This window comes from Melopsittacus undulatus, chromosome Z (assembly GCF_012275295.1).
Source record: "Melopsittacus undulatus isolate bMelUnd1 chromosome Z, bMelUnd1.mat.Z, whole genome shotgun sequence".
Taxonomy (NCBI): domain Eukaryota; kingdom Metazoa; phylum Chordata; class Aves; order Psittaciformes; family Psittaculidae; genus Melopsittacus; species Melopsittacus undulatus.
In genome coordinates this window covers 82,543,580-82,607,928 of record NC_047557.1, presented here as the reverse complement: position 1 = coordinate 82,607,928, position 64,349 = coordinate 82,543,580, and the positions used below count along the sequence as shown (strand labels likewise).

At 49.2% G+C, this 64,349-nt stretch overlaps 2 protein-coding genes across 5 annotated transcripts; both read left to right on the top strand.

Annotated features, from left to right (window-relative positions):
- Nucleotides 1–19,961: 19,961 nt before the first annotated feature.
- GINS3 (GINS complex subunit 3) lies at nt 19,962–25,718 on the top strand. Its single transcript, XM_005152273.3, has 3 exons — nt 19,962–20,177; nt 20,787–21,020; nt 23,553–25,718. The coding sequence occupies exons 1-3, from the start codon at nt 20,004–20,006 to the stop codon at nt 23,781–23,783; spliced, it is 639 nt and encodes a 212-aa protein (XP_005152330.1). The 5' UTR covers nt 19,962–20,003; the 3' UTR covers nt 23,784–25,718.
- Nucleotides 25,719–43,446: 17,728 nt separating this feature from the next.
- NDRG4 (NDRG family member 4) lies at nt 43,447–61,992 on the top strand. 4 transcript variants are annotated; one of them, XM_031051851.2, is made up of 17 exons: nt 43,447–43,557; nt 46,663–46,754; nt 47,788–47,832; nt 53,952–54,057; nt 55,400–55,520; nt 55,767–55,829; nt 56,021–56,081; nt 56,344–56,430; nt 56,567–56,623; nt 57,091–57,194; nt 57,637–57,693; nt 57,789–57,840; nt 58,436–58,483; nt 58,708–58,743; nt 58,827–58,878; nt 59,451–59,489; nt 60,117–61,992. In XM_031051851.2, the coding sequence occupies exons 1-17, from the start codon at nt 43,521–43,523 to the stop codon at nt 60,269–60,271; spliced, it is 1,212 nt and encodes a 403-aa protein (XP_030907711.2). In that variant the 5' UTR covers nt 43,447–43,520; the 3' UTR covers nt 60,272–61,992. The 4 variants fall into 4 exon arrangements, with proteins under 4 accessions (XP_030907711.2, XP_005152332.2, XP_005152334.2 ...); XM_005152275.3 differs by lacking the exon at nt 59,451–59,489; XM_005152277.4 differs by lacking the exons at nt 43,447–43,557; nt 46,663–46,754; nt 47,788–47,832 and adding an exon at nt 51,809–51,922.
- Nucleotides 61,993–64,349: the final 2,357 nt, after the last annotated feature.

Sequence of the window (64,349 nt, the reverse complement as noted above, 5' to 3'; positions counted from 1 at the left end):
ATGAGTCATGGTCAGAGTATCATAGATGCTGCCGTTCCTGCCCTCTTCACTTAAAGGGCTTGGTATTTACACTGCTGCCTTCTCAACACTGCCCAAGCAGTAAGTAACATGCCAGCAAACCTGACTTGTGCACCTACTGTCGGGCACTGCATGACCATGTCTCTCTCCTAGAGGTTTTTGGACTAAACAACATCACTCTTTACCTTTCTAGATCTGCATGTGATGATGGACAGCTTCCCAGAGGCACTGACAGAAAAAAAGACATATTCTGATATTTATAGATGTCAATAAGATCTAGTTTCCAGCTGAAATAGTAAGCAGTGGTTTGGAATCTTCCTACTTCCTAGGCAGATGTTCACGGCTTGGGCTTCCTGGACCTTCCCAAGATTTTAGGGAGAAGGGCTGGTGTTGTATGACATATTCCCTGATGGGAAATACTAACTCCCAGGCTCAGTTTCTTGCAGCAGAATTCCCATCATTGATCCCTTATTAGGGAAGGACCAAGATTTAGATTACAGGGGCTCCAGTGATATTTCTGAAGAGCTTATTCCTCACACTACAAACCACATGCTTACAAAAGCCTTGATATTCTTAAATTAACAAAGTTATTTAATTTCTGTCAACACCCTACTGTTCCTTTGAGACTATGCTGAAATATAAAGCTTGCTCATTAATCACTTCAAATGTCAAGGTTTAATTACAATGCCTCCAAGTGAAATTTCAAGCCAGCCAAACTTTCAGAGCCACAGAAGAGACAGACAGGCATACCCATAGCAACTTAATACTTAAAAAATTATTATTATGAAGATGATTAATGTTACTCATTTCCCAGTGGCATTATTTCATCTTTCAGATACAGAGCATGTTAACTGGACTGTGCAGAAGCCAGTGTTGTACCTGCTGAGCCATCTGTGGGCTGGTGTATTCCACCCAAACCACAACTGCAAGAGTCAATCTGTGTTTCTGCAAGCAGAGGAGGAGGAAAGACAGACATCGTTATATAGCTCCAAAGAAAACACACATCCATCCTGCTGGATGGACATGCTTCCCTGTGGGTGAGGTACAGGTACATTAAAAATCAAATTGCCTGTGGGATAGTAATCACAGCACAGCTGAAAGCCAGAAATGAGGGCAACACTTGCTGTTTGTTGGAAACCACAGCAAGTGGAATGTCAGGCTTACTACTGCAATATCCCATATTTTTTGCCTGATTTAGAGTTTAGAGACCATGACCTCAAACACAATATGAGTGTTGATGTGGTAAATCATCTAACTTAAACCTGATAAATAATTCTTGGCCTTTCTACAGCCACTAAGGTGTATCGTTAGTTATTGAAGTGTGACTCAAGTCCTGGGGGCAGAGCAAAAGTCCCTAAACCCAGTAAAATGAGAAGCTGGGGGTGTTATGGGGAATAGCTGCCAGCTATAGGTACTTCCCAGGAGGACAAAAGTAAGCATCTCTCTGCAGCCTCCACCCCAACCTGTAATGCACATTCAGTGCCACTGCTGCAGAGCTGGAGGTTTCAGTCTGACATTGATGGCACCTAGTCCCCATTTCCCTTTGAAATCTGTGGAAGTGTGAGAGGACCAGAATGGCTGGTCAGTCAGGGTGACAGATATCTGCTAGATGAGAGTAACAAGCACATGTTGCCTTGTCATTGACTTCACCAGAACACAGAAGTTTCATCTTCCTCACAACACTTTCAGTGGTGAAAGAGGATGAAGCATCCAAAGAAAGCATCTCCTGATTATACGCTGATGACTGTAATCTTGCTGTTCTCTTAGATGTTGTGTCTGTGTCACAAACTTACATTTAGTTTATACTGTTTAAATAACTGGTAGTTAGGAATCAGAAGCCAGTGGCATGTTTTTGTCTTGCATTATTTACTGGCTTCCTTAAAAGCCCCAACTCTGGAGCCAGGTTTCAGTAGAGGATAAAAGAAATATTAGTACTTACTGCAAACTTAAAAATCGCTAAGAACTAGGTATCAGAAGAATATTAAAAAAAAATAAATCTAAGATCTGCTGAAAAAAAATCTAAGACTTCCTAGTCAGCTTCATGACTTCTAGGGCCCAATTCATTATTTTCTAAAATACATTGTTGTCAAAGCTGCAATTTAGCTCATAAAAAATGTTTGCTGTTCTATGACAGTAATGCATCCTCGGGTTAACAGACTCCTATCACCTTCTGTGTCTCAGTTGTTTTAAAGATTAGTGACTGGCAGCCAGGTGTAAAGCAGTCTGTTCACGAGCATCCTTGGAGAGCAGACAATGAACATTTGAGTCCTTGGGGCTGAGAGGATACAGAGCAAGGACACAGAGATCCTCACTGCACCTGTAAAAATGAGAGAACAACAATGACAATAGTAATGAGCAACAAAACATGGAGAAGAGGAGGCTCCATAAGAACTTAGAGCAGCTTCCAGTGCCTAAAGGGGCTACAAGAAAGCTGGAGAGGGGCTTTGGACAAGGGCCTGAAGGGACAGGACAATGGGGAATGGCTTTAACTTGACAGAGGGGAGACTGAGATGAGATCTTAGGAAGGAGTTCTTCCCTGTGAGGGTGCTGAGGCCCTGGCACAGGTTGCCCAGAGAAGCTGTGGCTGCCCCATCCCTGGCAGTGTTCAAGGCCAGGCTGGATGGGGCTTGGAGCAACCTGGTCTAGTGGAAGGTGTCCCTGCCCGTGGCAGAAGATGGAACTGGATGAGCTTTGAGTTCACTTCCAACACAAACCAGTCTGGGATTCTAGACACAACCTAAAATGTGGGATGTAGCTTCCCACTGACCCTTGCTGCCTTGTTTTACCCCATCCTGCATTTTCCGCATGCCACTGCCACCACCATTGGGATCTGACCCACACCCTGCCCTCACCTATGACCTGCTGCATGTGCAGTTGGGTTTTATTTTTCACATAAAGCAATACTGCAATATCAACATTAACAAGTTCAAATGTGTTTTACTAATTTTTAATAATGTTTGAACACAATGGGCTGTGTTCTTGACTAACATGGCACTTCTTGAGGGATCAAAATTTATTTTATAAATATAATGTCTTCTATAAATATCTATCTATCTATCTATCTATCTATCTGGTTAAACTCCAGCCCTTCAATATGTTTCAGATCCTGCTTCCCTTTTAGGTCCAATACATGTTCCTGTTCTCTCTGGAAACCACGTTATAACTTCTGTGACATCAGAATTTAACATTCAAATGTATTTTTTTTCAGTAGAATAATAGTGATATATATGGTAAATACATAAAAATGTGTAAATACATAATATATACATATATACATATGCCTATATAGAAATATATATACATATGTCTATATATACATGTGCAAATGGTATCAACATGTATTAATGGGGTTTTACTGGCTAAAGTATGAAGGTATAATGAATTCATCTATATCTAAAGAAGATCCAACCATTCATTTGATAAATAAACCTTTAAAGATCACACAGACAACAAGGGTAACGAAAACAGATTTTGGAGGAAGTGTTGTCCCACGTTTTTAAAACTATCAGAAGTGGTATTCCCCCCAACATGAAAGCTTCTGAATGACCTCAGCTCTAGTTGAGGAAGCAACAGTTGGACATACACTCATTTAGCTGCTGACTCCTTGTCATCTGTTAGTGGTACCAAGATATCTGGCTTTTCTTAGCCAATTGCACTGCAAAAGGAGCTCCCATTATAGGAAATCCAGGAAAGGGTAAACTGTAACTTCATTTAGAGTCTTGTGGCAACTTTTCTCACAGATATGCCTCCTTGTATGGGGATGTTAATGGAAACAGGAAACAAGAGGCTAAAATAGTATTAGATGCAGCAGTACACACTCAGCTAAAATAGGTAAGGAGTTGATACTTTTGGATCATGTCCAGATCTTACTTGCATAAATCGAGCGTCTGTTTCTGAGGTAACAGTATTGAAAGCAAAATTTTATGCTTACTCTTAATGTGAACAATGTATATTAGTTGCAGTCATTTATCCCACAATAGGTATGAAGCCACTTTCACCTTGTCAGTGATGTTTACTGCCTTCTCCCCAACCATGTAAATGACAACCCTCAATGTGAGATACACAAGGTGTATGACTTTGTTTTCTGAAAGCCTCTGGAAAGACGTGAAAGACACTAGTCAGGTAAAAGTGCCAGACTCCAAACTGCAGCAATTCTGGAGTGAGAGTATCACTTAAAAATAAATGAGTCAGATTAAATGATCTGCCATTTACAGGAGAAGCAGGTAAGAAATAATATTTCCCTTTTGGTTCAGTTCCACTCCTTCTGCATTGCTTGAATATAATCTGGTATAAATATGCCCTTTCCAGATAAATGGTTGATTTACCTTGGCTTGATTTAAAGTATCCATTTGCAGGCCAAGCACAATAAGAATCTTTTAAATATGACATTAGTATGAAAGATGACAAACAAAAATGGTTCAGATATAAATACATTCATGGACCAATAGAGGGCGAGGTCGTACGAGTAGATTACAAAACTGTATGGGTCTGTGGTGTGTAATGAGATAAATTTGGGATTAAGAACATGAGAAACGAAGAGCCCTTAAGGGAACGGGGCTAACTATGATAGCTTTGGTCTCCGCCACTTTTTCCAGTCATGAAGGAAAGGGGATGTTCTGAGGTGATGGCAAATGTGTATGCAGTTTTTCATTTCAAGTAGAAAAGCTCTCAGTGAGTGAACTGGATAATGGCAAAGACATCTACCCAGGCTCTCTAGTATATAAATGCTAGTGCACAAATCACAGCATTAACTCCAGGAAGTGTTATCAATGCAAACCTTGCTCACATTAAAAGTGGTAACACTTCAATTATCATTAACTATACTAGTAATACTCTCCTAGAACGAACACTGTTACACAAGACTAAAGATACTACTTGTATACTAGTAGTGGTGACAAAAGCAGAGGAACACAAGAAACAGTATAAACCCCATTTTATAAATGGAACAGGAACAGAAAAAGCAAACTGAGGCATTAAGCCTTTAAACTTAGGCTTCCAGGGAATTCACAGTCATTCCCCTGACACATCTCTGCATCTGACAGGATTTGCCCAGGCAATATTTTGAATCCTCTATAGAGAAACTGCACATGCTCAGATAATGACCTGGGCATGTACAGAAGACACCTTCTGTCTGCAGTCATGCAGCCATGTAAGCGTGGCAATGAATCATGGAATAATTTGGAGGTCACTGGCCTCAGTATCATACCCAAAGCAGGCAAACTTCAAAGTTAGAGCCAGTCCGAGGCAAAAGGTGATACTGGCTTGAGCTCAGTGCTGTGTAATGCAGGATTAACAGGAACTGAGGCATGTCTGGCAGGCTTTGGGCATGGCTGGGGCTGACAGGTAGCTGTCTGCACCTCAGTGTTGGTATGCCTTCAATCTCCTACGAATACTCTGAAAGGGTTTGCAGTTTTCTGCTCCTAGGCTAAACAGGGAAAGAACTTGGGATTGGGAAAGAGAAAAAGTAACAACCAAAACCAAACATCTTTTTAACACAAGGCATATGTTACCCCTCTGAGAAAGTGGTAAATATGGACCTGTTGGAGAAGGTGCAGAGGAGGGCCACAAAAATGATCAGAAGGCTGGACCAGCTCTGCTCTGGAGAGAGGTTGAGAGAGCTGGGCTTGTTCAGCCTGGAGAACAGAAGGCTCCAGGAAGACCTTATTGCAGCCTTTCAGTTCTTAAAAGGGGCCAGTAAGAAAGATGGGGAGAGACTTTTTAGCAGAGCCTGTTGTGACAGAACAAGGGGTGATGGTTTTAAACTAAAAGAGGGAGATTCAGGGTGGACGTGAGGAAGAAATTCTTCACACTGAGGTGGTAAAACACTGGCCCAGGTTGCCCGGAGAGGTGGTGGATGCACCATTCCTGGAGACATTTGAGGCCAGGCTGGGTGTGGTTCTGGGCTACCTGATCTAGTTGAAGGTGTCCCTGCGCATTGAAAGGGGTTGGACTAGATGAGCTTAGAAAGTCCCTTTCAACCCAAACTGTTCCTAGATTTCTTGATTCCGTGTTCTAAGGCACTAGAGGCCAATGCCATGACCAGCTACCAGTTTGGAAAATGACTTTAGCAGTTACTGTTAGATCTTATGGTATCTTGGCACAAATGAAAAAAGTGAAAGATGTAATTAAAAGGTTAAATGTCATGAAACTGTAAGGAAGCAAAGAAGGAGAGATACTGAAGAATTGCCATGACCAGAAGAATGATAAGCACCATCTAGTTTTTCAGCAGAAAGATGGGAGCAGGAAAATCCTTCAGACAAGGGGAAAACACCACCAAAATCAAACTGTGACACTGAGAAGGGTGCTGCCCTTTGCAGGGCTGGGCAGGATTCTCCACTGAATGCCTCATGCAGGGTAAAGGAAGAAACTGAGGCATTGCTAAAGAAAGAGCTAGGTAAACTGCAGACAGAACACATCTGCCATACCGTCACTGTAGAACTAATAGTCCAATAAAGGAACAAATGGTAAAAGCCACTCCTCACAGCCCTCAGAAAGAAGGGCATTCCTTATCTTTCCTATCACAATCTATTCTGGACCATGCTGAAGCATTATGTTCAGGAAAGGAAAACAACTTAATGCCAGCATGCAATGTCAAGATGCACTTCGCACTGTTAAAGTAAACATAAACTTGGGTGGATACTGTAAGACAAACACTGATGTCAGACAAGGTCCTCTCACTTCTTCTGCTTGATGCCATCACTGGCTCAGAATACCCATCAATGGATGAAGCAGCATGCAGCTCAACCTTCATGCAATGAAAGATCTGGGTTTTGTTGGAATTATGATTCACTGTACATGCCCAGCTTGAAAGGCAGGCAGCAGCAAAGGAAACCAGATGAAACCCAGTTGTGAAAACATGTGTATAATGAGAAACTCAGCTCCTTTGAATGCCATCTGCATATGCACACAAATGCAAATAATTCTCACATCTTGAAAGTGGTGTACAAAGTAGCAGGGCAAAAATATACAAGCCAAAGGTGGCAGCTGCTTCCCCAAGATTAACAAGACTTGTACATTGAAGGTCTACAGCCCTCCAAGGCAAACCCTTAGTGCCAGTCATCCTCACATCTGGGTGTAAAAGCTGGGAGCTTTTATCTTAAGAGTAAGGACAAACGTGTCAGGGTCTATCCAGCCACCTATAAATGAGTCCTCCCAGCGAATAGTGTTTTACATTGCAGTGGGGATAGCAGGTGATGGAGGCTTATCCAGGGAAGCTACCACATAAGTCGGTGTTTGGCAGCCCCACATGCAGTCTGAATACTGTCCCATATGCCCTCAGCACTAGGCATGATAAAATGATCCATTCTGTGGCTCATTACGGTACTTGCAGAGGTGATTAGGAGAATAAAGTGGTGAAATCAGCCATTAATTTCCTATGCTGTTAGATGCTGAGAACTGCATCCCAGCAGTTGTTCTATGTGACAACTAAATCCCTGGATTTTAACATTAAACAAAAAAACAAAGCCTGTTGAAATAGCACCAGCATTAGACGAAAGAGAAATATCTCCAAAGAACACCAGAAGAGACTTCAAATGCCTTAATCGATTCCCTCACACTAAAGTCACCATGTCCTGATATATCATTATATAGTACATCCACTCCTTCACTCCATCTGTTTTGTGTTTAGATATCACAAAGACCACAGTGTCTTCAAGTGTAATAACTTACACCGAATTTGCTTATGCTGCAGCTACTCCTAGAAGGTCTGGGAGGCTGGCACGCATCCCAGCACATTACTCCCCTAACACAAGATGTCAACATCTCACTGCAAGGACTCTTCTCACTGTCAGTGTTTCAGAGCATTCATCATGTACAGTGCCTGCACTGACAATGGCCAGTGGATCTGGGATGAGCTGCTAGACCAAGGAGCTTAATTCAATGTAAGGATATCGCTGTGCCTGCAGTGTGAATTTCTTGGGAAATTCAGGTATAGCGAAGTGTGGGGGCTCCCAGACTTGCAGTACAAGTCTGGGAGGAAAGAAAGGAAATACCACATAATTTTCTTATGTAAAGTCTAGTGAAAAGTCAATCTGCTCTGGCATTCAGAGCTAAGCTTGTTCTGTGGACTTCTGGGTGCTGTATCAATGCATACCTTGACAAAGTTGTAGCTGGGAAATAGATGGGGGTCATTGTGTTGTCGAAATCCACATAGATGAGCCAATCTTAAGCAGAGACTTGGGCTTTATGAAAACCATCCCCAGCCCTGAGGCATGTCCATCCTCTTGTGATTGCACATAACCATGACCAGCAGCAAATTCCTAACAGAAGTTAACCCTGCATAAAAATAAAAGCAAAGACTTTAAGCTTCCCTTCAAAACTATTAATGTGGTAGTAAACAGAATGAAATGCAGATGATGCCAAGTGTAGAACCAAAACATTGACTGGGTGACACTGAATGACATGGGTAGAGAAAATAGTATCTATACTGTATTGACATAGGGTGATTGCTAGCTTGTTGAAATTAGTGAGAATGTTCTTGATATTAAAGGGTGGAGCAGTGAAGAATCTGTTCCCTGTTTTTGCATCTTCTAGGTGCCACTCATCAAATTCATAATCTTCATCCAAGGACAAAGCTGAAAGAGCCTCATAAGCCCAAATTGCACTGCATGGCAGATAAACTCACTGTGTCTGTAAACTGGACTGCCTTCCTGCTGCCTTGTCATGTTTAGTACAAAACCTTTTGCAATATGTGAAGGTATAGCACCCCAAAGTCTCCTACTAGAAAGCTGATAGGGTGCTTGTTCAGTGGAATATTGCAGACACACAGCTCAAATCTCATAAACGAGAGAACCCATCAAAAAGAGTTTCTTAGGTAAATACATCCTATTAGCAGGATCTTACCACTGTGCTGGTAGATCACAGAGCAGTCTCACACAGCTCTGCAATGTGCAGGCACTATTACTAGTCCTCTGAAAACCAGACTGGCTGGATTGAGACATGCATCACACATAAAAATGATGATCAAGAGTTTGGGTCTTTTTAACAAACAGATAGAGTTAATGTTAGACTTAGTGTTAGGTTTAGGAACATCAAGTAATACCCTGACTTTCAGAACATGAAAAACTCCACAGCACCCAAGGAGTCCAAGTGAAGGGATTTTTTAAAGTTACAAATAAATTTTATCAGCCACCGAAAAAATAGCTCTCAAATGATCTCAAAATTAAATTATTCTATGATTCTGTTATTTTTAAAAGGGATGATATAAGAATGTGTTTGAACACATTTCCAGGAGCTTCATGTGCCCTGAACTACTCACTATCCCAAACACTGCTGATATTATAAAGATCCTTTCCATTTGAAATGTTTTTTCTATGCCTCTATTGCCTAGTGAAAGACACAGACACACAAGACAGACCAGACAGGAGGAAACAGCAGCACTTCTTGTACCCGAAGTCCTGTCAAACATACAACATCAAGCTTGACAGCGACTTATGGCAATCTTAGGTCACTTTTAAAACAGTAATTTCCAACAAGGGTTTGACTTTGAAGGAATAATGTCACATCTAAGTAATTTTGAAAGCAATAGTTGTTCCTCTGATGGATGCAGAATCTACCCACTTGCAAGACTATCTCAGCAACTTGATGGAGGGTTTGTTCTAGAATACTACCCTACTGACAGGGAAGAGGTAACTGCTGTAGTAGAACAAGTAGCCAGTTACCTTTTACTTTCAGGTTCACTGCATACATGATCTGCTCTGATTGTCCTCTTACATTCTTCTGGAGCAATGGCTGGAATCTTCTGCTGCAAGCAAAAAGCCTAAAAGGGAACATGATCAGGTGAATCAAAGGCCACAAACAGCATTCCCTAACCAAGAATGGCTGATCCTGCACCAGTCAACTTCTCATAAAGTCAAGGTGATAGTATCAGCATGAATATTTTATCCCCTTCTGCTTTTGCTTTGATCCTGGGCAGTCTTCACCAAATTGGGTCAGGGATCCTTTCCCACTGTCTTCTGGGATTCAATGGGCCCTTCCAGTACCCCAGACTGCACACACAGGGTCTCTGTGCTTAACCCCCCGGGAACTGGGACATGCTGCTGTCCCCTGCTGTAAAGCAGGACACAGATTCCTAATTATGTTTCATTGTGTTTTGGTGTTTGACTATGAGCCACTCCTCAGCATCACTGTCTCTTGTATCTGAGATTTTATCTGTGAGTTAGGCACTTGGGTACTTTTTTGGATTCTGGCATAAATGACTTCTTCAGGGTCACATGCAGACAATACGGGAAACCTGGATCCAACATTGTCATTCTAGAGCTAATTTAAAAGGAGATCCTGTCATGAAAACTCCACTTTGCAATTACATGCCTACCATACTGGTAGGGTAACCAGAAAGCAGGATTTTCTTGCAAGATCATGTACTACACTGAAAAATAATCACATGTTCTAAGAAGAGAGGTAAAAAAGCAAAATAAAAAGGCAATGTTTTTACACTGAATTAGTTACCCAGCTTGAAACATTACATGTAGTGCATACACTGCACCTAACATTTACTTACATGATCCTATGTCTGTCCTCCATGGAAGCTTTGCTTCTCTCAGTCCACAAAGAAGAGATGCAGAGGAAACTACTCTGACTTACCAGATTGGATGAGTCCTACCAGTTCTAAGTCCAGAGCACAGAATGAATCAAAGTGCCTTTTTCAAGCTCTGCCAGAAACAATGGTGGGAGCAAACAATGCTCAGGAAAAAATTGAGCCTGAACATTGAGGAGGAATATTATTAAGTTAAGAAGAAAGCAAACAGAAAGGTTGGAGGAGAGAGGGGAAGGAATGTATGCATTAACGTGCCCCATCACTGTAGGGTTTGTCCATTTGTAGGCATTTGGACCGGAGTCCTCCTCCCATCAGAGTCAATTGTAAACCCTCTCTTTGATGCACTAAGGCAGGGTCTGGCCCTGCATAGCAATTTACGCCTTCAAATGTGCAAGTAATTAGTCCTTCCAGTCTTGGTGAGCAAGAGATGTCTACATGGCCCAAAGACTCTTTACTGACACAGAAACTGAAAAAGCGAGAAGTAATGTTCTCAAAGTCACAAAGTACATCCTTGGCAGAATTGGGAAAGATTCAGAGAACCATAGGGTGCAGAAATGCCAGTTCTGTGCTCAGGTCACATGTAAAAAGATCATAATTTTCAGTGTCTGCCGCCAGTCAAACTGACAGAGGAGCTATGGACTCACTTTGTGTCCTGGCAGTTCCTCTGATAGATTTGGTGCTCCCCTTCCTATGCCATAGATCCACATGATAGTAGGAAAGCAGTTTCAGGGTAATGATGACATACACAAGGGGTCAGCAGCCTTCCAACTAAGAGTAAGGTGGGAAAAAAACATTAAAATGAAGCAGGACCTAACACATCAAGTTACTACAGCTTCCTAAATGCAGACAATATAAGAAATTCCTCTGTTTGCTAATCAGATAGCAGATACCTCTGTATATACAGCCTGATAGATATATCTAAAATAGCCATCTACTAATTATTCTCTTGTTTAAAATGAGATGCAATGAGGCACAACTATGCTTCCTGTGCTTGTATGATTGTATTTTATTTTTATACATACCTGGAACTAAACTCAGGTTGCATGTCAACAAAGGCATAGTGTCTGCCATGGTGGGTCATCCTAGAACTGAAAGGATGGGGGCAGTCAACCTCATCCCAGTCTGAGTTTGTTCAGCAGTGAGATACAGGGACCTTAATGTGATACACACTCTGCACTGGAAATGGCAACTGGGACGTATTGTCAGCTAGCACATCAGTAACACCACCGACAAGTGATCATTTGGCAACAAACGAGCATATAGAAGAGCATGGCAGATGAGTTGTCATCTGTCACTGGATTTAGAATAGGAAGTAACTGTGGTAGGGTCTGTTTGTATTTTTTACTAGCAGCCAGTAGAGAAAGTTAAAACCATAGAACACAGCAGAAAGAAACCCCTTCACTCTAATACATTTCTCTCTTCCCAGTTATCAACTTTGCAATTTAAATTGTGCCATTAAACCTTTCTTGCACACAGAAAGCCCTATACAACAGCCCATATAGCTGGGACATTCAGAAAATTATTTAATTCACTATTATCTATTATTCCACTTGACTGAATGCCAGTCATGTCAATCTCATCCTTCCGTTGGGTGGGCACACAGACACAAAGATACTTCAAGATCATAGAATCCCAGACTGGTTTAGGCTGGAAGGGACCTTAAAGCTCATCCAGTTCCAACCCCCTGTCATGGGCAGGGACACCTTTCACTAGAACAGGTTGCTCCAAGACCCATCCAACCTGGCCTTGAACACTGCCAGGGATGGGACAACCACAGCTTCTCTGGGCAACCTGTGCCAGGGCCTCAGCACCCACACAGGGAAGAACTTCTGCTTAAGACTGCATCTCAGTCTCCCCTCTGTCAGGTTAAAGCCATGATTGATTTTTAAACCTACAGAATCATTATTAATTATACTTTAGTATAATAGCCTAAGCTTACAGTTTTAACATGCATTTGAAAACTGGCAGGTCCCCAAGTCATGCCCACTCTGTAATCCTGCTACATAAGGACCAGCCTTTTCCGTGATAATCAGCTGGTTCCCCTTACTGGTGCCCAAATCCATTGTTTTAAAGGCCAGATATCACTACCATGGAAATGGCTGTGCCTGCTGAATTGTTATGTTGCAGGATACCCCTGGGTGATGGAACGAGGCTTTCAGAGTATTCACACACACACTTATTAAGGAAAGTAATACAAAAAAAGAATACCACATTCACTTATGAGTATGGCTCTTTAGAGGTTCTAGGAAGACAGCTATGATCATAAATTTAGGCATAAACTAGTGAGCAGTTCATGGTACAATTAAAATTCAAGATAAATGGATTAATAATCCCCTGCCCAAGGATCTAAGTAAGAAGCTGCATTCAATCAAAGGCTTCTGTTGACATTACACATTACTAAAGGGGAATCAGAATTTTATATCTGCTTAGTATGCAAACTCATTACCATGTTCCCTGATGGAAGCTACACACATATACAAGTGGCAGAAATTATTACACTTTATACAGAAAGACAGAATGCCTTCAAGAACTGGTGCCTTGTGCTCTGCATGCTGCATAAGACTGTCTCACAAGCCACACCAGAGTAATTTTGCAAGACTGCCCCATATACTTTCAAATGCTTTGTAATTTCGAGTTAAAGATCTCTGACAGTGACAATCACACAAATTCTAGGACATGTGGCCACTGTATTGCTGGTCTGATGGTAAATCAGGTAATAATTCTAGCCTAAAGCTAATCTCTCACCTGGAGTTACAGTCTGGACTCTACAGATCACCAAGCAGAGAATATGACACTAAAAGCAAGTTAAGAGGCTGCACCACCAAGCCTATGCTTTCAGCACCATGAACCTACAAAAGACACAAATGGTAGGTTATTAGATTACACATCTTAGCCTTATGAGTAATATGCTCATTAGTTTAGAATTTAGTGAAATTTATTCGATTTAAGTGAAACTGAGAGCTCACAGAAGGGCTAGATAGAGACCAAAGTCAGGCATGCAAGGAACTTCTGCCATGCATTTCCACTAAAGGATGGAGGTTGAGCTTCCACTACATCACTCGGTCCCAGGCTCTAAATCAAAGCCTTTTCATTGCACTAATTCCTGTGGCAGTTTTCAGTTGAAGATGCTATTGAAACTGAGGCCACAAAACCCTTCCTATTGGGGAATAAATCTAAATTTAGACTCTTATCTTCAAATGAACGTATGAAGCTAATCTACCTCACTGCATTACTAATGTTCTTTACAAATATATCATGTCTTGAAGGCATTTTGTTTCTCTAAGTGTCTATTTGGCAAAGAGTTGGATTCCATGATAGTTTAAATGCAGTATTTTTAAGGTGTTATTCCTAATCAGCTCTGCAGAAACATCTGTTTTGGTGTGTGCAATCAGAGAGAACTGTGACGAAGGCATTACCTCCTCAACTAATTATGTGGAAGGAAACTGAATGCAAGGGAAAATGAAAAGTAGAGAAAGATTCTGGAATTAAAATGTAAGCTCATGCAGGGCAACAAAATGAGGAATATTTATTAGGAGCAGGAGCTGAGTGTCTGTTCTCTAGTGCTTGTGGTGGGTTGACTTCAACCAGCAGCCAAACACCCATCCAGCCTCTTGCTCATTCCTCTCTTCTGAAGAATAGGGACAAAATAGAAAGAAGGTAAAAAGACTCATGGCTCAAGTTTAACAGGGAAAGGAAAAGCAAAAAGAGAAATTAATTCACTACTTCCCATTGGCAGGCAGATGTCCAGTCACTGCCTGAGAAGTAGGGTCTCAGCACTCGTAACCATTGCTTGCGAAGACAACTAATCTTCCACTTCTTTCCCTGACCTTTTTATTGCTGAGCACAACATCATATGGTATCAAACACCTCTTTGGTCAGTTGCTCCAGTCATGTCCCTTCCCTGCCTCTTGCTCACCCCCTGCCTACTCCCTGGAGGAGGGAGCAGAATGACCTTTGCCACTATGCAAGCACTATTCAGCAACAGCCAAAACACTGGTGCACTGCCAGCACTGGTTTAGCCACAAATGCGAAACAGAGCATCATACAAGCTGCTATGAGGAAACTTAACTCAGCCAGACCCATACAGTGCTCTGTAATAAAATAATTCTTAAAGTTTAAAGCCAAAGTATGCTTGAATGCCAAGGATGTTATAAACAACATGCTGCCATTTTAAGCAATTGCATGAGACCTCTATCTTCATGGTTTGACCTCACTTCATACTTCACATCATTCAGATCTGCTAAACTATCTCTGTGTTTCTACTCTTTGTGGAAAATGGGAACCAAACTTCTGTGTGCACCAGGAAGTCCCCAGGCACAACCCAACCCACCAGCTGTTCTGACACTGGCCCAACTGTCTTTGCTGGGACACACCAGCATGTCTCACCTGGTTGAGATTTTAATTTCCTTCCCTTGGTTCTATGTACCACTAATTTTTGTACCATGTGAACACAGGTCATCCATACAGGAAACCTATAAGCTATAGCCACAGGAGCTGTGAAGTCCATCTTTGGTACCTCATGTCCCATTGATAATTACCTCCTAACAGAGTCGGGAATCTAAGAACTGTTGCAGACTAAGCCTTGGTCTATGGAATGAGGTCATTAGGATCCACACACGCCATCATGTTTCACCTGAAGTAAAAATGACAGTCATTCAGTCTGATGTCTCTACCAGAAACCACGGAAGTGCAGGCATTTAGAAACTGTTCTCAGTCTGGAGAAGAGAAGGCTGTGTGGAGACCTCAGAGCAGCCTTCCAGTACCTGAAGGGTGTTTTCAAGGATGCCAGAGAAGCACTCTCCTCTAGGGACTGTAGCAATAGGACAAGGGGAAATGGCTTTAACCTGACAGAGATTGAGATGAGCTATCAGGAAGAAGCTCTTTCCTGTGAGGGTGCTGAGGCCCTGGCACAGGTTGCCCAGAGAAGCTGTGGCTGCCCCATCCCCAGCAGTGTTCAAGGCCAGGCTGGAAGGGGCTTGGAGCAACCTGGTCTGGTGGAAGGTGTCCCTGCCTGTGGCAGTGGGTTGGAACTGGGTGAGCTTTAAGGCCCCTTTCAATGCAAACCATCCTGGAATTCTATAAAATTAAGCACAGAGAAACAACTCTGTACTGCATACAAACCTCAGAAAGACACAAGGGGAGGCTAAAATGTACATGACACATTACTTAATGCACTTTGAGGCTCCAGGACAGACACCATTAGTCAAAAGAGAAGAAAATCAAAGCATTTGCATTGAAGCACTAATCAAAGAAGACTTCAATCTCTTTAAAGACTGATAATTGTAATATTGAAAGATGCTATCAACAAAAAAATCATTGGTAAGCTCATATAACTGCATTTCTTGTGGCAGCTTTACATTTATGGCATAGATATATTTGATCCTGAAATTCTGTGAGAAGGAGACAGAATTTTGAACTCCATAGTTTGAAAATAAGGTCTAAAAACTTCATTCATCTCCATGAGATTACTCTAGGTTTGCCAAACCTTCCCCACTGAATGTGCTTTTCTGTTATTTAGTAGCTCTGCTGGTACATACGGTATTATAAGAAAACAGGGAAAACCTAGAAGAGGTTAAAATTCTGTCCAAAATCCATACCTGGGTTTGTGCGATAAAGCCTCCCACTGAGTCCAAGACACGAAGTCCAGAGAAAATGCATTTGCTTTTAAAATATCTCATGGAGTTTTGTCACTTTTTCATCTAACATTCCTGGATAGACAGCTGACAACACCTGCACATTGCTGACTTCCTGGCAATGAGATATATTGCTGACCACTTACAGGAGTGTTTCCTGAAAATCAAGATAAACTTGATAGGATCAAAGAGTAGTCCATACCCAAACAGGAAAAGCTGTCAGATTTGAGGATATACTGTGCCAGAATATCAGATGTCAGAAGCATAGAGCCACTACTATCAATGCAAGCTGCCTGTCTTGTCTCTCCTTTGCATTCCTCCCACTGTATATCACGGTACTTCTCAGATGGGGTGTTCAGAATGAGCCATCCCCTTAATCTTTGGACTCAAAGTGTTAATATCTCAAACTCTCTCCACATGCTTTGCAGTCTCCTACCACCTGGGATCACTTGCCTGGTCTGGCAAGCGACAGTGGGTAGAAAGAGTTGTTCCTGTAGGGCTCCTTTTAGTAGCTCAGGAATCACTATTATCAGCCCACCTCTTCTTACATGTTCTCCTCTTATGCACAGCAGCGTCCTCTCCCAGAGATGCTAGGAATGCAAGCAAGAAACTCCAGTTCTACTCTGCTCCTCATGGACCTCCTAGCTGTTATTATACTAATAGTCTTTCCCACTGGGACATAGAATTTTTGGTGTGCTAATTCTGACTATAATCACATCATATTAGCCAAATTCTCTGCCTGTATTCAGGGTAACATGATGTTTCTATGGCACTTTTTACATTGACGGATGAAAAAACCTCAAGCTATAAACAAGAATTACCTTTTGACATGATGCAGTGTGCTTCAGCAAGATGCTGTTAGATTTTACTTTCCACATGTGATCAGAGAAGAAACAATCTGATCTTCTTATATTTCAGCATGCCTCAAATACATGGAACAGCCCCATCAGATATCCATAGTTCAGAAAAAAAAGCAGCAGACAAGAAGCAATCAGATTTAAGATATTCAGAGGTTCTGCTGGCCAAAGACAGCAAGCAATAGGTCAAAAGGTGCATTCATACTCTGACAAAGCAAAGGGAGATTCTGTTTCTAAGACCCGGAAATATCAGCACTCTGGTCATCAAATACTGATGGATAAAGGGCTGGAGTAATGCTGTCAACACTGAAACCATGGTTCAAAGATTACAGGCAGTTGAAAACATAACTTGCAGATGACTACCATCCTCTCCAGCTAGTGATCCTGGGTCACTGGTACAGAGAACATGGCACATAAAAAGGAACACCTTACTGGACCCCCTCCCAAAAAAAAAAAAAAAAGGCCAGATAGATACAATAAATCTGAATGATAGCAGTGAAGGAATCAATAGTATTCATGTTTTGATAGCTTACAGATTACATACAAGTGAAGTGATGCAAACCTACTCTCCCTACAATTCAGAATTCAAGCTCATATCCTAGATCTTGCAAAATGTTGCCTTTTTTCCCTCCAGTAACTCAGTCACATATAACACTCTCCAGAGTAACATGAGAGTAAGAACCTAGAATTAAGAAAAATACTATCAGGATATAAACAGAAAAATATTAAAAATTGCTGTAGTCAGGTATTACAATCTCTTGTCTGAGTCTGAAAGACAAAAGATAATTTTTTACTTTCTTTACAGGCATAAAATCTGCAAATTTTACCTTGATTTTACTGGAAATGTGCTGCATAGCTTAGAAAAATAGCCCAACATAATTTAGAAAGTGAAGCTCTTACTGCACTGCATTCTCATATCTTCATTTGAAACAAGTCAATACTTCCTACTTTTTATGTGATTGTCTCCTTGAGCGATTATCTCCTGACTCCTACTGCTACCCCTTTTCCACCAAAAAGTTGTATTGGACTGTAGAATCTGTCTTTTGGAGATCAGTGTTTATTCATATGAAGTAGCACTTACCTCTAACGCTAATCCTACTGGAGCCAATTGGTTTAATTGAGTTATATGTTGGTATTTCCAGAACAAAGGGATTGCAAAAGCTCGCATCAAAGACAGACTACAGCATTACTTACAAGAACTCTCACTGCCACAGGCAAGTCAACTGATTTGGAAATGCAAATATACTGAGTGAAAGTTCCAGGAGGGAAAGGAATGATCAAGTAGCATCAGAAAGCCTGGGGATGTGGGCAAAGGAAATGTACCAGTCTGTTGTCTTCTATCAGCTGGACACCACAGAACAGAATCCTCCATGCTCACAAGAGCGCACACCACATGCCTGAGTTTCAGTTGTGCACTCGAGATTGTTAAACTAGGATTAGACAGTGACATTCTGGCTCCACTGAAGTCAGTTGTGTCATCTAGGGATGTTAAGACAGAGTAAAACCCTGCCAGGGTTCCTGATTACCTGATAAAAAACACAAATAAGAGAAGGAAGCTATACTATAATCCTATATGGTATTTGCGATGCTACATGAGAGAGGACAAAGCCTTAACATCAACCCTAGTTTGTGAGGGTTTATGTAGAGATTGAAGATACATCTGTCACTTTGACCTTAAAAAGGTAAGGAGAAGTCACAGCGAATGGTGCTTTGGGCTCCCATCAACATCCTGCAGCTTCTTCAGTTATCTTCCAACATGTATTGATTGTCATTTAAACTATCCACAATGGCTCACTCTGTTGTAAACCACATACACATGCTGCCATGACACATCTCAGCAACTGTGCAAAACACACATAAGCCTGCTCTGGTCAAATTAAAATCCCTAAGGAGAAGCAGGTAATATTTTGCTTTCCTGAATTTATCTGATATATGCAATTGGCTGAATTTTGTGGTATTCAATGTTTAAAGAAGTACACAGGTGGGAGTTAACAACTGTCCCTTGACTTCCAAATCTTCATTCTTTCCCATACTTTAAAATCCTCTCAATTTGTTTACCATATCTGGAAGTAATTTGGGTTTTACCCATCACACAGATTTAACTTCTGCAGTATTCTGACATAACTCAGCTTTGGGCAGATGACTTTTTCTCCTGCCCCTTTTTCTCCACCACCACCTTCTCTCAACACATCTTTCCATTTCTTCTTATACACTTTTGATCCTTTCTTTACTCTGGTTAAAAACGGATGCTGTTATTCCTTGTCTCTTTAAAACTATAGGGTCTGATTCTGCTCTCAGACTACATCTGTTAGTGTTAGCTCCATGTGACATAAAGGGTTGTGACTTTACATAAATGCAGGAGGTGAGTTAAATCTCCAGTTTACAAATCTTCCAAGTACAAACAGACTCAGTTACGACACAGGACATTCCTTTTCTTTCAGGAAGGTCTTGAAATCCTATTTATGAAAGTATAATATTGTTCAGGATGCTGGGCTAATGATGCGTATGACTTCCTTCTGCACCTGAGAAAAAGCGCACATTTCCATTTGCATAGCTCTCTTCCTGCACACAATGAAAGCTTTAGCACAAAGGTGTGTTTCCTAGACTTGATTAAGCAGGGACAGAACAAGTGGGAATGGCTTTAACCTGCCAGAGGAGAAATTGATACGCCCCATCCCTGGCAGTGTTCAAGGCCAGGCTGGATGTGGCTTGGAGCAACCTGTTCTGGTGGAAGGTGTCCCTGCCCGTGGCAGGGGGTTGGAACTGGATGAGCTTTAAGGTCCCTTCCTACCCGAAACAGGCTAGGAATGTACGTCCATTAGTTTCTAGGCGGGTTGCGACGGCAAGAGCAAACTACTCCACGACGCATGCGCGATTTCGCACTCAACGGCGGAGGCGGAGTTGCGTGAGGGGCCGGGCGGGAGGCATTGTGGGTGCCGTTCCGTTTCGCGCTTGTCTGCCATGTCTGAGGCGTATTTCCCTGTGGGCCCCGGGCTGGGGCTGGAAGAGAATTTTCTGTCGCTAGACGACATCCTGATGTCGCAGGAGAAGCTGCCGGGCCGCGCCGAGACCAGCCTACCGCGCCTGGGTTTCGCACTGGGCCAGGGGACGGGCACGGGGGACGCCATTACTGAGGTAACCGGCGGGACAAGGACAGAACTACCACTTCCGACAGAGCCCGCGCGGATGGGCTGGGGAGGACGGCGGAGGCGAGGCGCAGGGGGCTCTGGGAGCTGTAGGCTCTAGGCCGGGGGAACTTCAGGGTTAAGGACAGGCTGACGGCCTTTCATGGAATCTCAGACTGGTTTGGGTTGGAAGGGACCTTAAAGCTTATCCAGCTCCAGCCCCCTGCCATGGGCAGGGACACCTTCCACTAGGCCAGGTTCCTCCAAGCCCCTTCCGGGCTAACCTTGAACAGTGGCAGCATTCACCATTGCTTTGGGCAACCTGTTCCAGTGCCTCACCACCCTCACAGTAAAGAACTTCTTTATACATCATCTGTCAATTATGAGGTTCTACAACATGAATTTAAAAAAAAGAAAAACATTTGCATATCTTTGCAGTAATCATTAAAGCCTACAAAGTGTTCCTGGGTTTTATGACAGTTACAGTAGACTGTTTGGAAAACAAAATAAATTTTTTGTAATACTGAATCTTATTAATAGAGCTCACTGCTGACTTTGGGGTTGGTTTTTGTGTTTTCATGGCAAGGACAACTTTTGGTCTTTTTTCCCCTTCATGCAGGGATCAAAACTGGAAATCCCTCTGTGGCTTGCTAAAGGTCTACATGACAGCAAGCGAAGAATAATTTCTGTGGAACTACCAAAGATTTATAAGGAAGCCTGGAGGACAGTGTTGAGTGCTGATGCCAGCGTGGTTGATCTGCATAAAATGGGGCCATACTACTATGGATTTGGCTCCCAGCTCCTCAATTTTGATAATCCAGAGAACCCTGAGATAGCTCAGGCTATCCTGCAGGCAAGTATCTGAACTAAGTCTTGAAATGTGGTTATACATTTTTCTTTTCTTCCCAGCTGTTCTGCAGTCTTCAGGAGGAATAGCCATGTGTTTTAACTCATCTGAGTGCTGTACTGATGATGCTCTTCTAGATCAAGCTGTAGGATGACCCTTTTGGCAACTGCACAGTCTGGTGGTAGAAGCCTCAACTGTGAACCCAGGAGTGTAATTTTAGTTTGGACTTTCCTCACTGTCAATATGGCATTTCATAAAATCCTGTAAAACTACAGGAGACGTAAGATTATCTAATTGTGCCCTGCAAGGCAGGATTAATTCACCCTCTATACTTTCTATTTTTCTACTCTGTTTTTAAAGCTCTGTAATGATGAGACTTGACACTGCTCTGGGCAATCCATTTCAGTGCTTCAGCGTCCTAATCATATAAAATTTCCTCTCATGTCTAAACTAAAGCTCCTTCACAGCAGTACAAGCTCTGTTCTGTTTGCCTCATCCAAAGTAAATGCTGAGGACGGATTATTCTCTTTCTTCTTGCAGCAGTCCCAGCTCATTTGCCATCTCTCTGTGGGCCATGCTTGCTAACCTCTGGTTGTCCTTCCTGTTGATCTGCATTCACTGTGATGTGCAGTGCCCTGAGCAGCATACACTGACCTGCTCAGGACTTGTGCTGATGGAAACAAAAAGATTACTGTGTAAATTTTGTAGGCTGTGATGCGCCTTGCTCATCCTGGTGCTGCACCTTTTTTTTTGTGATGAAGTGACATTGCTAGGTGTTTGGTTTGCAGCCCATGGTAAGATGCTACAGACTGTATAGACACAGAGATACTCCTTTTATTGCATTTGTACATTTTCCCATTTCTGCCTTAATGTAAAACTTTCCTTAGTCTCAGCTGAATTGCCTGCTGTTGTTTTCACACCATGCTTTTAATTTGTCAGAATCTTTATGAATTAAGAGTTTTCTATCTAACATGCTTACTGTCATCCCATCTCCTTCTCCTACATGTTGTTTGCTAATTTAACAAGTATGATTTCTATTCCTTTGACAATTAATATATCAAATAGTACTTGGTTCCAGATAGACCTCTGTCGAACTCCATCCAATGTGGATGATAGGGAGGGTGTATAATTGTCTTTATGAGTGCCTCATGACAGGTACCAGTGTTCTGGTTTTCTTCCCTTTGTAAAGCCTGTCATCCTGTCAACATAGGAAACTAGGCTGGGCTCTCAAGGTTGGTTCCTGGCAAATCCATGTTGACTGTTACTCTGTTTTCTTGCAGAAGTTTATGTATACTTCATTTATTCCAGTACATTTCCAGAAATTTATACTGATGGATGTGTAATTTCTTGGCTCTTCCTCTTTTGAAGGTTAGATAACATCTTTGCCAGCTTCTAGACCTCTGTTCTCCTTAAGCTTTAAAAATAACCACTAATAGCTCTGAGATTTCTTCAGCCAGCTCTGTAAGTAGTCTGGGATGATGGTTATTGGCTTTTTTTATTTTTTCTCTCTCTTATTTGTTAGATGAAGGCCAACGCAGAGAGGCTTTGAAGCACTACTGCTTTCTTAGAGTTATCCAATGAAAGCTTTCTTTCTGCATTGGGGAAGGTGACCACACCTTTTCTTGTCTTTGTTTTCTGATAATGGACATCTTGGGGAAAAGAGCCACATTAGCACACATTACTGACAGAAAAATCAAAGCACACAAGATATGCTTCCCCCTGATTAAAAGCAAACAAGAGTGGAGTTGTGCTGACTTAAAAATAAACAAAACGTAAAAAAAAAGCCCTCTCCCAAACATTTAGAGACTACATATGTGAAGGGTGACAATTTGGTAGTGAAGCCAATTAAGAGAATTGTTAATTTATAATGTATTTGTTTTCTAAATCACTGTCTAAAATCGTACAGTTCTGATGATTAAAATCAGCTCCTGAAATAATAAAACAGAGTTCACAAGGCTTTCAGCCTTTTTTTTTAATTCCCAAAGATAAAGATGAGGCAGGAAATAAAAATCCTTAAATATGTGTTGTTGCTTAGCTTTTCAAAATTTATTAGTTGTTTTGGGGTTTTTTTTGTTTGTTTTTTGTTGGGTTTTTTTAATTTGATTTTTTTTTTTACCTATTTCATGGCTTAGTGTTTTTTCATCATACTGAAAGTTCTACAGTGGCCCTTACACAAGTTGCCATTTGTATGTTCCTGCAGCAGCTGCTGTGGCATGAGATCTGTCCTACCTTCTCTAAAGCAGTGATTGCTTGTGAAGTGAGATGGAATAGATTGTAATTGTGTTATACCTTGTGCTGTGCTCAAACCTGTCATTAGGAAGATGCCAAAGTCTGACTGTGTGCTTGCTTCCAATTCAGTAGATCAGGCACTGATCTCCCAGGTCAGTCAAGAAAAGTTTTGTCTTTGTATCCAATATTAATATGTGCTATGCTGTTTGCAGACCTTTGCCCAGTTGAGAGCTTACACCCAAAAGTAAGACTCTTAGCGTGTGAGAAGCCTCTGTGTTACCTGTCAGTAATTCTGCTTATCTTCTTCAGACATTTATTAGCCGATTTCGTCGTATCATGGACTCCTCTCAGAATGCCTACAATGAAGACACATCAGCACTAGTGGCTCGGCTGGATGAACTGGAGCGAGCCTTGTTTCAAGCTGGCCAGAAAGAACTGAATGACTTCCAGAGCTGGGAAAAAGGACAGGCTTCTCAAATCACAGCCTCGAGTCTGGTCCAGAATTATGGAAAAAGAAAGTTCACAGAGGTGGATGTTTAAAAGCCCGAAGAGTGTGCAGCTACAGTGAGGAACACCAAGAGATTTACAGTCTCTCTGTTACAGAAGATAAAGATGAATCAGCTCTGGGGAAAGACAGGCTCACTGTCCAATAGTGGGAATTCTTCTCTGTAACATCTTCAGATCAGACTAGTGCAATTTTTAAAGGCAGACAGCAAGGATATAAAAAAGATGGCATCACATCACAGGGCAGCTTTACAGCTTACTCATACCACTCCTGGGGTTTTGCACTTCAAGTGTGTTCTAGGTGGCTGAAAGGATATGAGAAGATTTTCTGGGAGGGTCATTAATATTTATTATTCTTTATCTCCCCAGCTGATACTTATAATACTGGATCTATCTGGAAAAAAGTGTAATTCAGTGTATTTCATCTTGCCCTTCCCATTCCAGCCTCCTGGGAATAGCTAATGCCAGGTTCCCTGTTCTTTGGAGAGCCCCAGTGATGTGGGAAAATAATGATACAAACCACATGAAATTTTATTCTATTTCTTATGGACCGAGGTGGAACAGGTGCTCTTTGTGAGGCAGGAATATTTTTCTTTGCTGACTTTTGTACATAGGGTTAAGTGCCCTGGAGAAAAATGCCACCTCTAACCCATGGAGCAAGTGAAGAAGCCATGCAGGTCTTACATGCTGCTTCATCTTTTCTCGACCTTGGTCACTGTGGTCTTGATGCTGAATGAGGTGGAGAATGTTCTTGTTTGATGCTACTGGCTTGCATGATGAATGTGCTGGGTGTTAAGCTCTCTGCTTGTTTTACGGGGGGGGAGGGGGACAATAGAAGACAACAGTTAGCCTTGACTGAATCAGAAGCAGCAACTTTAATGAAAGCTCTCCTCCATTACCAATCTCTGATCCATCTGTCTGCCCATGGAAAACTTCTAATTCCTAAATTTGGTTAGTAGAAGGGACAAAGCATATTTCATAATTTCCTTCCTTTTGATTCATCTAAATGATCCTAGTAAATGTCATTCTCAGCCTGTTGCTGAACAGCACAGTGATTGTCATAATGTGTGGATGCACTTAAACCTACATTATCTGAAGTCCTGTCGGATTGGTGTCAGAAAGCACGTGGTTATCTCTGTAAGACTTAGTTTCTGCAGTCATAAGGATGGCTGTCCTTTGGAAGCAGGTATGGGATGTGGGTGCTTCTAAGCATCTGTAGAAGGTGCACCTAAGTGGGGGAGGCAGACAGTAGTGATACAGTGTGCTTTCTTTTGTATGGGAATTACTGGGAGATGACAGCAAGATCCAAATCTTAGGAGTTGTTGCTGGACCTGCAGATGCACTTCCATATTGGAAACTTCAAACTGGAAACCTCAAGTACAAAGGGTGCATGTCTATTTCTTTGCCAGAGGACTGGAAGCTCTGGAGGTGGTGAGAGGAGACAGCATGCTGGTGTCACTGCCACCTTGGTGCCTCTGCCCTGCCTGCCCAGGGCCAGCTGTCCTGCCAGGGAGGCTAACAGGAAGCTGTGCCTGACAAAGTAGTTGAAGTATGTGCAAGATAAATGCTGCTGCACTTACGAACTTAATGGCACATAATAGCCTGTGCATTTTAATGAAGCTTTTATTGTCCATTTCTGGATTTCTATGATGAATAAATATTATGTAAGGGGATGTTTATAATGTCAAATATCTATTGTTAATTGCCCTGCAGCAGGAAAATCTGTATCGATTGGAAAGTGCAGGTCTCTACAAAGCCATGGCCAGGATGGATAATGAAGTCCTGCTTGTGTCATTTTTACTCTTACAAGTAACATGCTTGGAGCTATGTCTGTACAACCATACAAGGGTAGAAGTAGTTCATGTCTGCTTTGTCCCATGTGGATGAGAGCTGTTTACTGATGTCATAAGAGACACTGCCAAGCAATCAATAAGCTATTGATTTCATAAATTGCATTTCTGTGAAACATGAGAGGGTGATTTTGTGTTTCCTTGACTTTGGCATGGAGTGGTGGTGGCAGGTGGAAATTGGCAGTCTCTGTATTCATACTCTATAGCATAGACTTCATTTAGCACATCAGAAGCTGTAATCAGTGCTTCAGCTGCAAGGGGGGCAAGTTTAAGTCCATCTGTGATTGGATCTTGTTTAGTGGTGGACTTGGCAATGCTGGAGCAAAGGTGGGACTTGATGATCTTAAAGGTCTTTTCCAACCTGGTTGATTCTGTGATAAGTATTTTTTAATTCGAAGGTATATTTTAATGAGATGGTGTTTTTGAGATCTAGTGAATTTATAAGCATAATCACTAGATCATGAATGACCTGCATTTACAACAGCATTTTTCTTCTCTGTGCTGGGTGCAGACAATTGCTTATTTGCCAACATTTTGTGCAGCTACTTTCGGAGTGAGGAGAAAAGAAATCCCTGGAGTAGTCCTCAGTGTCACTGGGTTTTTGTAAGTAGGCAGTGTCACTTTTAGTAACCCTGAGTGTTTAGGAGTGAACACCAGTAAAACCTTTAAAAAGCTGATCCTGTAATTTTAAGTGACAGTATTTTGGCTAGTCAGTTTGATGTTCTGTGGATTTTTACATTTTTTTTCCATTGGTTGCTGGCTGGAGTGCTTTTTTTCTGTTCAGAAATACAACAAAGGAATGCCCTGTACTTTTTACAACACAATCTGCCCTTTATAATTGTACTGCAGCAAGCTGTAAGCTAGAGGAGTTGGACCTTGTGTGTTTGCAGACTGGCACAATAAATCCTCATTACAGAGGTCTTAAAAGTGTCATTTCACCCCTTGCCCCTTGGTTTTTAAACTGAAGGACTACTGGTCATGAGAAAGCAGTCAATAGACACCTTTTACAGGATTACCACAATGGTTTTCATTGCGTATTTTTTACTGGGTTGCAATATTTGAGATGTTCATTAGTTGTGCATTCACAGGGAATATTTGTTTGGGTCTTAATGGCCTGTTTTTGAAAAGATGTATGAGCTGACCTGGCCCAGTCCTTTCCTTAAAGTGAGAAGTTGGATTTGATAATTCTTATGGGTCCCTTCCAATTTGAGATATTCATTGATCAGCCCCACCTAACCCATCTCAGGATGATGTTTGTCCAGCCCAGGGCTTTAGGAGCTGCCTCTGTAGGAGAGCCCCTGGACTCCCTTCTCAGTCTGTTTCCATGCCTGGCTGCCACCTATGATGAGCAAAAGTCGAAGCTGTGCGTTCACTGACACCCCTGAAGATGGGGTCAGACAAGCTTCCTGGTGGTGAATTCCTGCTGGAATGGTTAGTGAAACCAAACGTTTTCCTCACCTAAGTGTTACATTAACTTCTCATAAAACTCTTTTAAGCAAGAGTTGCTTGTCTCTTCAGTGTATTTTCTTGGAGCAGGTGAGGCAGCATAGAGGGTAGACCTCCAGTTAGATACAAATAGTTCTGAAATGTAACTCGCAAAACAGCACTTTCTCACCCCTCTGAATCACCCTTTTACAAAATACCCATGTTTCTTCCTTGGTCTTCTTTGCTCTAAACAATGTCTTTGTTTGTCCTCTGGCACTGGTTTATTTTTGGTCAGTCAAATGAAGAGTTTGTTGCTTCTGCCAGCCTGGAAGCCGTAGGTTGTGTCACTCAGATCCAACAGCAACCAGAAAGAGCAGCAGCAAGAAATGTTTGGAGAACTGACATACTGTAATACCAGAGATTGTAAGAGAAACCTCAGTGAGGAGCAGAAGCCTTCCTGATCTTGATAAGGGATTTTTCTACGCACTTTTTGGTGACCAGCTATTACAAGAGCTGCATTCAAAATTTTAATTGAGCTGGATGTTTAACAGCTTTAAGGTCCCATCCAAGCCAAGCCAGTCTGGGATTCTGTGAATTGCTTTCCCAGCTCTCTGTTCTTCTCTCCTACCTGAGGAGCCACTTGGCCCTGCGGAGTGTGGCTGAGTGTGCCGTACCAGTTCCTATCCAGGCTCCATCCAAGCTGGTCTTGAACACTGCCAGGGATGGGGCAGCCACAGCTTCTTTGGGCGACTTGTGCCAGGGCCTCACCACCCTCACAGGGAAGAACTTCTGCCTAAGATCTCGTCTCATATACCTTTATTCTGAAACTAAACCTGACATGGTGTCATCAGGATGCTGTGGATGTGCTGACTCACATTAATGTCACGTGTGCATTGCTATGGAGAGGATGCCAGCATAGTGTGGCTGGGCAGGAGCTGAACATACATGTTACTAGTCTAATGAGTTTTTATCTAGTTTATAGCGTCCTCTGACTCTGTGTACTCTTCTGCAATGAGCTGGGATCAATGAAGCTGGAAGCTTCACATTGTGCTCTGCTCAAACAATACTGTCATCTGAGCTCACATAAGATACACGATTAGGTTGGACTTTATACCCTGCTGGAGTTATGCAGTTTAGAGACATTGTCTCACATCTTGGCTTCCAGAGGCTGCAGCAGCCTCTGCTGCTGGCTGAAGGGCACACGTTGGGATATCCCAGTAGTGGAGTTTGAAATGGTCGCAGAAAGGGTGTTGGCCTGGGAGGACCTGTGCATGCACTACTTGTGGGCAACCAGGAGAGGGGCACAGAGCTTCAGACATTGTTTTTATGCAGGTCCTACTGTAACTGCTTTAAGTTGTAGGTAGGGAGAGCTCTTGGTCTGTAAGATCAAACTAGGTATCTATGTGACATTCTGTTGTATCTGTCAGGTGAAAACACAAGGAGATTCAAAGTGGTTAAAGTTCTGCTACCTTATCCTAGGTTTGAGCATATAAGAGGAATGCGTGTTACGGTTATAGAGGCAATGAAATCACAGAATCATTGAATTATTTAGGTTGGAAAAGACCTTTAATATCATTGGGTCCAACCACTAACCTAGCACTGCCAGACCCACCGCTGAACCATGTCCCTGAGCAACACATCTACACATCTTTTAAACACCTCCAGGGATGGTGACCACCACTTCCCTGAGTAGCCCCTTCCAGGGCTTGACAGCCCTTTGGGTGAAGAAGTTATTCCATGAGGTATTATTGCTGATGACTGTGTAAGGAGGGAAGTGGGGATAAAACTGCCAAGAAAGAGAAGCAAGGGAGGAGATGGACCAGCAGTTGGCTGTGCCGCGTCAGGCAATATGAGGTGTGCTGGGCACCACCTGAGTGGGTGCAGGACTGGCATTATGCTGGAGCATTCAGGGCCCCAAGGGCTCCTGCAGCCTTGCTGTGGGCTGGGGAGGGTGGGCTGCAGGAATTCTGTCTTCTGCTACTTATTTCTCAGCTGGAAAGCTTGGGAAGTAGAGTTAGAATTCACTGCATGTGTGTTTAAAGGCTGTAATTCACAGAGATCAGAAAGGGAAGAGACCAGCAAGTCATTCACATGTGTGTTCTCTGCCATCGTGAGCCCAGTGCTCCACACATACTACCCAGAAATTCAGAGCCCTTCTGCCAAGCACAAATTTGCCATCATATGAGTTCTGGCTGTGGTAGATAGGGCTGAGCTCTGCCTGTATCTGTTCCCTTTCTACACTATGGCCTCATGAATTTTCTGGAATGAGAACCAGGAACAAGAAGTAAAGGTGCATCTGCCACCTTCTCCCCATCACTTGCTGGAGGGAGCTCTCATAGGTGCCAAGGAGCAAGAAAATCAGCCTTGGAGAAGTTGGCACCCACAGTAGCCCTGGAGCATCTGGTCATGGGAGCAGCGTCTCTGCGAAGGCAGCCAGCCGCGTGGAGCAAGGTGGGGGGGGGGGGGCAGCTGCACTGATCCCTTTGGGTCTGCTAGGGCAGGAGATGAGAGATGGGAAGAGATAATGGGAAGAAGAGCAGAAAGGGGGAGGAAGGCTCTCAGGAAGCAGGTCAGCATTCAGTGTGGTTCTCCCTCATTTGAGAGAAGTGTTTCCATTCTAAGCAGTGTGACACCTCAGGATATAAAGTGTAGAACCACTTCCAGGCTGCATGTCATTGCATGGCTTGTCTGAGACTAAAGACTGGGGATAAGAAAGGCGGGAAGGTAAAGGACAGGATGAGGAGAAGGAAGGAGCTGGAGAGGGACATCAGGGAGTGAAAAAGAATGCAGAGGGGGCTTGAAACAAGGACCGAAGACAAGAAGGGAGAGACTCTGAGTTTCCACTTCCCCTGGGCACTGTCTCCATTGAGTATGTTTATTGGCTTTGGCTTCCCAGAGGAAATTGTTTCTGAGAGACTTTCGTGGGTGCTGAAGGCTGGCCAGTCTCTACCACGCTGGTGCCAAGCTTCCTGGGAGCCAGCAGAGCTGACCCCCAGCTGTAAGCAAGAGAGCAGAGCAGCACAAGAAGAGTAAGGAGCAGCTCCTCCACTTTGGACCACTGGAAAATCACAAGGGATGGCTCAGCCCCCAAAAGCCAAGGCATTTGTTCTGGTTTCTGAAACACTTCATTAATGTAATTGACAATACCAGCAGGTTCCTGAGATTAGCATGCTTCTATTTTTGAAGAGTTATTTCTTGGGGCAGGCTGCCAGGCAGTGCCAGCAGCCTTAGGATTCTTTCTATCTGGATTGGCAGGACACACTGGTCTTTTGGCTTTCATTAGCCTTCGTGAAGCCATGTAGCTGCAGCTCTTCACAATGCTTCACCACACCTCTAAGGGGATGTTTCTTTGGGGTTCACAGCTAACCCTGTGGCAAGGCACAAATCCCTTGTGTGCTAGGACAGACACCACTTTTCCTCTAGTGCTGCGTCACAGGCAGCACCCGGGCTGAGCAAGGTTTGGGGTGCGAGGATCATGCAGGGACACAGATGAAGTGTGCAGGGTGTCAGGGTGCTCTCTGGCTATACTTGGTCTTGGTGTGGAGTTCCAGGCACAGCTTCCCAGGGAGAAGCACATTGTGCTGATACAGCAAGTGAGGGATGTCGCTGCCTCATGCTTGTTCCTGGGCACTGCATCCTGCTGTGTCAGGATGTGGCATCACTGAAGTCACAGAAAAAGGAGCTGGGGGAAGGTAAAGTTCCTCTGCTCATCAGCTCAGTCCCCTTAGAAATACAAACAATGGGACCTGCTTCTCCCCAGCTCCAGCTGGAAGGTGTAAGAGCACAGCAGCACCCCAGCCCCAAACCCATTTCATACTGGTATTCTCTCCTAACGATGTCTTTAATGCCTGATGTTCTGATCTGAGAGCTGTGCTTGAGTCACAGCACTCAAATGCATTGTGATCTGTTCTTGCCCCTGTTTCTGGCTCAAGTGTTCATTGAGAACTACGCATTGAAAGCATTTTACTTCCAGTAAGCCTATGAAATAGAGGGTGAGCCCCAGGGGTGAAGATTGCTTTAAAGCTTGGAAGCTGTCTTCTGTTTATGCTGGGATCCTGCAAGATCAGAGGAAAACAGCATTACTGAGAAACTGCAGTCCTAAAGACAGCCTCAGCCTTGGCCCCCTCCAGATTCCTCTGTGCCTAGAAATGGGCATTGGTGTAAGGTGATGCATCCTTAGGGTTGTGCTATTCCATCTCTGTTGTGATACTGCCATACAAAAAGTATGGCAGAAAGCCAGAGGAGTTTGCAGAGGCCCAACCTGTGCTCTCAGCTTAAGTGGCTTTTAAGATTGAGCCTGTCTCTAGCTGTCCTGTTGTCCCTCAAGGACTCTTGTCTCTCCCTAGGTAAAGCAGAAGTACTAAGAGGATTATGGCAAATGCTTGGGAGCAGGAGGCTTTTCCTGGACATAAAAGGGAAGATTTTCTCTGACTTGAGACCAAGAAGCTGCCAAATGCTTAGGATGCAGTGTGGCTTTTTTGTTCTCAGTCATTAGAGCAAAACGGAAGAGAGGAGATGACCATACAACAGTCCTGTAGCTGGGGTCTTGAAAGCTGTGGAGGAACAAGTAAAGCAGATGCAGAAATTAAGCACCATCAAAACAATCTTCAAATGTGCTTGTTTCCTTGCTGTGGGACTGCACTCTACTGTGTGTATCTTGGTGCACAGGCTCCCACCCCAACAATGGTTTAAGATAAGTTTCTTGTCTTTGCCTCACTTACAAGATTTGCAATTTGTTTGGATGTTTAATTGATACCTTTGGGAGTGGGAGCTAATGGATCCTGCAGTCTTCTTCCTAGTACTTTTTGTGCTAGAGGAGCTAAATGGCCACTGTTACTGCTGCGGACAGTTCTGTGGCTAGGTCGGGAGCAGAGTGCATGTCCTGGTCAGCATTAACTGAACAACTATTGTCATCACACCATTTGCAGAGGCTTTCAAAGTATTCCCCCTCACTTGTGCTGGTGGAGACCTGTGTTTTCCTGGGCAGAGCTGTGCTGTGTTGTGCTGCTCCTGGCTTTACTGCAGTCAGGGTGGATTTACCCAGCCCTGGCTGGACTCTGAGCTGTGATTTTCCCTTTCAGTTTGGGCTCTCAGGTGCACATGTGTATCTTTAGCTGCCCGTGCTGACACAGGCAAAATGGGGTGAGCAGACCATTGCCTCCCTGGATGGCTAGGCCTTCTCCTGGCCATGCTGCTACCCTCATGAGCACTGCTCTGCATTTACACCAGCATTCTCCATGTGAGGCCCTCCCTGGGCAGGCCATGGTGGCATCTGACCTGATGTATCTCTAAACATCTTGGCAAGGTAATTCCACCCTCAGCCCTGGATCCAAGTCCACAGCTGGCAGGATGGCACAGGGAAAGGAAAATATTGCAAATCAGGCCTTGGGAGCAGCATCTGTTTTGTGCAGAGAGTGAGTTAATCTCCTTAGCAAGTGCCTCAATCATAGAATCAGCAGGATGCTAATTAATTGAGAGGCACTCAACAACAGACATTGAGATCCCTCCAGGCTTTAGGAACCCTTTGAGGTTTGACAGTTATAGCTGTCTGTTCTCCTAACTAGTGGGTCTAACTTGGGGTGAAAGCCCCGTGTCGGGTGTCTCAGCTCCAGTAACCCTGCACCTACTCATCCCACTGCTGTTTTGGTAGGGCTGGGATGTCCTCACGTGGGAAAACAACCACATCTGTGTGCTGACACAGAAGCACCCACAGAAGCCTCCTGCCTCTGGCTCTTGGCCGAGTGAGCCAGCAGACAGGGTGGCTGTGATCCACTGAAGCCCACACCCTGTCTTTCCTGAGCCCCTCTGTTCTGGAGCTGCCCCCTGATCTCCACCCTGGAAGCCCACAAGCAGCTTAAGCCCAGCATGTTAATTGGCTGTGACAGCTCATTTTGTTATCTCGTGTTTAGTTATTGACAGGGTGCATGTGACTGGATTCACAGTGAAGGTCAGTGACAGTCTGGGCCAGAGGTCCCTGTTTGGTGTACTGCAGGAAATAGAGCATGACTTCAGAAGCTCTGCCAGGACCAGCTGTAAACCAGTGGTACTGTCACACAGCCAGCAGCATGTCAAGGGTGACTACACCAGGGATGTGTGACACCTTATTGCATAGGACGTGGAGGCTGGAAGAGTATTGGGTTTGAATGAGTGTCTGGCACCCACTGGTGAAAGCCACTCTCTCCAGAGCTGCTTGAGACAAGGACTGGATATCAAGCCCCCAGTCTGGGAGGATGCCCCAGCCTGCACAGCACTGATGCCCAGCACTCCCCAAACCAGTTTGGTGACTTCATCTTAGTTTTTTCTTGTGCTTTTCTTAAAAGGGAGAGGGCTAAAAAAGGAAGAAGAGGATGAGTGGGGAGGGAGGTGTCTGCTGCATGGCTGGGTTGGTGCTCCCACACACAGTCCCAGCAGTCCTCCTCAGGGCAGCTCCTTAACGGGAAGCTGCTGCAATTCAGTGCTCCAGCTCAGGCAGGAATGTCTGGGACTGAGGCAGTAATCAGCAGGCTGACCACCTCAAGGGACTGGACCTGCAGGATGGATGGATGGATGGATGGTGGCTGTGTGCACAGGCAGGGGACATGTTCAGCTTCCCACTGTTAACCAAGTGCCTGCTCTTTCATCCTGGCTAAAAGTCTAAGAGAAGGGTACCAGAAATGTTGGCTTCAGCTTCCCATCCCTGGTGGGTTAGAATGTCCTCAAGTTCATCCATCTCCAAACACGCTCAAGGAGTTTGATGGGGACTCTCTGGAGAGGAGCTGTTGCTGGGTGCTAAGGCAATGAGGGACTGTAAGGACATGTTGGTGTGTTTTGGGTAAGAGCTCCAAAATCCTGGCTGAGGCACTCAGACATGTTGAATGTGCCTTTCCAAGGAGCTGGAGAGCTGGGAGAGGAAGGTTTATGGTCTTCCAGTGGGCCACAAGCTGTGGGAGGAAGAGCTGAAGACCTGCTTCTGTGGTGGAGAAGGTTATGTGGCAAAGGGGGGATGCTAAGAGTTAGCCTGCTGTCCTGGGACAGCATGTGATGGTGCCTTTGGCCAGCCCTTTGCCTCTGTCCCGGCATCTGCCAGGTCCACGGCTCAAATGCAGCATAATAAACGTGCATTAGTGAGAAGTGGGATGAAATAATTAGTGCTGATGGATCCCTCCAGAGCTAGAGGTATTGATCAACTGCAAGACAAGGAGAAGGTCAGAGGCAGAGATGGAGGGGTGAAGGGGTGCAGGCAAGGGGAGCTGGGTTTCTGGCTGTTCCCATTAAGGTTTTCAGGATGCGGAAGGAGGAAAGGCTGCACGTAGCTGGTTGGGCCCCTTCACATGCTTCTCTTGCCCTTGCACGGACTGGTTGTGCTGGATCCCTTTCTCCATGTGCAGTTCTGCTTCACTGCCTTCCCCTCCTAAACCAGGCACCCCGCAGAGAAGCTGCTGCCTGTAAAATGCCTTCCCTATGCTCCAGTCTCCTCCCTTTTCATGACTGTGCCCCTCGGGAGCCCCCAGCTCTTGGGGCAGAGCTGGCTCCACTCCTATTAGGACTCTGCCTCCAAGCACAGGGAATTCACTCCCTTGCTGGTTTTGCCCAAGGCTTTGCTGTCCCTCCTGTGTGACAGCCCGCTCTTAGCCCTGCCACCCACCCAGGAGCCTGGCTCCATCTCATGTGTGCTGAGGAGGCCCTGGGAGTTTGGGCAGCACAGGTGGAATAGAAGTGGTGGGTGCCCATCCCACTATGGCTCCCTGCAGTTTGAGCACAGAAGGGAAATCCCAGATCCAGCCTTATTCTGGGATCAGCAGCATCTTGCTGTCTCAGCGAGAGGGTTGCCAAGCTGACCTGAGCTTGCTTCTTGTCTTACCAATGTTAGAAGCCAAATAATCTGCTTTAAAACATTTGCCTTGCCAGCCCACAGAAAAGCTGGATTCAAGTGCCTTCAGCTGCTGGCATGTCCTGGTCACAGGAATTACAGAATCCCAGGCTGGTTTGGGTGGGAAGGGACGTTAAAGCTCATCCAATTCCAACCCCCTGCCATGGGCAGGGACACCTTCCACTAGAGCAGGTTGCTCCAAACCCCATCCAAGCTGGCCTTGAACACTGCCAGGGATGGGGCAGCCACAGCTTCTCTGGGCAACCTGTGCCAGGGCCTCAGCACCCTCACAGGGCAGAATATCCAACTCTAAATCTCACAAGTTGAACTTAGAAGGCGCTCATGGGGCTCCCTGGTACCCGACCAGGGGTGGGAACCCCTCCTCACCTCCAGCCCAAGCTGCACATAACCAGCCAGTGGAGAGGAGCAGCTTCATCCTGTGGCCCCAGACACAGCTGCTGGGGGTGGGTGAACTGTGGAAACTCAGAGAAAAATCACATTCCATCAGCCTCCCCTTAAACCACTACAGCAGCTCACGGCCCTTGGAAGTGGCATTATACTGCTCTCCCAAGGAGGGTAAGAGTGACCAGCTGTGCTACATGAGGGTAGGTGATACATTAGAGAATGTGCCAGACTCTGGCCTCTGAGGAGAGAGACCCTGCCCTCTCTCCTCTGCCTCACGCCTGTCAGCTTGCTGAACACAGGCAGTCACTGTGAACAGTCTGACTTTACTCTGCCCTGCTCCACTCTGCTGACAGGATTTTACTTAAAGCCTGGCTTGGCCCTGGGAAGGGGCTGTCACAGGAGCAGCACAGCAGGGCCGAGAGCTGTGGATGCTGGCTTCTGCAGTGGGGAGGAGGCAGGCAGGCATGGAGGGGGCTGCACAGGAGAGGGGGGCCTGTGGCAGCCCAGAATGTCACAGTGGGCTGCGGGTGAGATCTGCAGGCGAGGACTTACAAAATGACACCTCCTGAAGGGGTGTCTCCTGGTGGTGGGAGAACTCTTCCTGCACCAGGCCTGTTCCCACAGCCATCTCTCTCCTGATGCATCTCTACACCAGGAGAGTTGAGCTACCTCTAATCCAAAGCAACATGTTTGCTTGTACTAAGACATCTTGATGCCCATTGCAGGGAGATGGAAGTAGGCAATCTTTATGGTCTCTTTCAACCCAAACTATTCTGTGATTCTGTGATTAAGCATCCTGCATTTTGCATGTGTGCTTGAAGTGCCTTTCTCTGTTCCTGGTACAGCTACGAAAGGTGGAGGGGTGGACACTGCAGTGGGGCTGAAGTTTGCACATGCTTTAGTGCCTGCAAAACCCAAGGGAGATAGATGGGTGAGCCCTTCTGTGGAATCCATGTATTTTGATCCAGATTCTAGTGCTCCGGGACATGGTTTGAGACTTTTGAGAAGAAGACTCTTGGATGCACAGCTCCTCCCTGGCTCCCTGGAGCACAAAGCAGCAGCGAGCTCCCCTCACTGCCTTCAACCTCCTCTCTGCCCTACTGGGACAAGCTGTTCCTGTGGCAATCAAAGGTATGTGGCTCCCTGCACTCTGTCCAGCTCTAGAGCAGCAATAGCAAGTGCTGGAGTGATGCCTGGTCTCATCATCCCTGCTGGGCTGGTGGAGGAGGAGGAAGAGTAGGAGGAGAAGAAGGAAGAGGAGGGCCAACCTTCCATCTTCTGCTCACTTAGGAGCAGGTTATCTCCCTGTGGCTCTCCAGACCCATGAAATCCACTGCCTAAGCTGAGATCCGAGTCAAGCAGCTTCATTACAAGGAGGAGGGAGTCTAAGGCAGCATGCTCAACACGCACTGCATTCCAGGGCCAGATTCCTCCCTCTGTAAATCAACTTCACTCTCCAGTCCTCACCCAGCCAATGCAGCTGATGGACCCAGACCTCTAATACCAGGCAGGAGGTGCCTGTGCACAGGCAGCTTTGGGAATGGCTGATGGCAAATCCCCAGGGCTGCCTTGTTCCTGGACTAAGAGTGCAGCTGAAGCATGGGAATCTTTTTTGGTGGCTTGATGGGCTTTTTACCCCCCCCCCGTTTTTAGGACAAAATCCTCTTGTTTGGTTGAGACAGAAGGGCTGTGAGCACAGGGAGGAGCAGGGCTCGGAGGAGCAGCCTGTTTCATAGCTTGAGCAACGAGAGGAGGAGACTCATGGTCTGAATGAACAGAGGAACTTGAATGGTGCCCAGCCCTATTAGAGGGACGCAGGAGAGCATCTCGTTAAGTCAGAGCCTGCAGCCAGGATGGAAAATTACTGATAGTCCCATGACAGGAGGGTAAGAGGTGGGTGAGGGGGCTGGCAGCTTGCCAGCCCCAGCACATGCTTTGTGCTGCAGCAGAGGAGCAGACAGGCCACAGCACATCCCTGCCCTTTACCAGGTCCTGGTGGCAGCACTCCCTATCCCTGGCTGTGTTGCAGGGAGAGGATGCTGAGCTCCTTTACAGGATTGCATCTTCCCAAGCAGCTTCCTCATCTCTGCTGGAGAGCAGCATGTCTGGCTCCTGCCTGTTGCCTGCAGCCCAAGACCTAAGCTCATTCCACATAGCAGCCTCCCCTTGTTCTGCATGAAAACCAGCAGTTCTGTGGGAATCAATCTGTCCCTGAAGGCTCTAGCCAAGGTTTGAGGGTTCTCTTTGGGGTCTCCAAGGTCCGATTGCAATTCTGGCAATCTGGCCCTGATTGTTTTGGAGCCAGCAAGCTGTGGGGCTTTTGTTGCCCTCTGAATGAAAGGCTGGATCAAATCATGCCTGCCCTAAGGTGGGCAGGCTATGGGATGCAGAATGGAGCCCATCACCAACAGACAGTGCTCCCATACCACTGCCCTGAGGCCAAGCCAGCCTGGTAGCTCCCTTGCTCTTGCCATGGTCCCAGAGCACACAGTCCCATACCCGTGGAGCAGCTTACCTGGCAGACACCTCTACCTCAGTACAAGGACACCCCCATGGCCACCAAGATCACCCTTTCACTGCTTTATACGCGCTGATGGTTTCTGAGGGTTGGCTCCTGGGCATTTTTGGAAATAGGCGCTTGGGATTATGTCTCACCAACTGCTAGTGCTCCTTGTTTCTCCCCTTTTTGAACAGCTTGACTATCAAAGATCCAGGGCTGAGCCAGGCAGGGTCAGCAGCCACATGCTCCAAACAATGTCTTTAAGGGCACCAATACAAACATCACACTTGCGCACAACCAAGGCTAAATTTAGCTCCGGCTTCTCTGCACATCGTCATCAGTGGAACGCATGTGCCTCAGGCTGGGACCTACTGCACTGCTCAGCTGCCAAGCTGGGCAGCCAGCACATCTGCCCCAGGCTGCTTCTCCTTGTACTCCCACAGTAGCCCCATGTGCATGCATGTGCGCCATGCCTCAAACCCTGGCCTGCCCCAGAGCTTGGATTCAGATCTCTGCTTCCCTTGCTGCTCATCTGAATGTTCCCTGTCTGCTGGCAGTGGCTCAGTGCTCCATCCAATGCCAGCCATCCTCCACCATGTGTCCTCATGGCATCACGAGCCCTGTGTGCTGCTGTGGAAAGGTAGCCAAGGGGTGCAGAGGTACCTGCAGTGGGGATGGAGGTGCCAGGTTGCATCTGCCAGGTTGAGATAGCACTGTGATCCTTGCAACAGCAGCTTTGGAGAGGAACTGGGCTGTGGTGGAGCATTTTTGTTAGTTTTGTGGCCTTTATCCTCTTTTTCGTAATATCTCTCCAGGTTTCTTCCAGAGGTGGGGGAAATGAAAGATCCCAGGGCCTTGTGTCCTGCCATCTCCCCTCTGCCCACAGCAGCATTGCTGGGTTCAGCAGTTGCAGGCATGACATTGGAACTGAGGCAGCAACAGTACTGGCAGTCCTGGACGGAAGAGCAGCACATTGCTCTCAAGCTGGTCTTGTTCAAGAGAGGTGACTCTTGGTGGGTGGAAATGCTGCTGGGATCTGAGTTTCTGCCTGAGCTTTCCTCTGGAGCCCCAGCAGCATCCCCATCTCAGTAAACTTTCCCCCATCCACGTGCCCCACTCTCCACCACGCTGTTTTGGTAGTGGAGCTGCCATAAGGCTGCCTGTGGAATAGGCTTGTGAGCCTGGCAACCCCTACCCAGGCCCAGCTGCTTCATGCCTCAGTTTCCCTACCAGCAAATCCCACAGGATGGCTTCCTGCATGGAGATGTATGAAACATGGATGTTTCCATGGTTGGGGTAATGGTTGGACTTGATGATCTTAAACATCTATTCCAACCTCCTTGATTGTATGATTCTATGATTCCAGCTTGCATTGGTGCTCAGTACAGGCCGACAATGTAAAACCCCATATCCAACCCTGCATGTAACCCTTCAGCTCCAGGCTTCCCTGTCACTGCATGGAATCACCTGGATCTGTCCCGGACATGGTACCACAGGTCCGTGTATGTCCACTGTGCTCTGGCTGTGGAGCCATGAGGACAGAAAGGCTCCAGCCAGGGGACAGAAAGGAGCTGCTGCTTTTGCACTGGTGATGACAGTTCCCCACACTGCTGCTGGTACTGGCCATGCCATGAAAAATTATCTGGTGCTGCTGCTGCAGGAATCAGTCTGTGCATGGGAAAAGGAGGGGGGTACAAAATGAGGCTGGCTGAGGTTTGTGCTTGGGAAACACACCAGAAAGCTGAGTTGGAGGGCTTCAGCACCCAGCCAGAAAGCTTAAAATAGCATCTCCTGCTGCTTGCTTGGCCCTGTGCTCACTGTGGGCTGGGGATGAGGGGGTGAATGCCCCTGGGATGGCAAACTCTGCTTCATACCAGCAGCCCACAGTTCTGGGGCAGAGGCTTGGGTCTGGCAAGCAGCGCTATGCTTCTGGCAGTCATTTGTGACCTGACTTACCCTGCAGCATCCAAATGCTTCCTCCCGCTTCTGGTTCTCATCCCGTTGGAACTGGTGGCTACCAGGATGCTCAGGCTTTGCAGGAGCCTGGCCAGGAGTCCCTATGCTGCTGGCTGGTTGCTGGCTAGTGGGGCCCCAGCCCTGAGAAGCAGTGGGGGATGGTGCAGAGATCTGCTCATCCCCTCAGACCCACTTGCTTTGGTGAACTGAGTGTGGGGTGCTGGCCTGAAGGCCAGCCTTGAGCCTGTGTCCACCAACGGCTCTGGTATGTGTGGCAGCACAGTGAAGGTGGGAATCTAGGCCCAGTCCCAGGAAACCATAGCAAAGCCCAGTTGTGAGAGATGAAGGGATTTGGATGTGGCAGCACTTGGTGCATCCTCTGTGCTTGACATCCCCAACATGATCACCCCTCTTTGACACAAGGAGCAGGACATCCCTTAGCTGCGACCCAAATTCAGCATCATCACTGGCATCTCTGGGAAAGAGGGCTCCTTGGGAAGTGCTGATGGAAATGAGCATGGGGGGATGTGACTACATGCTAGGAGATGACACAGCGCTGCAGGCAGCACCCCAACTGTGCAGCAAGGTCCTGGGGAGTCCCTGTCTGGGGCTATGACCTCCCTGATGCCATTTCTGGAGCCAGACTTTGGTTCAACTGGCTTAGTGTCACATGGGTGGGCTAAAGCACAGGGAAAGCCATGTGAAAAATGTCACATTGACCTTCATTAGAAGTGCAATGAAAAATAAAGTGGAAGATTCTATGCTGTAGAACTCCCTTGCTTCCCTTTAATCACACAATCCAGGGTGCAGAAGGCTCTATGTGAAGGTGATTTCTGAACCCCTACATGCGGTGACACCCCAGTCACCCCACCTTAGAGCACAGAGAGGTTGTGCTCTTCTCAAGCCTAATTGATCATGCAATTATCTCAGCACAGGGCTCTGCAAGGCAAGGGAGTCTTCTAAAAGCTGTCATTTGATAAAGTTGAGCTTCACGTGGAGAAGGTAAATTCCTGGTGTGAAAAATCATTTATTCCCAGAGAAATTGCTGGCAGTTGGAGGAGGAGGTGGAGGTTTAAATTTGCACCTTGTCAGAAAGATTTTAATCCAACCCTGACACATCCCTGACCAGTTCAGAGGAAACTCCTTGGCTGCTGGACCCACAGGGGGGCAGCCCTGGAGGCAGGGAAGATCTGAGCCCATTGAAGGGTTGGGCTGGTTCCTAGCTGAGAGATTCAAGGGTCTCTGTGCTCCCTGACATCTCTCCAAGGTGGAAAGGTGAACAGAGTCTTGATGACTCAGCAGGAGAGGTTGAAGTCAGCTGAAAACTGGTTCCCATCCAAAAAGCCTGGAACAAGCTGTTAAAACAGATGTAGCTGGGATGGAGGTGAATATCTGTATCAGCAGACATTCCTCCAGCCCATCAGGAGGTGTCTGTAGGATGAGTTTTCCATGGCCGTTCTCAAGGCTGCCCAGCAGTTAAAGGTGCTATGAAGCACAGAGCTGTGTTGGCTGAGAGGTGATGAGGTTGAGGTCCAGGATACCTGCAGGCACCCACTGCCATCCTGGGAATTTAGGGTTAGGGCAAACCTGTATCTCTGGATAAGAGTGGTGCTAACAAGACCCTGGTTAAACATCCCTTGAAACACCAGCACTGCTCCTATGGGTGGTGGTTACAAGGAATGCCAAGAAATCCCTTTCTAGGGCTAGCTTAGATCCACAGCTGGGTAGTAACTCCAGAGATTGTCTCCAAAACCCCTACCCTCTTGCAGCATCTTGCATTGTGTAGGAAAACCTGAGCTTCACACAACCTACAAGAAACCTTGGTTTCCCCATGCTGACGAGTAAATAGCACTGAAAAGCAGGATGGATCAGCACCAGGCCCTGACTCATGCACTGTCTCTGCAAAGAAGATCTGGAATGTTTTCCCTGAACTCTCCTGGAAAATATGCCCAGCAGTAAAGAGGAACAAGTGCTAGCCTGGACACCAGATCAGAGCCCTCCCCTTGAGAGTCCTCCCAGGTGAACAGCCCTGGGGCTGGGTTGATGGGGAAACAAGGCCCTGGAGGACAGGTGATGGGGTCTTCAGCAGGTTCTGCATAGGAAGGTTTTCGGAAGGGCCAGTTCTGAATGGCATGTCTTGTGCAGTTTGTGAATGCTCCATCCTTGGCAGTGTTCAAGGCCAGGTTGAATGGGATTTTGAGAAACCTGCCTAAGGGAAGGTGTCCTTGCCCATGGCAGGGATTTGGAACTGAATGAGCTTTAGAGTCCCTTCCAACGCAAACCAGTCTGTGATTCTGTGATTCTTTGAACGTGAGAGTGGAGGCTGTTGTATCCCCAAATAGGGAACACATGAATCAAAGCAGTACCAAAGAAGTACAGGGAAAGGAACAGTGGTAGGATGAGTTTGGCTGGCTTGGAGGCAAGTTGGAATCAGCTCATGCTCTAGGGGTAGGCTGGGGCCCTCTGTCGTTGCTGAACAAGCTGTCCCAGTTCAGGACACAGACTTGCTTCATACCTTGGGAGCTCCAGGCTCCTTTAGAAACTTGGGCACTATTACAAGGGTGGTGGGCAAACCTCCTCAGACTGGCCGCCTTGCAAAGTGGTGCTCTCTGACAATGCAGGATCACAGCCAGGGCAGAGAGGGCAACCACCAACATCCACACGTCACACAGAAGATGAGGGTCCTGCATCTTCTCCACTGTGGCACCAGCTCTCTCCAACCACTCCCATGGTGGTGTTCTCAGCCACTGGTTTTGCCTCACCCAAACAGCCAACCCACAAACCTCCTGCTCTAGGCAACAAGCTGCCATCCCAGCATCAATATGTGGGGGATCAACACTGCTCCAGTCATGACCTCCACTCCCCAGTGGTACACCACATATGACACCACAGCTATCACCATCCTCACTCCCTGGCACCACCCATGGCTCTGCTGTGGAGACCCTCATTACACAGGTACACCTTATCCTGGCACCACCTCAGGCCCTTGACCATGACCATCCCATGTTCAGGGGAACCTTCACCCCTATGCTCCAAGAGGACCCCCAGGTATCTTGTCATTCTTAATCTTGTTTCTGGATGTTCTTAGCTCCTTTGGCCTACAAGCCCCCACCCTCCAGATTCCCTAGTCCTCTTGGCCAGTATTACTCAGTTCTAAGTAGCTGTGGCCCCATACCTGGGTCTCACCAGGGGTTTCACTCTCCCCTGCTCCAGGGACTCCATGACCACAGGGACCCCCCTGAATCCATTGGCCATCATGGTCCAGTGCTGGAATCCCCCCAGCACTACATCTCCTGTTTACCTGCCCCCCAGCGCTCCATCTCCCATGGTCCCCCCCCAGCGCTCCGTCTCCTGTTTATGCCCCCAGTGCTCTATTTACTGTGAACCTCCCTAGGACTCCTTATGCCATGTACCCCTCCCAGCGCTACATCTCCTATGTGTTGTCGTCCCCCTCATAGCTTTATCTCCCGTGTACCCCTCGCGCTTCGTCTTAAGTATATCCCCCCTGCTGTTCCATCTCCGGTGTCCGTTCCCAGAGTTCAGTCTCTCTTGCAGCCCTCTCCCCCCCCCCCCCCAGCAATCCATCACCCGTTACAACGCCCCAGCGCTCCATTGTCCTCCTGGCATTCCCCCGTTCCCGGCCCCGTTCCCACCCTCCAGCCCCGACGAGGGGAGGAACCAGCCCAGCGGCGCCGTGCCCAGCCTCCCCCGAGCGCCGTCCTGCGCTCCCCGCACCGGCATCGGCTCCAGCTCCGCTCGCTCCCGCCCGCCAGCTCCCGCCGCCCGGGATGAAGGTTCTCCGGCACAAGATCGAGCTGCTGACAGGTAACGGCCAGGCCCGGGCGTGCTGGGGGAACGCGGCTTTTTGGGGTCCGGGAGGTACAGGGCTGCAGCGGGGGAAGCCTAGCCCGGGGAGGGGGGGAACGGAGCCGGCAGCCTCCCGGTACGGGGGACCCACCAAACAAACGGCCGGGGGGGGGGGGGGGGGTTGTGGGGTGCATGTGGGGCTGCTGGAGCATCCGTGTGGCGCCTGCCCCCCCCCCGCACATGGGGCCGCGGTTCCCCTTAGCCCCCGCCTCCTGCAGAACCCCTGCTGCTGCTACCCATGCCCGCGGTGCTCAGACCCTCACCGGTGGCACCGGATTCCCCCGGCTGGGTCCTGCCCACTCCAGTGCCCCCCGCATTGGGCTAGTTTTGGGGGGATTGGGGTGCTGGAGTGCAGACCTGTGCCCCTGCCATGGGGGCAGGGCAAGCTGGGGGTGTTCATCCTGCACTCCAGCTCCAACCAGGCACGCTACCCGGTGTTAAACCCTTCCCACGGCCTCATGATGATGATGATGATGATGATGATGATGATAATAACAACAACAGTGTATTTCCTTGCCATAAGCTGGTTCTCCTCCAATAAGCTGCAGATCCCCGAGGAAAGTAAGCCAATGTGGCTGTTTCCATCCAGGTCTGTATAAGCAGTACCAGGGCCCCCGCAATGCAAAGTGCTTGTCCCAAACAGAGCACTGAGTTTGGGACTGACTTGGGATTAGGGAGGAGGTGTGTCCCAGCTGTGCCCAGGAAATAGTGGCATCGCAGTGGGAAGGCAGAGTGGGAATGGAGATGGGCATGCTTGGAGCAGCACCCTGGGGATGGGTGCTGTGGAGGAGCACTGGGGCAGGCTGGAACAAAAAGGGCTTGTTGCCAGTCACATTGCCCAGTCATTATGAGAACCAAGTTGTCTTGGCCAGAGACCCAGAGCTGTGGCTTACCCACCAGCCCTCCACAGTGACAGTGGCCCAGCCAGGTTGGGTAAGGCTGCCTACTGTCCCACTGCTGCACTGGCAGGGGCAGGGACAAGGGTACTTGTGGGGTGCCATGGGAAGCAAAGCATCCACTGGAATCCTGCTTGCAGGCTGTTGCACCCATGGGTCTCCACGATGTACTGATTCCTGCTCCACTCCCATTCTCAGTGCCATGCCAGGGGACCCATCCACCCTGTGCTGAGGATGCTGGTTGGTGCAGGGCTCTGCCATGTCCCTTGTGAGCCAGTTCTGCCCCTGCCGTCAGAAAGGTCATGGGGCCTTTCCTCATGGCTGGGCCACCCTCCCTCCCTCCCATACTAGCTGGAGGCTTTAATTACTAAAGGCACTCACCATACACTAAGTGCTGTTCCCAGCCGTGCCAGGGACTGCGGGTACAAGGTGGGTTCCCGTGCTCAGTGTGGGAAGCTCCTGCTCACTTCCAGACCTGCTACTGGTGAGGCTGATTTTCTTCCCATTTTTTAACCCTGGGATGGTGTCCCAGGGCTTTGGAGCCTGTCGGTCGGTGGCTTTGCAGGGCTGCATCATCCGGGCTGTGCTGGTGGGCTGCAAGGCAAGGGCTGTCCCTTTACACAAAGCCATCTACCCAGCAGCAGTCCAGCCTGGAGCAGCATGTCCCAGGCAGGTGCCCCTCCATGGAGCTGTTGACACCTCTCACCAGTAGCGTGTTGTGCAGTGGAGCCCTTGGTGCAGGGAGTGATGTGGACACCCCCAGTGCTGGGTGCCCTGAGTCTCCCTGGGTGCTCTGCAGTGGTATTTCTCCCTCAAAACAGTTGTGGTTTGTTGGGTGGCTCCCAAGGAGGAAAGTGCCATGTGTGCAGAGAGCAGCCAGGTGGCACAGCCTGCTTGGGTTTTGAATGGAAAACCCAGCTGGATGAGCAAATCTGGCTTTGGAGGGGAGCTTATGACCAGATTCAGTATTCCTGGTGGCATTGCAATGCTCATACAGTTGCCTGGCCTTTTCACATAGCTCACCTGCAATGACCCAGGTCTGAAAGTGGATAAATGTGTAGTGGGCTTGTCCAAGGCTGTGGATGAAGCAGGGTCTGTGCCTGCTGCAGTGCTAGCACAGCCCCATTCCATCCCTGGTGTCTCTGGGGACATTGCAGAGGGTGGGCAGCTGCTGCAGGGGGTTAGGGCTGGTGCTGGGCCATTCAGAGAAGCAGTTGTCTGAAGGCTTGGCCTTGGTGAAGGGGTGGAAACAGAGTCAGGGAAGGCAAACACTTGAGGTTCAGATCCTGCCTGAGCACAGACAACCCCCTTGTACTAGGATGTGCCAGTTACCCACCCCATCTATACAGGGGAGCCTGTCTGTCACCTTCCCTGCAGAGCCAGCTGCTAGGAGCACAGGCATCCCCTTTCTCTTTTCTGCTTTTCTAAGCTGGGTTTGTGACTGAGGATGTTTTGGAGATGTTGGTGCTGGAGGTACAAAGTCCCTGGTCAGTAGCATCTGCTGAGAAGCAGCACCATGGTAAAGTCTGTCCCTGCAAGCTCTGGGATGAGCTGCCCACTGGCCAGCACCTGGTTCCCAGGAAAGGAGAAGCATTTGAGGGTAAAGGCTCCACACTGGGTTTTCTCCATCATTGCAATACAAACTTCAGGCTGCCTCTCTGCTCCCCTGCTGCTTGAAGCATCCCTCTGCCTCCCAGCACAGGTGAGAAACATCACCACTCACCCTGTCTGCGCAGGTATAGCTCCCTCTGTTCCATCTGTATCTGGCTGCAGCCTAAACCCAGTCAAAACGCTGGATTTTCTCTCTCCAAGTGATGCTGGAAGGTGGGGTGGGATTTGGGATGTTCTTGCCGTGAACTGAGTGCTTATAGGGTGACCACCATGGATAGACCAGGTTGTTCTCCCAGTTTGCCTAGGACTGTGCCCTGGAGATTGGTCAGATGTTAACTGGAAGAACTGGACCTCTAGGGACTGCCTGCCCTGTGTCTGCTCCCAGCAGAGGGGCTCACTGCAGCCCATGGGCAAGCTGCATCACCAAGTCCCTGTGGTAGATGTTTGGAGTGAAGCTGATTTGGATCGTGTACCTATGAGCAGGGAGACCTGGGAGGCTACAGGGGAAGGGGTGAAGGGGCTGGAAGCAGAACCTTCCCTGACACCTCCACTGCAGGGCTGTTGCTGCAAGAGATGACCATGGCAGGGCTACATGAGCTGCGCTTCACTGAGGAGAAGCCACTGCTGCGGAGCCAGGACGCCGAGCTGGTAGGTCTGGTACAGATGCTGAAGTGAGTGCTTGGGGAGGTGTGTGCATGCTGGTATGGGGTGCTTGTGTGGCATTCAGTGTACGTGTATGCAGATGTGTGCTGATATTGCAGGTGTGTGGGTGAGCACAGGTTCTGGTTTGGTGTGATCACAGAATCATAGAATCCCAGCCTGGTTTGGGTTGGAAGGGACCTTAAAGCTCACCCAGTTCCAACCCACTGCCACAGGCAGGGACACCTTCCACTAGAGCAGGCTGCTCCAAGCCCTGTCCAAGCTGGCCTTGAACACTGCCAGGGATGGGGCAGCCACAGCTTCTCTGGGCAACCTGTGCCAGGGCCTCAGCACCCTCACAGTAAAGAACTTCTTTCTTATATCTAACCATAATCTTCCCTGTTTCAGTTTAAACCCATCACCCTTTGTCCTATCACTACAGTCCCTGATGAAGAGTCCCTCCCCAGCATTCTTATAGGCCCCCTTCAGACACTGGAAGGCTGCAATGAGGTCTCCACGCAGCCTTCTCTTCTCCAGGCTGAACAGCCCCAACTTTCTCAGCCTGTCTTCATACAGGAGATGCTCCAGCCCCTGATCATCCTCATGGCCTCCTCTGGACTTGCTCAAACAGCTCCATGTCCTCCTTACACTGAGAACACCAGAACAGCACACAGTACTCCAAGTGGGGTCTTCCCAGAGAGGAGCAGAGAAGGAGAATCACCTCCCTGGAACTGGTGCTCATGTTATGGGGATGCAGTCCAGTGCATGGCAGGATTCTGGACTGCAAGTGCACACTGCTAGATATTGTATGTGCATGATGATGTTGCACATACATGCTAATACACACAGTGTGTGCACACACTGGCAGGCAGCGTGTGTGTGGATATTGTAGACGGGCATGTGTGTGTGCACACGTGTGTGCATCGTGTCCCCCTGGAGCCAGCGCTGCCCTCGGACCGGGCACTCATTTAGCTAGGGTCTTTGTGAGTTGAATAGAAGGAAGGAGGATGTTCCTGTCCCTAATGGCTCCTTCTCTCCCCAGGACAACTCGGATGTCTTCCTCTCCACAGAGGACACTGACTGGAAGGTAGGACCAGCCACAGGGGGGGTGTTCACCTTGGGTCTTGCGGGGAACAGCAGCCTGAGTGCTGGGGAAGGCTGCAGGGTGCTGAAGAGATCCAGGGGTGCAGCTGTCCCCCCTTCCCATGAGGGCACAGTTCCTGGGCAGTGTCTGTACATGGGGCTGCATATCTATTGCATATGCCAGCAGGAGGGGATGGTGCCAGACGTCTCTGCTGGCACTGAATGCAGCTGCAGGCACTTGGCGAAGGGCCGGGGACAAAATCTCTTTAAGAGTCGATTTCTTCTCAGGAGGGCTGAGCTGCTTTTCCAGCCCCTCCACCATTGCCATAGCAATGGTTTCCCAGGCAATGCCAGCCTCTGTCTTACATAAGGATGTTTGAAAGCCTTTCTTTTTTAGAGGCTTCAGCATTGCCCCCTCTTTTGGAGAGCAGGGCCCCTCTGCTCCTGGCTGGGACCTGCTCACCTTGTACTTCCATTTCACCTCTGTCAGAGACCCATGACACGGCCTCAGGGCTTGTGGGGCTCAGCTTGTGCAGGCTCCTGCTTCGGTGGGATTTACCATCACACCCAAGCTCATCCTGCACTGGGCTTCCCCAGAGATCAGGGTACAGGTAGATGGGGAGGGAGGGCAGTGAGGCTGCCACACCCCAGCTTGCTGCCTGTCCCTCTCCCAAAGCATGCCCCCTTCTCAGGGGACACCAGTGACGAGCTTCAGGTTCTATGTTACTGCTTTGCCAGTGGCTGGGACCACTGGAAGGGTGGGCTTGAATGGTGCTGTCTGAGACAGGTCTGGCACTGAAACACCAGCACTTGCAAGGGTGAAATAAATCAGGATTTTGTTCATCCTGGGAGAGGAGCAGGGAAGCACAGGTCCCTCTTTTAGCAGACTCAAAGTGGTGCCCAGTCTTTAGGGGCTGGCCTGCTCAGTCTCCATCATCCATGCGGGTAGGGAGCAAGGAATTCCATCAGGATGCTGGGCTAGTGGTTTGCAGAGTGGGAGATTTCTGTGTCTCTCTTGGAGGCCACAGAATTATTAAAAGGTGGCATTGACAGAAAAGAAATTCCAGCATTCCTAGCTGCCCTAGATCTGGGAAGATTCTGGGGCTGGAAGTGACAAGCTGTGTGGATCTGGGCTGCTCCTTGCTCTGCCTGCTCAGGGTTGTTGACAGCTGGAGGGGAAATGAACCCTCCTGGTGTCAGTGACTTGAGGGTGAGGAGATGAGGAACGCAGCATGGGCACCAGTATGACCCTCACTTGCCTGTGCCAGGGCAGGGCTTGGTTGGCATGCAGGGGATGTTAAAGAGCAACAGCTCTCCCAGGACAACCTTTGCATGCCAGTATTTCAGGGAGTGGCCCACAGTGATGCTGACCCGCATCCCTGCTGGTGCCCATTGTAGTGGGACCAGACAGTAAATGCCCCATTGATGCACCTTGGTACCTAGAGAATGACCTAGGAAACAACCAAAGCAGCATTCCTGAGCCAGCCAGGCCCTGAGCCCTGCTGGTTCCTCTCCAAGAGTCTCATGGTGGGATGGGATGAGCTCCCCAGACTGCGCAGGGGCAATGTCCCCTACCCCCACCCTGGCACTTTTCCCTTATCTCCCTGGTATTTAATCCAGCCCCAGCTGAACTCTTGGCCATCCCTCTGCTGCTCACCAGAGCCATTACTGCTCTCTTGACAAGATGCTCTGGCCTACGGGGATAGCGAGGGGGAGCAGGGGTCTCCCATTCCCATGCCAGCCATAGTAAAGCCCTTGGGGCTGCTGGAATAAGCCAAATTGTTGGAATGCAGGTGGCAGGAGCCCCTGCCCTGGGACATGGTGGCCCTGGCCATGCTGAAGGTCTGGGCCACCCACCAGCGGATGGGCTTGTAGCCAGTGAGGTGGCAATGCCATTCAGTGCCATTCAAGTGGAATCAGCCTTGCTCAGCCTTCCCATGTCCCTGCAGCCCTTCTGCATTCATGCCTTGCTTTGCCTCAGCTTTTCCACCCCTTCTCCCTCTATTTTGCCACCATCTATCTTTCCTTGCCTGCTCATGCCCCTCTACAGCTCTAGCTTTTCCCTGAAGGCTGTGGCTGCTCATACTCTTTGACTTCACAGGCAGCAGAATTTCCATCTGGACCCTTGAACAGCTTTGTACCTGTGCCAGGATCCCCTGGAAGCTGGGCTTACCCCTCACAAGGTCCTTCCTTAACAGAGATGGAGCTTGGGCTTGTCTCTGAGCAACCTGCAGGACAAAGCAGTACAGCGGAAAGCTTCTTTGGGGCAGGCAAAGTGGATGCCATACCGCTGCCCACCTGTCTGTCCTTTCTCCCGCATCCAGACCCCCTGACTTGTTTGCAGGACACCACATTTGGTGGCTCCTCACAAGTTCTGGGTGATCAATTGCCCAGGTCAGGGAAAGGGCTCTCCCCAAGGAAAAGGAGCTCAGCCCTGTTATTAGACATCAGAGACTCTAAGAGAACAAGCCTGCTGGGTGAGGCTGAGCTCATGGGGCTTTGCCATGGCAGGAGACCCGTATATGTTCTGGTGGTGGCAGCTGAATCCATGGCTGTGGTGTGTGCAGGCCATGGTGGAAGCGAGCCATGGCCAGGGTGGGCCATGACCCATGATGCAGAGGTGGTGACATGCTCCAGCATGGCACATCCCTGTGGTGGGCAGGGAGGCTGGAGGGTCCCCACTGAATGCTGTCATGGTCCAGCACTGCTCGTGGCTCTTCAGCCCCTTTGAGGCACCATGGCACTCTTTCTCCATCCATGGTTGCCCAGCTTCTTGCTGGAGTGGCTCTGAAGGTGGCTGTGCTGAGCTGGACTGGGCAGGAGCAGGCAGGATAAAGTGGATGGCACCCAGAGGCTGCCCATCGTGGGGCATTAGGCCACCCATGGGTGTGAGCTGCAGGGAGCCCTCATTGGAATCAGGGCAGAATACATCTGCCTGTATGCATGTGTACACAGGAATACACATGTGTGCATGTGCATACACAGCACGTGTCGGACAGGATCTGATTCCTCAGGGCTTCTGGGTTGTCTTTCCTCCTGCTTTATTTACTTGCTACTGCTGATGGCCAGACTGGGACTAAATCCTGTGCATCCCCTGCTTGCCAGTGTCCCACAGCCGGCAGGATGGCTGTGCTGCTGGGTAAGGTGACACACGTATCTGTTCACATGCATGTGCCCTTCTGTGAACATGTGCACAAGATTCTTCATCTGTGCAGATCATTGTGCATCCATGGGCATCAGTGATAGCCACAGCATACATGGGAAGCACAAAGGAGAAAGATTCAATGGGTATGCTCCTTATGTGCATATGACCATGCACATACATATACAGGAACATGGACCAACACAGACACACAGGGGCCAGCCCCCATGTGTGGATATGCACATATATGTGGGGTTGTGTGTGCTCCATCATGGCTTGTTCTCTTTATTCTCCCAAAGTTTCTATATGCAGAAATGAGAGGGGAACATGACACAGTGTGTCTTGCGTCGGTGCCTGTTCCTGTGCATGCATTGTGCCTGGTCACATGCATCTGCAGCGCATGCCTGATGTGATGTTCTCCTGTGTGTTTAGTGAGTGCCCATGTCTGTGAGTGTGTCTGGGGGTGATTCCTGATGAATATGTGCTGGTGCAGGCTGCAGGTTCAGCATGATTCGGCATGTTTGCATGTGGCTGCAGTCACACACGTGTGCTGAGTACCCAGACACCCTGGCCTGTCCTGCTGTGCCCAAAGAGGGTAAGATGGAGCAGGTTCTGCATGGTGCCAGGCAGTTTTTCTTTCATAAACAGGGATATTTGGGGCCAATTGGAGCATGAATAATTACACTGGCAGCCAATGGCTGAGTGCTGGCTCCATCGCAGCACTCCTGCAATGGAGCTCAGCCTGTGTCGAGGGGGAAGGGAGGCAGAGGCAGGGCTTAGCGCAGGGCTGGGGCTCCACTATAAAGCCAGGCGAGGGGCTGAGCCAGCGCAGAGCTCTGCTTCACCCAGTCCACTGCACTGCTGTACTCTGCACCGGGACCTGCTCTTGGTCCACCTTGCCTGAGCATCCTCGTCCTCCCGGTTCCTCACCATGCCTGAGTGCTGGGATGGGGTAGGTATCACCGCTCCGTGCTCGCTGCCCTCCCTTCCCTGAGTTTTGCCTCAGGTACCTCCCCTCCTTGCTCAGGCTGAACCTTTGCTCCCAGCAGCGCTTGACGTGGGGCAGGCAGGGGTTGGTGAGTGGGGACCTGGTGCTGGGGAGCTTTTTATTCTTGCAGCCCCGCTGCTGCATCTCTGATGTGCCACAGGCTTCAGGGACACAGTGTCCTTGAGCACGTCTTCCCAAACCCAGCCAAGATGCTGCAGCCTGGCTAAGTGTGACTGCAGAGGCTGCTGATGGGGTGATGGGTGGCACGTTGCCCCTTCCCCACCCTGCAGATGGAGAGGGTCTCCTGCTGTTTTGAAGCAACCTCTTGGATGCTTTCTGGTCTCTGCAGTGATGGCAACAGGCTGGTGCAGAGGAGGCTGAGCACTGCAGCATTATGTGGGTGACCTGGACAGGGCTGGGTGCTCGAAGTACCTATGGGTGCTGTGACAACCTCCTCCACCTCACCCCACTTTTGCAAGGGCCGTGGGTTGTTAGTGCCCTCCACTCCTTGCTGCCTGCATCCCTTGCATCCCTCTCCTTCCCTCTCCTTCCCTCCCCTCCCCCCCGGCCCCAGTGAGCATCCCTGCAGCAAAGGGCAGGGCTGTGGTACCCAGGAATGCTGCAGAGGCTGCACCATGAGCAGGAATGTGCCTGGCTTGGGGCAGGGGGAATGTGAGGTGCTGGGAAAGGAGCCGCATTTTGGGCATGTGATTTTGGGGTGGGAATGCAGCCTGAGCTACTGAGGCTGTGAGAGGGACCATGAGCACGATGATGGCAAGGAGGCAGCCCTGTGCCCAGGATCAGACCACATGAATGTCTCCTGCTCTGTGACCTTGGGCCAGGCCCTTCCTCTGCCTCAGTTTCTCCATCCATTTGTGCAGGGGGATGTCCTTGCTCATTGTCTGCTGCCTGATACAGCCCTGAGAAGTGGAGGGGCCACTGTGGATGAGGGCTGTGGTGGGGGTGCCCTTGGGGAGCACGATGTTGTCTCCTCAGAGCGCTTGTGCTGCCTTCAGGCACTGCATCCCCTCGAGGACAGCGGATCTCAGCAAGGGGAGGCACTGCAGTGAGGAGACCGTGTCCTCAGGAGTTCCTCCCACCTCAGGCCTGTGTCCTTCAGAGTCCTTGACAGCACATAACCCATGGGAACATCCATGTACTTGCTCCCCTCCTGACAACCCATCCAAGGGGCTGCCAGTTCCTGCAGTGAGAACTGTGCCAGCAACCTCTGCCCAGCCCATGATGTTCCTGCACCCACCAGATCCTAGCTTCAAGGTCACTGACTGGCAGGGATGGGCATCTGGAGGGGACGCTGGTCCCTTGTCCCCAGGCACCATTTGGGCTCACAGCTTCAGCTTCCCTTGCTGGCTGGGGATGATGGCTGTGAGACTTCCCAGCCAGGGAAACTGAGGCACAGGGCAGCCCTGATCTCTATGGGGGCACAGCCACGACACATCAGGGAGGTTTTAAGTTAACTTTAGCTGTGATTTTGGGGTCAGGCTGCTACATTTCCCAGGGCAATGTCCGGGGTCCAACCTCTGCCTGTTTGTTCCAGGCACAAAGAATCCAGGCCAACTGGGCCGTGCTGTCCCTGTTGCCAAACTCCCTCAGTGTGAGGCTCTTAAAGATCTCCTGTCCCATGCTGTGTTCTACCTGCCCTGTTCCATGATCCTCATCTCTGCCTGGGATCATCCCATCCACCCCATTCTATCCCAAACCTCTATCACTTGATCCCATTCTATGATCCCATTCCATGATCCCATACCATGATGCACCATTTTCCTAAATCCTATTATCTTATCCCAAGTCCCCCGTTTCCTTCCCTGTGATTTACCTACTTTCTGCTACCACAGGGATGCCCAAAGCTGGGCTTCTTCTCAGGTTAGCTTCTCGTCTTTCCCACATGCTTCCACGGGGTTCAGCTGCCCAGGGAAGCACTGGTGAGGGTGTATTGGAGCAGACAAGCATCACACCATCTCTTCTCTTCCCCCAGGAGCATGACATTGAGACCCCCTATGGACTGCTGCACGTGGTCATCCGGGGCTCTCCCAAGGGGAATCGCCCGGCCATCCTGACATACCATGACGTGGGCCTCAACTGTGAGTCCTTGGGCCATGGGGTGCAGGTGCAAGGGGGAGCAAGCCTGGGGCTGCACTGAGTGCAGGACATCAGCCATGGCCCCAGCTTGGCTTCTTTGCCTCCTCCCATGAAGGATTCCCAGGATGCATTGTGTATCCCCAGACATCTGAAAGCACCAGATACTCAGCACAACTCAAAGCCCAGGCCAGGAGTGTTTGGCCACCCTGAGGCACCCAGCCACACCAGGAGGGATGGGACACAGGGGATGCTGGATGGGTCCGCATGCCTGTTGGAATCCAACGCACGAACCTGGGGGATGTTGTGAGGGCTGATGGATATGGGAATAGTAGGAAAAGAGGGACCTGAGCTGGGGCTCTGGATGTGGGGATTCTGTGTTATCTGGTTTAGACTGGATGTTAGGAACAGTTTCTCCCCAGAGAGTGCTCAGGCATTGGAACAGGCTGCCCAGGGCAGCAGTGGAGTCACTGTCCCTGGAAGTGTTCACACACTGTGTAGACAAGGCCCTCAGTGCTGGAGAGCAGCTGGGTGTAGTGATCTTGGCAGGGCTGGGGAACAGTTGGATGTGGTGATCTTAAAGGTCTTTTCCAACCTGGTTGATTCTGCAATTGTGTGACTGGATCTGCAGCCCAGACCATGGCCTGTATCCCTGAGCTGAGCTGGGATGCCCAGTGCCCTGTGTGGGGAGGAGCATCTCCCACTCCATGGAGCTGAGGCTGAGTCACCATGGGTGGAAATGAGCACTCTCACTTCCAGCAATGTGTCATGTTGGCTGCAATGGCCCCTACAAAGTGCTTCATCCCGACCTTTTAGTTGGGGTGTCCTGGCACCAGTGCCATGGGGCAGAACCCCTCCAAGCCCCCGCAATGGCTGTATCCCACTGCAGCAGTGGTGGCCTGTCCACAGCAACACCGGGGCTATGTTTCTTTGTTTCCAAGCAGGCAGATTTGCATCCATTTCTCAAATCCCAAGTTTGCTTGAGGCCCTGCTGAGGATTTTGGATAGGGCTGATAACACCCCAGGCTGCTGATCCTGCTGCCCAGGGTTTTGCAGCTCGGAGCTTTGCAGCCCCCAGTCACATCTCTCCAAGCTGACAAGGCTCATCCCAAACTCCTCATTCTCCTGGCTATGTCCATCCATCATCATGCCTCCCAACATCAGCAGGGATACCAGCCTGGCTAGCAGTGGCTATGGGGATGAGGAGCCAGGCAGGAAAGGGATGGGAAGGCTTTGGTGACATGTCACAAGGTTAAAGGACAGTAGGAGGGTAGGTAACATCTCTCCATGCTCTCTGGCCCCCGTGCCAGGGCGTCTAGTGTCTGATCCCTGCCTGCCCTTTGACAGACAAGCTCTGCTTCAACACCTTCTTCAACTATGAGGACATGCAGGAGATCACAAAGCACTTTGTGGTGTGCCACGTGGACGCGCCAGGCCAGCAGACAGGAGCCTCGCAGTTCCCTCAGGGGTAGGTGCCAGCTTCGAGGGCTCGGTCTGCCCACACATTGTCACTCCCCTGACCCCCGGGACATCACCCTCCTGCCTGTGTGCTGCCGTGCCCTGCCTGCAGGTCTCTGAACCATGTCAAAGCTCAGGGCAGCCAAAGGCGGTGGTTTGTGGGTTGGTGACAGTTCCTTGCCTACTCCAGGCAGCCATGTCCCAGCCTTCCCATTCTGCATCCCGTAACATCATACTATGCTCCCCTGTGCTGCAGGTACCAGTACCCATCCATGGATCAGCTGGCTGCCATGCTCCCCAGCGTGGTGCAGCACTTTGGGTAAGTCACCTCCCCTCCATGCTGATGGCTGGGGTTGCTGGGAGAGGGGCAGTGGGCAGTGGTTTGAGGCTGGGGAGGTGTCCCAGTAAGCTGGCATGCTGCGTGTGTCCTTGTCCTGCGGGCAGAGGGGTGCCCCAGGGAACCCATGCTGGAGTCCACTGGACCCTCATATGCACCTCTCCACTTTCCAGGTTCAAGTATGTGATTGGGATCGGTGTTGGGGCAGGAGCCTACGTCCTGGCCAAGTTTGCGGTGAGCTGAGGCTGAGCTGGGCTGGCCCTGTGTTGCCTGTGGCTGCTGTCAGCCCAGGACATGGGGAAGACCAGGAGCTGACACCCTTGGGCAGGCTGTTCCTGGAGAAACGGGAGGCCACAACAGCAGTGCCATGGCCATGGTGGCTGGGTCTTGCCACAGGTCTCCATTGCCTCCAGTGCAGTGGGCAGTGGCACTGGTGGGGACTGCCTGGGGCGCATCTCCCCTCCCTGCTGAGTGCTGCCTCTCTTGGTCACTGCAGCTCATCTTCCCTGACCTAGTTGAAGGACTGGTCCTCATGAATATCGATCCCAACGGCAAAGGCTGGATTGACTGGGCAGCTGCCAAGGTGGGCAGAGCCCTGACCCTGGGGTAGGAGCCAGCAGGGCTCTCTCCAGGGTCCAGCCTGGAGGGCTGGACCTTCCTCCTTCCCTGGGGAAGGAGCCAGCAAAGTGGTGCTGTAATTCCCTGTGCTCTCTCCACAGCTCTCTGGCCTCACCAGCACTCTGCCAGACACTGTTCTGTCACACCTCTTCAGCCAGGTAAGGGATCATGACACAAAATGATGCATCCCATCACCGGCCCCTCACCCTGTATGCCTGTGGGCTGTGCCCTGCCATGTGCCACTGGACATGCCCCATATCCACAGGGACAGGCTTAGTCAAGCCCTTCCTGTATCCTTCCTGCCTGATCTGGGGCTTAGCGTTGACAAGTGTGCGACTCATGCCTGCATCCTGCCTGCAGCTCCAGCATGCCCATCTGCATGACCCAGCATCCTCCCTCCCTGCCCCACTGTCTAGCATGGCATGGGCAGGCTGGGGAGAGCAAGGGTGTCTGTGTGGCACCAGGCAGTGCCTGCTCTGATCTCTGTCCCTGCCCTGATCCCCATCCCTATCCTGATCCCCATCCCTGCCCTAATCTCTGTCCCTGCCCTGATCACCATCCCTGCCCTAACTCCATCTGTGCCCTAACTCCATCCCTGCCCCGATCCCTATCCCTGCTGGCACAGGAAGAGCTGATGAACAACACAGAGCTGGTCCAGAGCTACCGGCAGCAGATTGGCAGCGTGGTGAACCAGTTCAACCTCCAGCTCTTTCTCAACATGTACAACAGGTGAGTGCCCTCGGCTGCCCCCATCTGCATCAGGGTGAAAGGCTGCAGTGCTGGTGAGAGGCCTGATGGGTGCAGAGCTGGCTACTGGTGCTGGCCAGGGATGCGGGAATGATGGTACCTGTGCCAGAGCCTTGCCATGTCCCAGAGCCCACAGCTGTGGATGCATGCCTTCAGGCTTCATCCTGCATTGGGTGCAGAAGGGGAAGGGGGCAGAGATGCTGCCTCATTGTGCAGGGCTGGGAGCCGTGTTACTGCACTGGGTGCTGCATCCTGCTCAGGTCATGGTGGAGATGGATGTGGGGTCCTCCATTCACAGTATGCCGGGGCAGGGGGGCTGGGTGCTGTTTTCCAGAGCTGGCAGTGCCCCAGCTCTTGTGCTATGGCATCAGTGGCAACACTGGCCCATGGGCTCACACTTGCCCTCTTTCTCCTCCTCCATCAGTCGCAGGGATCTGGACATCAACCGGCCTGGGACTGTGCCCAATGCCAAGACACTGCGGTGAGAGTCGTACCAGCATGACATGGGGGGTCCCAGGGCAATAGAGTCCTCTCAGACTAAGCCCTGACCATGCCTTTTCCTCCTTTCACTTTCAGCTGCCCTGTGATGCTAGTGGTCGGAGACAATGCGCCTGCTGAAGAAGGGGTGGTGAGTGATGGGGTAGTGCCTGTAAGGTGGTAGTGCCCATCACTACATGGGTGCACACACATGTGCTGCCTGCTCAGACATGTGTGTGCTCCTCTGTGCAGGACCATGTGCAAACCCACCTGCTCATGTGTGCATGTGCCCTGTGACACAGCTGGAAACCTCCCCTTCCTCAAATGCCCAGATGCACTCACAGTGTGCACACTCAGATGTGTTGGCACACAGGCACCTTCCCCTCTTGGCCACAGTCACTCAAAGAGCTGCCAGCACAGGCATGTGCTTGCACACACCCATGTGGCTGTCCACACTTACACAATCAGCCTCAGGTACTGGGCAGGTGACCACATTTGTATGTAATGTGTAACTGCATGCACAGCCCCCTCAGCATGTGTGCCTCTGTGCTTGTACACACGTGACACTCAGGATGGAAGGTCCCCTCTGTCCCATGACTGCGGGCTCAGGACTTGCCTCCCTGTCTCCACCTACCTGCAAGTGGGATGCTCCACTGCAGTGCCATGGGCCAGCGGCACTATCCACAGGCAACTTCTGCCTGGCTTGGGGCACCCCAGACTGCTGATACCACCCCTCTTGCCTGCAGGTGGAGTGTAACTCCAAGCTGGATCCCACCAACACCACCTTCCTGAAGGTAGGCCAGTGGCAGGGGCAGCCAGGAGGTCCCTGCTGCCCATCAAGTACCCATTCCCCAGGGTTGCAAGGTGTCTCCATCTCTCCATTCCAGGTCCATCCTGGCCATGGGGCTGGAGGGTGTAGGGAGAGCAGGGTAGCCCCCAGCAGTGCCATCCTGGGTACCAGGGGACAGGGTGGGTGGCAAAGCTCCCTTCCAAACTAAGCAGGATCTTCTCTCTGCAGATGGCTGACTCTGGCGGGCTGCCCCAGGTCACACAGGTGAGCCCCCATGTCCCCAGACTGGGTATACTTGGCCTGAGACATGCCCTGGTGCTGTCCCTCACCTCTGCTCTCTCCTGCAGCCTGGCAAGCTGACCGAGGCCTTCAAGTACTTCCTCCAGGGCATGGGCTACAGTGAGTGCTGGGCTGGGCATGGGGCTGGAGTGCGCCCTCATGTACACATGTGCGTGTGCCCGGGCGTGTGTGCTGACCTGTCTGTAGTAGAGAAGCCCGGTACTCTGGTATATCTGTCCTGAGGGAGAGTTGCATGTGTTCGTGGTGTATTTTCCGTGTGTTCATAGGGATGTGGGGTGTACAGGCTCCATGTGCACACAGACGTGTGTACAAGAGCTCTGTGTGGACAGCACCTCTGTGTACGCAAGCACATATACATGTGTGTGAGCATGCACGAGAAGGGGCTGTGTGTGCACATACAGACACGCAGAGTCCATGTGCACAAGTCTGTGTGCACACAGGTGTGTGTAAGTCCATGAAGACGTGTGTATGTATCCAGGTGTTCAGGTCTGTGTTCATGCACGTGTGTGTGTGCAGGTGTGCATACTTGTGTGCATACGCTGAAGGTCCATCTATACACGTGTGTGTGCAGGCGTGCAGGTCCGTGTGCATGCACACATGGGGCTGTGAGGACTCGTGGCTGATGGTATCTCTCTCCCCTCCCTGCCCCTCTCACACCCTGCCGCTGCCAGTTGCCCACCTGAAGGATCGGCGGCTGAGTGGAGGCTCAGGTACTGCTTAGTGCCTGCTGCTGCATGGTGCCGCCTGGGCTCCTGCCTCAAGCTGCCTGGGCACCTTTGGGAGCAGCCTGGGTGCTGGAATGGCCCTTCCCAGTCAGATACCCTCTGTGTTGCTCCACATTGCCCAAGATAAGCCCCCATGACCCAGGGTTGGGGGCTGAGAAATGAGATTCAGAGACATTCCCCACAAAGTGGGCAACTTTTGGCAGTGCCCACTGTGCCCTCCTCCGGCTGGGCAGCCACTGTGCCCACTGGGCATCCTAGCTGCAGGAGGGTTGGCACTGTCCCTACACACTCTGGTGGGCCCAAAGCACATCCAGCTCACTCCTTACCCAGAGCATGGCAACCAGGGTCCCCACTGCCTCATGCCCTGTGCTCACATTCCCAGGAGATATTCCCAGCGTGCAGCCTGTCCAGAGACCCCTGTCCCTGCCCTGCTGTCCTTTGCCAGCCTGGAGCTTGCTCGTGTTAACACTGCATGCTGCAAACTTGTGCCTGGTGTCATTTGCCTTGGGGAGTGGGACCTGTGGCTTTGCTTGTGTGAGCCACTGTCTGCTCAGATCCTGCAGGGTTTTGGAGGGAACTGAGCAGCCCATTCATGTCTGTGTGCCCATGCAGTGCCATCTGCCAGCATGACCCGGCTGGCACGCTCCCGCACAGCCTCCCTCACCAGTGCCAGCTCAGTGGATGGCACCCGTCCGCGTGCCTACACCCACTCGGAGAGCACCGAGGCCATGGGGCAGATCAACCACACCATGGAGGTATCGTGCTGAGGTCCACGCCTGCCGCAGACATCTTCTCCAGAGCCATCTCCTATCCATCAGCATCCCACCAGCACCCGCCTGCCCTGTGAAGATCCTCCACCAGGGCCCTTGCTCCTTCGGGGTCAATTTGTCTTCTTGGCCATTGGCCTCATCCCTTTGTCTGGTACCAGAAAAGGAGAGGGGTTTTACATCCCAGCCTCCAGCTCCTGGCTCCGTCCAGCAGTCACCATGGTTCTGCATCGGTCCTCACCCTCCCCAGCATTGGCCTGGCCATGGGTTGAGAGGGTGGGTGGTGGCGGGGACAGGATGGAGGAGCAGGGGCAATGTGGAGAGATTTGGGATGGCACAGCAGGACATGGACAGGACACAGGAGGTAGGTTATTGCCCCAATTATCAACTGGTATCTGGCCAAGCCAGAAGAAAGATGGGGACAGGGAGTGGTGCTCACTGGGGGAGGCCACTGGGCCCTTCCCAGAAATGCAGCTCCCATTTTCCCCACCAGTCCTCCCTGAGGAGAGCTGGTACAGGATCCCCAGCACATCCAGGACCTGCTGTCCTGGAGCTGGCCCAGCATTGTGAGAAATCACATCCCAAACTGTCCCCGTGCCCTGGTCATGTACCCTGAGGGTTGCCCTGGCGCAGTGGGCTCAGCCCTGCTTCAGAAGCCTCCCACCTCCTCCAGAGGTGGGAGGGTGGCATTGGGGGAGGTCCCCCTGCCTCTGCCTATGCTCTTGCCCTGTGGTGGCATATCCTTGGTTCCTTGTTGCAAGAAGGACAATCACCACCTGCCACCAACACCACCCTGGGTTTGGGGATAAAGGGGAGCTCTCTGCCCTGACTAGCTCAGTCCCTACCACAGCAGCACTTCCACTAACAGCTCTTAGTCAGAGGCCACCGAGTTTGGGATGCAACATGGCAAATCCCCCTCCAGTTTCACCACAGCCTGTGTGTGTCACTGCAGTGGAACCATGAGCAATAAGATGAGACACACCCACCCCGCCTGCAATGCTGGGACCCATCAGCACTCTCTGCTCCACAGGGTGCATCACTGCAGGATGCTGGCAGTGTGACCATGGATGTCGGGATCTCGTCAGTGGTTGGCTTTGCACACAGAGCTGGCCAGACCCATCATGGCCACCCCTGATCCCCACATCCCTCCAGTATCTTGCCTGCGCACTGAGCAGGGCATCTCTCAAGGGCTTGGCTCTCCTCAAGCTGTGGGGCCCATCCAGCCACTGGCTCCAGTGGATCCAGTCTGTCCTGGGCATGGAGAGCTGTGTCACTGCATAACCCACCTGGCCTCTGGTGCCATCCCTGCCCTGCCCTTTGCAGAGCCTGGGTCCTCCCTCACCAGGGGCAGTGGCAAATGGGTGCTCAAGCCTTCATGGTGATTTGTGGGGACCCACTGGTGCCACCATTGGGGTTAGCAGAACCAGCCCCCAAAGTAACTGCCCCCAGGCCCCATCCCCACTCTGCAGCAAAGGGCATGGGGCACCCAGCACACATACGAGAGCTTTTGGCCGTAAGACCCATGCCCTGATCCTCCCCTATTGAATAGCCACCCCAAAACACCAGTGTCCCCATCTGTCCCCACTTGGTTCTGCTGTGTGCTTCCTTCTCAGTGTGACTCTGAAAGCTGTGTAGCTCCTTTTTACTGTAGATAATGCTGTGATCTCGTCTTCTCAGCGTGTCCTTCCAGATGATATATATAAAGATACCTATATACATGATACATATAAGGCTTGGTGCAGTCCTTGACTTTCCTGGGTTTGTCCGCCCTTGCATTCTTGTCTCAGCAGTGCTGTGTGGTTCCCCTGGAGGTGGTCTGGCTGTGCTTACCTTCAGTTCCTCACCCTGGTTTTGCTGGTCAGTTTGGTTTTCCCTGGTGGTTTGTTCTTTTGGGTTTTGTTGGTTTTCCCCATTTTCCCCAGTCACAGCGGAATTTAATGCTTCTTCCTGAGTGCAACCTGGGCTTGTCAGGAAGGCCACAGCACTCATGAGACAGCAGTATGTAAACCAGATTAACTAACTTGTTGCTGTAGAGAGGATTTACTGTGTTGGAAAACAACAACCAAGCAGCTAATAAAGATGTTAAGAACCTGCTGTGCTCTTTCCAACACGCTGCAGGGAAGTAGTTCTGAGCTCATCCTAGGCCTGTCTGCAGAGATCTGGCGGGCAAGGAGGACAATGGGGACACCATGGCCACAAACCCAATCAGGGGCTGCACTGCTGGGGGAGAGGGACAAGGATGCCCACGGAGGGGAGCCATGGGGTGTTTTGGCATCAGGGCAGCCACAGGCAGAATGCCCCATATGCTGGGACTGGATGGAGACTGGAAAGCTGCTACTTGTGGCCCACAGAGATTGGATTCAAGTGGTGCCCAATGGAGAAGGGAAGACCTTTGGCTGCACAACTCTGGCAGGGGATGAGCAGTGTCCTTGAGAGATCCAGCCTCCATGTCCTCTTCCAGTACTGCAGGCTCCCATCTGTGCCCCCATCAAGGTTTGAATGTCCCAGGCCACAACCCTTTCCAAGTGCAGGAAGATCTCCTTGGGAAAGATCCCCTTCTGTTGTGGTTTAACCCCAGCTAGCAGCTAACCACCACACTCACTGCTACCCCTTCCCCACCCCTAGTAGGATGGGGACAAGAACTGGAAGAATGTGAAACCTGCAGGTTGAGACAAGAACAGTTTAATAACTGAAATTAAAGTAAAATGTAATGATAATAGAAATTATATCAACAATAACAATGTTGATGATAATAATGGGTGACAAAAAAAACCATCAAAAACCAGAAATGGAAACTCAGAAAACCCAAGTTATGCACAGCACAGTTGCTCACAGTTGCTCACGGACTGCTCAGCAGCAGTCCGTGCCTTCCAGACAACTCCCCCCAATTTCTATCCTGAGCATGATACTCTGCTGTGTGGAATACCCCTTTGGGTGGTTTGGGTCAGGTGCCCCTCCTCACTGGCAGAGCAGGAGACTGAAAAATCCTTGATCAGGGTAAGTGCTACTGGGCAGTAACTGAAACCTCGGTGCATTACCAGCATTATTCTCAGGCTAAAGGTAATGTGTTCTGCCTCTCTGGGAGCTCTCTCAGAGCCCTACACTGAACAAAGCGTCTAGCTCCTGCTCCCACACCTGAGGTCCCAGGACGGAAAGCTGGTGCTGGGCATCACCTACACATAGTGAGCTCTGGAACACCCAGCAAGGGAATCTGCACTTCCTTAGCCACCTGCGTTCTGCCTCTGTGACAGCTCTTCAGGCCACCCAGAGATGGAGCTGAGGACGGGCCTCCCCAGTGTTCCCACGGAACACTGTGCTCTGTAGGGGCATCACAAAGCCCCTCCTCGCTCTACCCACTCCAAAGACAAGGTCTCCAACAGTTCCAGCCCAACCTACTCTCACAAACTGCTGCTTTAGAACAAACGGCTCCATCTCCAGTCAGGAGGCACACCCTGAGCTCCAGCAGCATGGATCATCAGGGTGATCCTTTTGCTGCTTGTATTTAACTGATGGAGCTTTGTTTGATCAGGAATAATTTCACTGGCTTCCTTCAAGAGCTTAAATGGCTCAGGATTTAACTAATAAGGTAAAAGGCAGTGAAAAGCAATGTGCAGCAGAGTCTTAAAGCAGCAGGAGCTGCTCCACGAGGGGACACCTAATCTGAGAGGCAGTGAGTCCCTCCTCACTCCATGCCAGACATCCAAGACACTGCTGCTGCCGTTCTGTGATGGGTTTTAGCTCACCTAAACCTATGTATCTGTATAAAAAGCTAGCCTTTGCCTTCCTTCTCCTCACACCCTTTCCAAATTGGGTTTCCAGCTCAATCAGCTGAACCATCTAACCCTAAATCTAACTTTGTTGGTATAAACCAACCACAAAATCCTAATTCTGGGGCAGAGTAAGCCAAAGCAGAGCTGCTGCATAAGATAAGGAGTATTACCACTCCCAGTGGAAACTACTGAAGTATCCCTGGAGTTATGAGGGCAGCGCAGCACATTTGCCACAACCAACCCTTAAGAAACTATTCTTATAACAAAGAGAAAAGATGAGGGAAAAGTAAACACACAAGACACAAGAA

Coding starts and splice junctions, on each gene's coding strand:
- GINS3 (XM_005152273.3), top strand. CDS start 20,004: ATGTCTGAGGCGTATTTCCCTGTGGGCCCCGGGCTGGGGCTGGAAGAG. Junction 20,178..20,786: donor CGGGGGACGCCATTACTGAG/GTAACCGGCGGG, acceptor CCCTTCATGCAG/GGATCAAAACTGGAAATCCC. Junction 21,021..23,552: donor TAGCTCAGGCTATCCTGCAG/GCAAGTATCTGA, acceptor TATCTTCTTCAG/ACATTTATTAGCCGATTTCG.
- NDRG4 (XM_031051851.2), top strand. CDS start 43,521: ATGAAGGTTCTCCGGCACAAGATCGAGCTGCTGACAG. Junction 47,833..53,951: donor CAGAGGACACTGACTGGAAG/GTAGGACCAGCC, acceptor CTCTTCCCCCAG/GAGCATGACATTGAGACCCC. Junction 58,879..59,450: donor CCTCCAGGGCATGGGCTACA/GTGAGTGCTGGG, acceptor TGCCGCTGCCAG/TTGCCCACCTGAAGGATCGG.